General features: G+C 42.9%; 1 protein-coding gene across 2 annotated transcripts; it reads right to left on the reverse strand.

Annotated features, from left to right (window-relative positions):
- Positions 1–17061: 17061 nt before the first annotated feature.
- On the reverse strand, positions 17062–39539 carry IRX6 (iroquois homeobox 6). 2 transcript variants are annotated; one of them, XM_081923330.1, is made up of 7 exons: positions 39434–39539; positions 29291–29548; positions 27565–27680; positions 24423–24730; positions 22493–23119; positions 18692–18809; positions 17062–17795 (listed from the first exon to the last, which is right to left on the reverse strand). In XM_081923330.1, the coding sequence occupies exons 2-6, from the start codon at positions 29381–29383 to the stop codon at positions 18697–18699; spliced, it is 1257 nt and encodes a 418-aa protein (XP_081779456.1). In that variant the 5' UTR covers positions 29384–29548; positions 39434–39539; the 3' UTR covers positions 17062–17795; positions 18692–18696. The 2 variants fall into 2 exon arrangements, with proteins under 2 accessions (XP_081779456.1, XP_081779455.1); XM_081923329.1 differs by lacking the exon at positions 39434–39539 and adding an exon at positions 31368–31455.
- Positions 39540–72089: the final 32550 nt, after the last annotated feature.

The raw sequence follows: 72089 nt of genomic DNA on the forward strand, positions 1-72089 counted from the left end.
TCAGAGATCATCATTTCCATAAAAGAACAGTTTGTTTAAAACAGCACTGTATCTTTATGAATAAATTGGATTTCAATCCAAGCTCTGTCATCAACCTGCTGTGTTTTGACTGGCTTAGAAGGAAGATTACCATGTAGTACATCAAATCAGAGTTCATTGTTTCTGCACATGCCTTGGCTTGTTTGTTTTGTTTTGGATCTTTTTAGTAATAATAAAAAATCTGACCACACAGTGGACGAAATTCAGCTCTAAATTACACCAGGTGCGACCCAATTGATTTCAATTTCTTTATGGGTTTGTTTAAAAGCAATTGTTATTTTTCAACTTACAGCAATCAGAGATCCGCTTAGGATGTACAAGAGTTATTTGACTCAGAGAAGGCCCAGGAGACTGTGTACTAAGCTGATTTCCAAGCCCTGTAATTTTTTTTATATATGAATTTTTTTATCAAAGATTAATGGTCAATTATCTGGCCATCTGATTTTGTTTTGTGTGGACTCTATTTGCATAATGTCACAAACACTTAAAATGTGACTAGACTAGAAGTAATCTTTTTAAAATTGACTTGGGAACATCCTTGTAAGGCCTGATTAAAACTAAATACATCATCCTTGTAAACATGCATTCGTGCCAGGATGTCCAGAGGTTATTTTAATAGACTGTTGTTTGAACAAACCAACACTTGTAAATCCATTTTGCTGCCCTTCTTTTGAATGGATGGATCTCAGTCCATTTGCTGATGGCTGAAAAATAATGTCAAAATAATGACCACTGGTCAACATAGTTAAGTATTGGCAATCCTGACTGGCAGAGGCTTTCTCCGGGGTTTTAGACAAGGAACATTCCTAGCCCTACCTGGAGACACTGGGAATTGAACCTGGGGCCTTCTGCATGCAAACCAGATGCTCTACCACAGAGCCACATTCTCCCCCTACTTCTAAAGTGCTGGAAAGGTCCTATGTGTTGCGGCATGAGTCACTTGACATGATAATGAAATGGAGCTTTTATGTACAGTCTGAAAAACAGCAAATCAGTGCAAACAAAATGAGCCAATGGACATACTATAATGCAACTTTTTATGATTGGGCATGGTAGAGTGCACACTTTGTATGCAAAAAGTCCCAGGTTCAATCCCCAGGCAAGGCTAGGAAAGATCCCTGCCTGAAACTGCAGATACCCATTGCTAATCAGTTTAGACAGTCCTGAGCTATATGAACCAATAGAGTGATTTGGTATAAGGCGCTTCCTATGATAGGGTTGTCTAGTTTGTTGACCAGTTTCATTGAATGTCTCCCTTATGAGACAATGTCACTTTCTCAACACACACACACACACACACACACACCAGCCCGTGTTGGTCACCTTCTTACCTAAATTACAAGCCCAAATGCCACAACTTTTTCTTGTAGGGAAAGTCCTCTGCAGCCCATTTCTGTGTCCCTTTTCTCCAGCATGTCCAATTAAAGAATATCCTTTTTGACATATAGCAATTGGAACAGCATCCTGATTGTGGGTGTAACTATAGAGTTTGGCTGCCTATGTATTAACTCGTTCATAGCACAATAATGTAGTTTTTCTCAGTCTGGAATCATTCATGCTTGTCCTCAACATGCTGCTTTTGATCTAGATTGATTCTCGATCCTGAGTGTGGTTACTTCATACATGCTTGATAGCCCTCCCCTTGATTATCTTATCCACGCCTTCTCTTCCCTGAACCTTCCTTTACCATATTTAAGCAGGATCTGCTGGAGTGTTAATGCCGTGAGCCCCTCCACCCTATGTTCAGTTTGTATATATGGTGTGGGCAACAGTATGCTAGAAATATGGGAGGCCAATGTGTAGAGATTGGATCAACTGGAAAGCACACTGACTAGTGTTTTTTTGCCGCCTCCTCTCTCGCCCCACTTCCCCTCCCTCCCTCTTTCCAAGCCCTAATTATTTACTTTAACAGGCACATGCAGCCGAAAATCCCCACCCTCGCATATCTGAAAGCTAGCAGATCCCTCATCCCCAAAGTCCCCAGCTAACACTCCAGCAGTAGGCAAAATAAATTGGCCAAGAACCCAGGTAGGAAGGCAAGAAAAGAATTCCTAGAAGAAAAAGCAGGTGGGAGAAATCAATGGAAAGAAACCTTAAAACAGTTGTGGCTTTATTTTATTTTATTTTATTGGTTATTAAAAAAACAAAAGCAAAGGAGATGAGCCTGCTTCCCTTCCACAGGGATGTCCTTACAGTTTTCTGTTGGCTTTTATTATTATTATTATTATTATTTTCTTTCTCACTCAGTAGTTTTGGTACTGCATATTGTCTTGTACGATGTATCCCTCCTCCCTTTCCCAGACAAGTACCAGGGAAAGGCATCCTTGGAGAAAACACACATGCAATAGAGTAGATACACTGGTATCTGATGTTAAAAACAAAATGAATAGAGTATAAACAGTGATGAAAACTGCAAGGAAATAGTAAAGTTGTATCAGGATCCTATAATAAACATGAATGGATTGGGATAGGGTTGCACTGTTGGTATTATTTTAAAATGTATTTTAAATGTCAATAAGCTTTCATTATAAAATATCACCAGGGTTATACAGTCTTTAAAATGCACTACTGCAATAAAAACATCAAGCACATCATTAAGAGCTGGTTGGCAAACAATCTCAGGTTTGAAAGTCATGTCTGAATGACCCAGTTATATTTTTTATTAAAAAAAACTTATAAAAAATGAGCAGGGATGGCTCATGCCAAACTTGTATTGGGAAGGAGTTCCATATATCAGGGCTTGCCATTCTTAAGGCTCACCCCCTGGTAAAGGCCAGTCAAACCTCAGAGGCACCTGAGGCCCTCAAAAGTGCTGCATCAGAGGTCCACAGTGACCAAGGCTTTTCTGACCTCTAAGGATGTATTAGTTTAATGTTCCCAGCTGGCCTTTTGACAAACTCTTCCATACTCGTGTCTTGTCCATGTTCCAAGTGAAGAGATAAGAAATTGCTTAATAAAACTGTACCTAGACTGCACTACTTCAGAGAGCATGTGGGGTTGTTTCAATTCAAAATATGAAGTATGGGCCTCACTTCTGAAAGCAATTGAATATTCCAAACCAAAGAGTTCCATCATAGCCTTCTTCTTACCAGCATCCTAATTTTTTTTTCTTTGTGGGGAGGCAGTTTTTGGGTGGTTGTTACACACATGCAGCCACCTGCAGCCTAGAGTAGTACACACTTGGAAGAGTTTAACCACATGATCTGCTGCTTGTCTATGGACAAAAACACTGAGAGCCATTTTTGGAGACACAGCACCAAATAGGGGAAACAGGAAGTGCAATTGACTTAAGCTGGGGAACAGGAAACTCAAATCAATTGCACATCCAATTTTCTACCTCAAATCAACTGCACAAGAACTGCAGTTGCTTTCCGTTTCATGTTCCCTTACGCTTCTCCATTACTTTCAAAGAAAAATATTCTCATCTACTTCCAAAGAGTAGTGTGCAAACTGACAGTGGCATAGCGTGGGGGGTGCAGGGGGGCCGGCTGCACCAGGCGCAACATCTGCGGGGGGGGGGTGCGCTCGCACTCACAGTGCTATAATCAGTGCTAAAATCCACGGGTTAGGGGGCACAAATTACTTGCCTTGCCCCGGGTGCTGACAACCCACGCTACGCCACTGCAAACTGATGCTCCCCATAGAAAATCTGAAAATCCCTCTCTGGAGATAATGCATACATGCAGGAAGTAGGAAACACAAAATAATGGTGCTTCACCTGTTCCCCCCACTAATCATTATGGTTGAAATGACTCTTACACAATAAGTATGGGGAGAGAGGTTTGTGGCACCTCTGTGACCCAGCACACACTATTCGCACTAATTTTTACATATAATATAATGAATAATAAATATAATGACTGGCCTCAGGCAGCTGCTTAGAAGATTGAAGATATTTAAACACAACACAGCAATTATCTGTTGGTACATCAGCAAAGACCTAACGCCTAATGCATCCTCAAGCTCTCCTGTTTGACTTGTAGGTGTCCAACATTACTGGTGTATCTGATTCTTTTATCAAATTCTACCTATTAGCATTCATTATCCTTTTAGCCAAGGTTCTTTAAAGGGTATATAGAGGGAGAGATTACATTATCCCTGTAATTGAAAGGAAATGAGGAAAATCTCTCTCATTTCCTGTTTAGATACTTGCCGCCTAATTGCCCTGAATGAGGCAAGGTTTTTTTTATGTAAGAGTTCAGACAAAAGGTTCATGTAGCAGGTTAAGTTCCAATAGATGTGGATGCTCAAGGAATTCTGATGGGCTCCCTGGGTAAAGGGGAAGTCTCAGAAAGACAGGGTATGGTGCTGATCCTGGAATGTATCAAATGCAAAATGAAACTGGATTTCTGTCTCTGCTGATGAGGTATGCCTCTGCCCAGGAACCTTGGTTAGGCTGCTTAAGGCCCAGGACTTTTACACTGGATTTTGGATCTCCTGGCCCTCTATTCTTTTAAAAAACTTTAATTTTCTATACTAAAAGGTAAAGGTAAAGGACCCCTGACAGTTAAGTCCAGTCACGAACGACTCTGGGGTGGTGGCGCTCATCTCGCTTTACCGGCCGAGGGAGCCGGTGTTTATCTGCAGTCTGGGTCATGTGGCCAGCATGACTTTTGGTGTTCTGTTGCTTCTGGTGCAACAGAACACCAAAACCAGAGCAGCGCACGGAAACACTGTTTACCTTCCCGCCGGAAGCTTTCTGGTGTGCTTTCAAAATGCTAGGTTGGCAGGAGCAGAGACCGAGCAAAAGGGTTGCAAAGCAAGCTGCAGAGTACAATGCCAGTGAGACCCTCACCAAGGTAATTTACTCAAAGATGTAAATTTGCATGCATCTCTCTCTATCTATCTCTCTGCTCTGAGTGCTGTTCTTCCTTCTAGAAGCTAGTGAAAAGCTGAACATCACCACATCACAGTTAAGAAAGTCAAGGTGACAGCTTGCAGGAAAGCAGAAGAGTGCAAGGATGTTTCCTGTTCATCACAAAAATCCAGCTTTTGAGATTCGGGCTAAAAAAAGAAGAAGAAGTGATCCTTCTTAATAGATTGGTGGGAGAGCGGGGGTAGGGAGGGAAATCCAGATTAAACAAATCATTCAATTTTCCCAGGATGTTATCCACCTTGTTCAGGCTTGCAGTTTGTTTTTAGATAAATCAGGTAAAAACAATCTTAGAAAGAGCCCACGAGCAGATGCTGGAGTCCTGAAATGACACCTGGGATCAGGGTTAACAGACCTTGGTTGTTGGCCTCTGGGCCAAAAGACAGGTTGGCAGCAAGGATGAATCTATGCTGGAAGAGTATTTCAGAGCATGAACCCATCAACACTAAATGCCCAACCTCTAGTTGAATCTAGCCTGGTTTCTGAATCATGGAGGATAATGAACAGGGAGACTTCAGGTGCTCTTAGAGATCAAGCTGGGATATAGGGCTCAGGTAGTCTTTAAGGTTTCTTGGACCCAAGATATTCATGGGTTTGTATATTAATACAAGAACCTCATATTAATATTCAAATAATTTAGACCAGCAGTTCTCAACCTGTGGGTCCCCAGATGTTGTTGGACTACAACTCCCATCATCCCTGAGCTCTGGCCTTGCTAGCAATGGGGGATGGGAGTTGCAGTTCAACAACATCTGGGGAGCAGCAAGTTGAGAAAGGCTAATTTAGACTGTGTTTGCAGAGTGTTGTGATTTCTCTTTTGGAATGTTACATCTGTCTTCACCCTTAGAATGTCTGTCTCCACTCCATGTACATTTGAGTTCCTTGGGATCTTGGAAGCAGAGTGTCTACTTCAAAGACCAAAACTGTAGGCTTGCACTCCTGCACCTACTTTAAAAAAATAATAATTGAAAAGACAAAATAAGCAATGGTTCGTTTTCTTTTCCCCCAGTATGACATTGGAAATGTAAGTCAAGAAAGCCACTCACACCTCACTGCTCCTCATCAGCTGTGGCTGTGGAACTCCTCCAGTATCATCCCACAGGCCGCCTGGGTCACTAGAAGGGCATTGGAACTCTTGGAGGGGGTGAGTGAAGGAATCATCTAGTCTCCAGTGTACAAAGCCAGCTTTTCATGGATAGCTTGAGTGCCAGGGGCTCTGCTGGATGTTCCAATTAATTTCAACAAAAAATCATTAGCAGCTTTCATTATATGAAGAGAGGGTGGCATCAGCTGTCCCAGAAATACCAAGAGAGACTAGACATGATCCCATACAATGCAGTGCACACATTCCTTCCCTTCACTCTCTTTGACCGGGTGTAATCAACTGTGCAGATGGACTATACTAATCCGCATTGAACTCCATTAGCATTTCAACTTTGTGTTTGCGTGTGTGTATGTTTAAAAAACCTTCTTCCTAACCCAGTTGGCATCCATCGAGAGTTCCCAGTTCCGCCGATCTCATGAGATACAAAAAGAGAGGGGGGGAGCAACAGGTGGAAATAATCTGGGGGGAAATGTATGTATGTTTGCTAATTGGAGAACAATGGGAATTGACAATCCAGAACCTTGTACATTTCTATCTAATCTGGGAGCTCTTTTTCCTCCCCTCCCCTCTTAAAAGCAAGAAGCATTGCATCCGGAGCCCTTGACATCTGGGAAGATAAGATACCCTTGCTGCATGAGAACCCTTGACAAGCAATATGGTCACATCTCAAAGAGGCCAGGAAATTGCTGTCATTGGTTTTGCCTCAATCATTTGGTGAGAAATCTCTAGCCTTTGTTCTCTCAAAACCAGTAACTGCCATCACTTTTAGACGAGACTACACCAGTGCTCTTTTTCCAGGGCTGCCCTTGATAGCTCTTTGGAAATATGTGCAAAACACTGTGAACAACCTGATGGAGTAGGTTCAGCCTTCCCCAACCTGATGTCTCTCAGTTGTTATGGACTACAGTTGTCATCAGGCCCAGCCAGCACAGTTAGTGGCCAGGGATTATGAGAGTTGGAGTCCAACACTATGCATTGGGCCCCAATATGGTGCAAGCTGGAGTCTTTCACTGGGAGCACATTACTCCAAAAAAAACCCCCTCTATTGCTGCTAGGTTCATTTCAAGGAGCTGGTGCTGAACTACATAAAAAACCATAAAATCACAAGAGCTATCTCTACCTCTCTGTCCTAACTGGCTTCTGAGATTAACTGGAAATAGACTAGTATGCCAACTTTGATGAGAAGGACACAGAGAGAGGCACACTCAGTTACTATCCCTTAAATTAATAATTTTCTTTCCCTGGAGGCCAAAGACTGAGTCTATGTATCTTCCAGAAGAGAGAGAGAGAGAGAGAGAGAGAGAGAGAGAGAGAGAGAGAGAGAGAGAGAGAGAGAGACAGAGAGAGACAGAGAGAGACTGAAACTGGCTTTTGGTGACAAAATATAAAGCAATACGCTGCAATCATTAACATATTGTTACTATTGTTTGATTGCTTGTTGCATTTACCGGTATATCTTTCCTCTAAGGAACTCAAGCTGACATACATGGTGCTCCTCCAGTATAAGAGACTTGTCTATCCCCCTGCCTTTTCCTCCTTCCTCCAAATGGAATTCCCTCCAAAGAAGGGGACAGTAATTTTGTTTTCTGGGCTACTTTGCCTTTGGTGTGTTATGGTAATCAGGCATGAATTTTCCCTTCTAATAATTGTTTATTATTTATTATTATATTATATAATAAATAATAATATATTATATGGAAATAGTACTTCTTTTTGATGGCTTTAAAAGAGGATTGGAAGATACAGATTCAGTGGCTGGTAGCTACTAAAGATACAGATTCAGGTCTCTGAATACATGTCGCTGGGAATCACAAGTTAGGAGAGTGCTCTTGGGCTTGTGTCCTGCTTCTGAGCTTCCCATTGGCATCTGTTTGGAGACTGTGAAAACAGGATGCTGGACTAAATTGGTAAACTTGCCATACATCAGGAAAATTCATGACATGCCCAGGTCTTTGGGTGTAAAAATGGCATCAGGGGGGAATTTTGCCCAATTGGGAAACCCAGATGTATGGGGAAAGCAGGGGAATCAGCTCCAAAAGCTTAAAATCACAATGGGGGGTGTTCCCCAAAAAGCTCAACACTTTTGGTGGGTTTCTTTCAAAAAGCTCCCTGATTCAATGTTACCTTTCAAAAAGTCACCTCAGTTGAAGATTCAGTAATGCACAGATGCATTTAATTTTAATTGATACATCAGTTGATGGGTTAAGGGACAAGTGATTTGTCAACTAACATCTACTCAAAAGTAAGCCTCATTGCATTTGGTGGTGCTCACTCCCATGGTTATAGGGATAGGACTGCAGCTTAAGCAGTCACATTTATTGGGCCAGATTCTCCACCTCAAACTCAGCCGTCTTGGCCAATGGTCAGGGATGGTGGGAATTGTAGTTCAGCAACTTGACTGGAGCACATGTTTCCCATTCCTTCCTTAAAAGAAGGATGTGGCAGGATCACTCCCTATAACTTTCTTTTGTTCTGGAAAAAACACCTCTTCTAAACCATTGTTTTTAGAGTAAACAAGTCCAGGGGGGGGGCATATGCTTCTACAACGCTCTGTCTTTTATATATCTATAGCCAAGATCTTCTGACAAATTTTAATCATTGTACTTAATGAATGTGTGGAGAGTGTCTTTCCTTTGGAAAAGACCAATCTGGCTGAACCCATTAGTTTATTTTGATTATTAAATCTGAAGACCTCCCCTTGCTACACGCCTAGTCCTTTTCATATTAGTTCCGCATCAGTCTGATTTTTAATCAAAACAGTATTCAGAATATGATTCCGAAAGATTATATTTTGAGAGATTTGCGATACATATCTTGCTGGTATGACAGATTGCAGGGAGGTCTGAGATAGCTGGATAATCTGCAGCAAGGCTCGCTTGACCTTTAATAAAAGGAGAATTGAAAGGAGTGGGGTGGGTGGGGGAATAAATACAAATCTTAAAAGACTCCTGATAGGTCACCTTAATTCAGTTCCTGGCGCTTAAAACCACACCGGCTGCATTCTTAAGGGTGTCTTGCAATCAGCGTTTTCTGATTTAATCTTCCTAATGTAAATTGGTAGGGCTGGAATTGTACCAAGCAGTAGCAGCAATTTGGAAAGGTTGATCAAAACAAAACTTTTAAGACTGCATGGCATGCCACAAAAGCTGAGGGGAGCCAAGAGGTGGGAGATGATAGGCCTGAGGACCAAATGTGGCCGTCCAAGCCTCTCCATCTGGCCTGGGAAGTCCCCTTAGACTACACCCCGTTCATACATCCTCCTCCTAGACCAGTGATAGCCCTCCAGCCATTTTGGAACTACAATTCCCATCATCCCTGACCACTGGTCCTGTTAGCTAGGGATGATGGGAGTTGTAGTCCAAAAACAGCTGGAGGGCCAAGTTTGGCCATCACTGTCCTAGATCATGCCCTTCACTGGCAACTACAATTACAAACCCTTTGAAAGAGGGGTACCTTGTTTCTACCTCTGTCATTAGTCACTAAAGACAAAGTCAGGCTTCAGCAACTTGGTGCCCTCTACACATTTTGTACTACAATTCTAATCAGCCCCAGCCAGTACTGGACAGCTGAAAGAGATGAGCAAGAGCCAAAAACCAAGCATCAGGAGCTGAACAAGAGAATCTGAACCGAGGAACATAGCAGAAACAGGAAGACCTTATTGCTTAGGCCAAATCCCAGACCAAACAGGGAGACCTTCAAAGCCCTTCCTGTCCAGGAGAGCCCAGTGGCCAACCTGGGTCCAGAACCAGAGAGGACTTGATTGTTCTGTAAGATAATAAAACTTAATCTCTATTGTCTCACCACCCAGATGGTGGTGGTTGCCACCCATTGGGACCAGTTGGGTGATGGGTGGTATGGCCAATGGTAAGTAGAGCCAAAATCAACGAAAAGCAGAGCTTACCAAGTTCAGCGTCTTTCTTTCTCCCTCCTCTAATGCCAACACAAGACTAAAGAGGAGGAAGCTGACAGTCCAGTGCTACCTTCTGGCCTAGATTTAAGTAAGAAGGCGGGCAGGTGGTGGCTGACGGAGGGCAGATTGAGGCTGTTAGGGCAGTGCACCATTCATCCAAATGCACCAACCTCCATTGCACCCAGAACAAATGCACACACAGCTAAGATTTTTTAGTTCCAGCTTTGACAGTTCATGACAATGCATAATATTTACATTAAGCAGGTGTGTGCGTGTGTGTGCGTGTATGTACATACATGTTTGTGACATTATTACAGAATGAAGAAAGATTCAGTTGGTCTGGAACAACAATTCAGATTAGGATCTTCTAAACCATTCCATTGGACTGCAGTTGACCTCTGCTGCTCTTGTGATAATTAGTTAGATGTGGTTTGGTTTTCAAATTTGAATTTATGATCATTTATGTTGATATATTGTAATTACATCAAATTACACACACACACACACACACACACTCCACTTATTTAAAAATAAGGAAGTAAGTCAGTTCCATTTGCAACACCACAAAATGTGTCTAGACTGAATCCTTGGATTAACTTCAGCTGTTGCACTTTTTTGCACATGGGGAAAATGGCTAGTATTGTTCGTGTCCACCATTCTTTGTTAAGGGTCCTTCTTCCTTTTGCTTCTTCATAGTGTAATATAGTGATGAGTAAAATGTACTTTGGGATAATATTTTGCTTGGAAATACCAATTTTGAGGGGACTGTCCCACTCAGTGCTATTAATCCTACTTTTACATAAGTACTCAGAAATCTTGGGCACCACCAATTTTGGGGTACCCACTATTTGTTTTTCTCCAGCTGCTTTGTGGACCATATATTGTCTTTCTTTAACTTAGTGAGTTATTCCAGTCAGTCATGGATCACATACTGGTTGGGATGACATCATAACACTATCTAGCCATTCACAACAAGCTATCTGCTGACATTTCTATGGGCAAATGAAGCCTACCAGAGTGTGGACAATGTTTCTCCTACCAAACATGGGGTGATCTTAGCCTATCAGTGATTATTCCAACAGTGCAGTCATAAGACACAAGTCTCACAGGGTTCAATAGAACTGACTTCTAGGTAAATTTGTATAGTATTGCAGGGTCAGAGCCAACTATTTATCCCATTGTCATGACCTGCCCCATCCCCCAAACTAAAAGTAAATGAGCCTCTTGATTCTGAAAGGTTTGGGGCAAAACCTTTTCCCAGTACTAATTCTGAGCATAGTAGTACCTGCAAGAGGGTTTTGTTTTTTTAAAAAAGGAGCAGACCTGCAAACTGGATGCATGAGCAATTCAAATCAAAACCATGCAGAATAGAAGCAGGATACAGATAGGTAGCCGTGTTGGTCTGCCATAGTCAAAACAAAAAAAATTCCTTCCAGTAGCACCTTAAAGACCAACTAAGTCAGTTCTTGGTATAAGCTCATACCAAGAACTGACTTAGTTGGTCTTTAAGGTGCTACTGGAAGGAATTTTTTTTGTTTTGACTAGAAGCAGGATGTTCTTCAACACAGGCACTGCCTTAGCTAGACAGGATAAACATGTTTGCAATGCCAGTGCTCTCAGCACTTTGAGGAACTTGTTATCTACCACCAAAAATGCCCAGATATAAGTTGTACTCTTTAAAACATCTGGGCAAGAATGGACAAGAACTATTTTAATGAATGCATTGATCAAGTCAACACTATACAAAGTAGCCTGGTTGGGGGGGTGGAATTCAGACAACCCCAAGGCATTGAGAAAACACATGAGAGAATTGTGGGGTCATGCAGCTGAGCCCCATTTCTGCTTCAGCCTCTCACATACCATCAAATGTTCTTTAAATATGTATGCATGATTTGAATCTTTCTAGAGAATAATTGCTTTGAATTTATGTTTGTTTTGTCCTACAAAACTAAATCCTTGGATTGTGCAGTTGTGGTTCTACAGAGCGAGCCATGACAAAAAGCTACCTCCTTCACCAAACTATCTCTTCCTGCATTCATCAGTCCAAAGTTACTTTAGTACCTCTTGACCTGCTTTGGTGGCTATGTTTTCCTTTTTTTTAATTTCCCATTGAAAGATCCCAGCCAATCAGGGATCACGTACACTGAAATAACGATCTTAGCCTGGTGGATACCACTGGTCTTGGTCCTGAGAGACCTACATCTACCAGCAGTGGCTTCCAGCTACTCGCTAAATGATTTGTAGGAACCGAAAGAGCAGCTCGATTGAACACAGGGATGTACCTGGAGTCTCTTCTGGAAAGGGAAGGGGAGGAGAAACCAAGAAAGCTGCCTTGCAAAAGCCCCTGAATGGGCCTAATACTCTTTATTACAAGCACTAATCCTTCAAATCCGACTTGAAATAATGTTTATCTTTTCACAGCTTAATTTCTTTGCCTCTAAGCTGCAGGTCACCCCGCCAGCTTGTGCTGCTTCTTCCTTGATCTCTTGGGCTTACCCAAGAAGGATGCAAGAAAAGGACAGGATAACAGACAGGAAGATATCATATATATATGACCAAAGATTGAGCTAGATTTATATTAGGGAATGTGCATCATGCACATCAAATGTGCACATATGGCACACATAACCAAATGGTCTCTTGTAGCAGCCCTCAATCATCCAAAAGGTATTCACAAGAACAGTCACTCTTATAAACTCTTACATTTTGCTCTTGGGAAGAAGTGATTCACACATGCCTGCATTTGTTCCACTCAATGAGTTCTTGCAGGACCAGTGAGCTGCCTCCGTTAAAGAGGGTCATGCTTGAGGTGATGCCGGATGCTGTGAATGCTCTGTCAGTGGTGGTTAATGATCTGTGATGACTGTTTTCACTCATGCAAGCCAATGCTTGCACCTACCATGGGCTAAGCCACATCTTCCTTTTTCAGTCCTGAGCCATTTTAGCATGTCACCAGATAGCAGAGAGGGAATAAATGAGTCAGGTCTCCTGGGGCAGCAAGTTCCACAGCAAAGGCCCTGTCCTTGAACCTAATCCGCCACACCCTAGATGGTGGAGGGATGTATGCAAGATCACATGGTCAGAGGCAACCCTTTCACCTGACTTCACAGGGCAAACCTGTGGATTCATCTTGTTCACAAGGAGCCACAAAATGCTGAGTAATACATTGATGAAAAATTAAGTTCTCTACATACCAAGTCACATACAGGCATTCACAGACTCTGCGCTAGTCCTTCCCCTTTGCTAACTACATGCATGCCAGCAACATCTTCCCAGAAACATAAAAGACACTTCAACCAACATGGGGCTTCCTCCAAGAGGGTAGCAACACTAGCCAACTAAGGTTCCTGTCCCTGTGGAGGGAAGTCTATCTACACTCCAGTGACTACAGTCTGAGCCATTCATGCACCAGCTGGTACATGTTGCCAGCACACATAGCATTGTTGAGGGTGGAGGACTAGCCTATGCATTCCCACCAGCTCCTACATGCATTTGGTACCCACAGGTACTGAATGCTTGAATATGGCTCAAGTGTTAACTAGTTCCAAAGGATAACTGGATGACCATTATGAATTGAGTTTTTGCCAACTGGAGGAGGTAAAATAAGTCTATACTCTTTTTTAACTTATTGAATTGTTTGCATATGAAAGTTTTGCCAAAGTAGGAACCACAAAGAAAAGGATCAAGAGTGGTTAGGTTGATGAACAGCAATTCTATTGCAGTCTTTTAAATTTGGCTTTCCAGTGTGACCCCCCACAATTTCCCCCAGAATGTCTTTATCACAAGAGGCAAAGCCCAGTGTGACTCATGGGCAACAACCCTGCAAATCAACCAGTGTGCCTGAAATTTAGAGACCTTTCACTGAAATCTGTGGGTCTTCCTTCAAGTGTAATGGGTTTATGATTCCAGGGCAAATCCCTTTCAATCCTAGGATAGGTTCACTCAGGCATGTTCCTCACAATCACTGCAGAATCAGCAGAGAGTTTGCCTAGCAGAATGACTTTCTTATAATCTTAGCATCACTCCATATCACCCCAAACTACGTGTTTTTCAGTGGAGGTTGTTCACTCATTCAGCTACTAGTCACGAGTACTGTATTATTTTCCATATCAGAGAAGATATGGTTGCTGGATATCATGATTGGGCCATTGTTGTGATCATGACTTGCTTACAGGCTTCCCATAGGCATCTGGTTGCTCACTATGAGAGGAGAATGATGGACAAGATAGGCCTTTGGTCTGGTCCAACAAGGCTCTTCTAATTTTCTTAATTCAAGTTTGGATAACATACACCGTATTGCCTCCCAAACCTCACACCTCCCTTCACCCCTAAGTTACTGCCCCTTTTTTGCCTCAAATCCATGAATCAATCTTGACTCAATATCCTGGATTGATTGCACTGATTTATGAAAGCAGAATCCATTGGGCTTTATTGATCACAAATGACTTAATGTAAAATGTTGACCCTGTTGAACTTGGGGGAAAGCTGGTATTGGGTTGATCTACAGATGACCTCCTAATTAGCACAGTGATTAAATTATGGGCATGGCTTCTAGTGACTGGGGGATGGGTGTGTGGATGGAACAAAGCCACATTCTTCCCTTGGCCTCTGTGTGGGTTATTAGTCTGTCGAGAAAGTGTTTTGTGACACTTTTAATTAAAACTGAAGAATGCAGAAGGGTTTGCTCCTTTCTGTCTCATCCTTGTCCAGTGCAGTGTTGCTCTTTTCACTGAATTAGGGATGATGACCCACTAACAATGGCCTACTTTGCCCGCTCCAGAACATGGTTATTCTCTCCCGGAAGGAAGTGACATGGTCTCTTTCAACAAGCCAGACACATATTCAAAGAGTGGGATCTCCTGTGTCCAGACCCAAGTACAGACTGTAGGACCAACCAGCTGTCCAAGGTCCTGAAATCCAGTGTCAGACCAGGTTTCTTGTCCTACTCTGTGACCTATGCACATTATGAACTCTTAGTCTGTTGTCCCTATAATTCTAAAGGACAGGAAAGAAGAAAGGACCTCATAGTGCAGTGACAGAGCACATGCTTTCCATGCAGTGTAGTGCAGTATAGCAGTTGAATTCTAAACATTATACAGTGTTAGACAAGCACCATGGATACCCTGTTTCAAATCTCCCTTAAACTCACTGGTTGAAATTGGGCAAGTCACTCTCTCAGCTTGACCTGGTTCACAAGGTTTTTGAGAGGATAACATGCAGATGGAAGAAGTATATATGCAGAGGATGGGAGAAAAATGTAACAAAATAAACAAATCTCCAGCAACTACAATCATTTCCAGTGTCAATAATGGGAGAGACCAAAGTCGGCATTACCAGATCAGATGGAGAGTCACTCTTTTCCCTACATGAGTTGAATCCTGACAAGATGGAGGAACTGTTGTCAGGAGGTTCTAATGTCTGGGAATTTAATAATTGGCCTGTTCTATATGGGGTCACACTCAAATGGTTTCAGTGGTTAGGACTGCCTTTTACCAGCTCTGATTGGTTGTCAGCTATAGCCACTTCCATATATATCGTCTAGCTACAGTTCTACATGCTCTGGTAACCTTGTGTCTAGGTTACTGTAACGCACTGTATGTGGGGTTACCCTTTGAGACAGTTTGGAAACTTCAGCTATTGCAAACTGTAGATACTAGGGTGCTATCCTGTGCAGGATCATGTCACACCTATTTTATGTGGTCTGCATTAGCCCCCAAGTTTGTTAGTGAAGAGAAACATTACTGGGCCAAAACTAAGGTATTCATCTTGACATACATAACCCTTAACATCCTGGGACTCCAGGAGCTGCTGGGTCCCTTATACCAGGCAGCCAGGACCTTGAGGTTCTTACAATCATACCACTTATCCCCCTTAGAGCTCAAGGAGTATATGGTGCCCCCTCTCCTCCTATTATCCTCACAACAATCCAGCCCAAGACTGGCCCAAGGTCACCTAGTAAGCTTCATGACTGAATTAGGATTTCAACCCTTGTCTCCCAGCTCTTGTTCCAACAGTCTATTTGACACACGGCAGTGGCTTATGTCCCATGGGCAGGGATTGTTTGCTGTATGGCAACATGAAACAGAGCCTTTTCTAGTGGCAGCCAGGCCACAGAACTGCCCACTCTGCAACCCCAGAGTCGTCCGCAACTGGACTTAACGGTCAGGGGTCCCCTTTACCTTTACCTAGAGGTGAACTTAGCTATTGCAGCAGTGGGCTTCTGGTGCCAAGTAAGAGCACACTTCTTCGTCCAGGCTTTTGGTGTTGCTGATTAGACTCTCCAAGATTTCAGAAATTGGGGTGTATTATGCAGGCTGTTGTATTTCTACCCTGTTTTCAATTGCTGATACATTATTATCATCACTGGTTTATCAGTCATTTTCTAAACCTCTGCCTCAAAGTAATTTGCATACAAAATAATTAAAAGCAGTTAAAAACACAAAAACAACTAATACATTTAAAAGAAGACCAAAACCCTAACAAGCGGGCCCTTGTGGTAAACACCAATTTATCCATCTGGGAAAGCATATGGATACAAAAATGTCTTCAATTGTTTCCAGAAAGTGCAAATAGTGGATCCCTATTGTATCTCAATAGGAATGCTCTTCCACAGAACAGGGGCAGCCACACTAAAAACTGTAATCTGAGTTCCTGCCAAGCAGGTTTCTGAGGCCTTTGGAACTTGCAGGAGAAGAATACTATACATACTATATATACTATTGCATGTATAAAAGATGTATAAAAGATAAGGCAGTCTCTCAAGTAACATGCTCCTGAGCTATATAGGGATTTTTATGTTAGTACCAACACCAGCAGCAGATTGGTAACTGGTACAAATTTTGCTAGTTGGCTGCTTTATTTTGGTGGTAGTTTGCTGCCACAAACAACCTAGCTGCCACGTTCTGCACCAGAATTGATAGTTTATATTTTTATCTGCATTTTATTGATCTGTTTGCAAATTGCCCTGGGGTTTATTTGGATGAAGGGTGGTTGCGAAGTGCAATAAATAAATAGATGAGAAATAAATAAAGTGCATGACAGCTTGGTATTGCTCTCTCTCACACACGCACGCACACGGCCTTTTCAAGGTCACACTTCTGTTTTGACAACATTCATTTGTTTGGTTTTTAATTAGAGACTTTAAAAAATACTTTCCCGTGATATCTTTGTACAAGGACAGAAAATAACAGACTTGCATTTTGCACTACCAAAGAATCCCCTTCAGAGTACAAGACAACATGGCTGACAAATACCTCTTATTTAAAAAATAAAAAAGACAAAGGGGTTTTAAAAAGTGTCATTTTTGTTTGTTTTTGAAAGGATGGAGGAAGAAAGAAGAACCCCCATATCCCACATAGATTTTTGAGGAACAGAGGAAGATTGAACGATCTCTCAGCAACCATGTTGACAGCTTGCCTCTCACAGAAGACAATGTAGGTCTATTACAGAAGCCAAAGCCTCCCCAAAAATCAGGATGCATTTTTTGAAACTTTTTTTGAAACTTACTAGACATTACTAGTCCAATTATATATCTGGTGGCAAAATTCAGTGTGTGGGATGTGTTCCTATAATGTAGCACAGCCAAGACCCTACAGCTGCTTTCCTGGTTGGACTTCCTCTGGTGTCCCTTGAAAGTTGTGCATATATAATATCATCTCTTCTCTTCCATTACCATGAGAAGCTGTAGCTGCAGTTCATGCTTTGGAGGGTGTGGAGAGAAAGAGAGAGGGAGAAGAAACACACATACATACACACAGAGAGAAAGAGAGAAAGGGAATTTGCATTGGGAATGACGGGTGTTCCTTCTGAAAGCCTGCAAGTTCCAAATCTTCTTGAGATGTTTCACCAGCATGCTGGATTTCATCAGCCTGAGAAAGAGAAAAGAGATCAGCCCATCACCTGGCATTGAGTGAAAAATATTCTTCATATTAATTAGATTTCTGAACTACCCACGGCAGGTTACACCAACATAAAAGTACAAAATTGGAATCAGATAATAGAGTTTTCTATCCAAGGAATAGGTGGATAGATAGATTAGATAGATAGATATAGATAGATAGATAGATAGAGATAGATAGATAGATAGATAGATAGATAGATAGATAGATAGATAGAGATAGATAGATGATAGATAGATAGAGATAGATAGATAGATAGATAGATAGATAGATAGATAGATGATAGATAGATAGATGATAGATAGATAGATATAGATAGATAGATGATAGATAGATAGATAGATTAGATAGATATAGATAGATAGATAGATGATAGATAGATAGATAGATAGATAGATGATAGAAGATAGATAGATAGATAGATAGATAGATAGATAGATAGATAGATGATAGATAGATAGATAGATAGATAGATAGATAGATAGATAGATAGATGATATAGATGATAGATAGATGATCGAGTATATCTTTGACCTGAAGTACTAGGCAGTTTCCTATATGCCTAACAGACTAGCTGCCACTCTTCTGAGTCCATTTGGGTTTTTTATTTTTAGGGAAGACCCCAGGTTCAACGCCCAGCATCTCCTTGTAGGGCTGAGAGAGAGACCCCTGTCTGAAACCCTTGAGAGCTGCAATCAGTCAGTGTAGACAATACTGAGCTTAGTTTAAGTGGTCTGGCTTAGTTTAAGGCAACTTTCTATGTCTCAATGAATTACAAATAAGGTACCTTTGGGGAAGGTGGAAATCCTAAACTGAGGCATTTCTCAGCAATCACAGCTTACAGTATAAACTCTTCCGGCACTCACCTTTCTCACCTCTTCAGCACTGGCCTGAAAGCTGTTCTCAGTTTGTCTTTATGCTGACTGAGACAGACTTCGCTTAGGTCTAGGGAACCTTGAGTGCCTCTCATGTTTCTCCCAAACCCTGTTTTAACAAAAGAAAATGTTTGTTTGGGGTGTTGTTGTTTTTTAAAAAACCACCATACTTGATCAGAGTCAGTGGACAACTTTCCCCACTCTCTCCAACATTCCCAGATTTTGACTGCAAATGACTCCATAATCAATATGCTGGATCCAAATGGTCTAGTGGAGGCATTACTGCAAAAAACAGGAGCCTGGAATTTTTGGACTTCCATCATCTCTCACCATTTGCCACGCTGGCTGAGGCAAATGGGAGTTTGAGTCCAACAATATTTAGAGGGCAATTGGTACTCCATCCCTGTGCTAATGGACCACATGCTGCTTCAGTTGGTTCTCCCAACCCTCCAGAGCAATTATATTCTTGGTGGGCATGGGGAACTGCAGTGAAGCTGGTGAAAACTGCCACCTCTGCCCCACCATCACTTTTCTTAAGCAGGTGTCAGAACTCCAGCACTGAGATATTTGAATGCAACTTAGCCATTTTTCCCCTTGTCAGACCTTTGTTTCAGAACCTGTGGCATTCCAAATGTTTTGGGACTCCAACCCACATCAGTCCAAGCCACATGAAGGGTTATAATCCAGCAACATATGGAGGACCACAAGCTCCCCATCCCTGCCTTATTTCTTTCCATCCCCAAAATTAAACTCCCGTTGTATTGCAAAAGAGAAACAAACTGAAATAAAGATTCATGTGAGCCCATTCACAGAGGCTGCCCTCTGTGCCTCTAAATGAGTCCCTGTTCTGGCCTGATTTTCTTCTCATTGGCCTCCATGTCAGGTGTGTGTGGCAGATTGGGGATGATACTGTATGAGATTGTATCATCCCAGCTCTGTCAACCGAGAGATGGAGCCATCAGAGATAATCAGATGATATTATCAGAGCTGCAGTGGCAGAAGAAATGGTAAATTCACTTTCACGTGGAAGATAGAGCAAAATTGTCTTCTGCTGCTCCAGAAGGTAGGACCCAAAACAATGGATTTAAATTACAGGAAAGGAGATTCTACCTAAACCGTAGGAAGAACTTTCTGACGGTAAGAGCTGATCTACGGTGGAACAGATTACCACAGATGGTAGTGGACTCTCTGTAAAAATACAGGGTGGGTGGCCATCTCTCAGGGATTCTTTACTTGTGATACCTGCATTGCACAGGGTTTGGCTATATGGCCCTTGTAGGTCCCTTCCAATACTGCAATTCTGTAATTTGATATAACAATGACACGTCTCTCCAATATTTGCCAGTATTTCCAGCCATAACTTGGTCCATCATCTAATACCGTAAAATGTCTCTGTAACAATTCAAGGAACACTGCAAGGAAAAAAACAACCCATTCCTTGTATGTCATTTCCATGCGTGCAGTTCAAGATTTAAGGAAACTCTCTAAGTTTCAGCATAACACTGTCCTTATAGGAATGTCCATGCTACGAATTTCAGAAGGGGAAAGGGATAATCACTACAGTAATGAACAAGTGCTAAGTGCCAACTGAAATAATGCAAAAAGTGAGGCAGGAGTGTCTATGATCACCTATTTGGGGAAACCTGAAGTTTTTCAAAAATACAAAAAAAAAACATTTTTAAAGGTTTTTTTTTTAAAAAAAAATAGACAAAAGCTCCATAATATAGCCTTACAAAGACTGAACATGATTCATACCTACAGAATGTAGAGCTTCAGTTGGAAAAGAAAACAAATTGCAGAAGAAAAGGTTCTTGCTTCAGCCCCTTTACAACTTATGGTATCTAGAGGAAGGGATGGCCGGCAGGAAACCTGAACAGAAGCTCTCCTGGTAAGAGCTCAGGATGCATTGCAAGATTTTATTGTAGGTTCTGTTTGCTTATTTATAAGTGTGTTCCTGAAGCTTGCTTTGCTTTGCTAACACCTCTCATTTGTCTGTCAGAAGTATTCATTTGCACAGAGTGAGGGCTGTAGCTCAGTGGTAGAGCAACCAGAAGGTCCCAGGTTCAATCCTTGACATTTCCAAGCAGGGCTGGGAGAGACCCTGGTCTGAAACCCTGGAAAACTGCATCTAGTCAGTGTAGACAATAGTGAGCTATTCAAAGTGTTGGTGCTAACCCTCAGAGCCCTAAATGGCCTTGGCCCAGTATACCTGAAGCAGCATCTCCACCTCCATTGTTCTGCCCAGATACTGAGGTCCTCCTCTGAGGGTCTTCTGGCAGCTCCCTCACTATGAGAAGCAAAGTTACAGGGAACCAGAAGGCCCTGCTTGTCAGTGGCACCCTTCCTGTGGAATGCTCTCCCTTCAGATGTCAATGAGATAAAGAAGGACACAATTTTTAGAAGACATCTGAAGGCAGCCCTGTATTGGTAGGATTTTAATGTTTGATGTTTTATTATGTTTTTATATATGCTGTAAACTGCTCAGAGTGGCTGGGGAAACCCAGCCAGATGGGTGGAGTATTATTATTATTATTATTATTATTATTATTATTATTATTATTATGCTGCATTCCTGCATGCGCTTATGATGGTGAAGGTCTCCATGAAGTCAAATGGTGCACTTCAGCAACACCACAGCAATACATAGCACAGAAGAAACACACAACAACCTCTAAAAAAATATTAAAAGGAAGGACAGTTTTCTGACAGCTTATTTTGACCCTAGGTGGCACTTAATTCAACCTGAGATCCTCACGTTCTAGTTTCAGAAGTTGACTCAGAAATAAGTTCCAGTGTGTTCAGTAAGCCATACTCCCAGGGAAGCAAACATAGGGTGGGAGTGAGGGGTGGGGAGTAACTTTCAAAATGTGGTTGCATTAATGTATCTTTAGTCTTTAGGGCACAAGCAGCCAATGTTTTGCCCTCCGTATGTTGTTGGACTACAGCTCCCATCTTCAGGGACCACTGGACACATTGGCTGGGGCTGATAGATATTGGAATTCATCTGAAGGGTTGAGCCTTGGTTACCACACAACAGTGGGTGGCACAATGGGTCCAGCTATTAACCAGAAAGTTAGTGGTTCAAGGCCACCCTGGGACAGCTGTGGGCAAAGGGTTGGACTAGATGACCCTCAGGGTTCCTTCCAACTCTACAATTCTATTATGATTTATTGAAGGCACTAATCAAATGCTGAACCTTGCTGTGCTAACTTTAACCAGCAAGACATACAAAGAATCCTTCAGGTTTAAAGGCTTATGTTGAAGATTCCAGATTGAAATTTCTACCTCCCCCCCCCCTACAAAAAATCATTTCAGATCAAATCTGAATCTTTTCAAGGAAAGGGGCTATTTTCCCCTGTACCTGTAGGTTGGATCACCAGTGAGGACATGGATCTGAGCATGTACAGATGTCCATTTTCACCATTCAATCAAAACCTAACTATATGATACTTAGCAGCTTCACCATATTGTTCTCTTGCTGGACATACATTTGATTTTTGCCACTAACGTATTTTAAAATAAGTGGTGAACTTATTGCACATTGACTTTTCCTTGTCATGTTGTGACACTCTACTACACTCTACTACATGGAAAGATCATTACTTCCCAGAAGTTCTTTGAGAAACCGATGGATTCATCCAGTAACTACATGAAAAATGGCTGTGCATTATGTGGTCCTGGACCTAGAAAACCGTGGCAGAGCTTTTCACACCACATAAACTTCCGTTCACTAAAATCAAGCAGTGCTTCTGGATATGGAAAGAAAGGGGGGAATCTCAAGAAGCTGGCTACCTTCAGTTCCTGCTGAATACTGACAGGTCTCTCCCAGCATGGGATAGGAAGCATAGTTTAAAGAGATGGACTGCAGGTTGAAGGTCGAATTCTTAAAGATCTTGGTCGGTTGAGCCAGCTCCTCCAAGGCCTTGTCATGAATAGACTGTGTTCTCACAAGGCTGCCCACGGGCCTCTCCTCACCGCATTGTCCCACAGCCCCAGGGGGCCTTCCCCTTAGCACCAAACAGTCAGGGCTCTCTGTCCTTTGAGCAGGATGGCTCATGGGTCCCACAATCACATTGGCCCCCGCTGTGTGAGCTAAAGACCAGATCCTGGGCTTCTCAGAGGCTTCGTAGGGTTGGCCATGATTTCCAAGGCCACCCACTAAGGTGGCTCCTCCCTTGTGGCCAAGGAAGTCCCCCGTAAGTGCCGAGTCAGCTTTGGCACAGGGGAAGGCCTGAAAGTGGCTGGGCAGGCTAAGGTTGCAGTTGTTTTTTTCTGTCTCGGCCAAGGTGCTGCCCACACCAGGGACTTCTTGGTGTGGATGCTTCGGCTCAGCCTCCAGCTTGATTTCAGCCTCCTCCTCGTCCAAGTCCTCCAGATCGCTCAACTGCAATTCCTTTTCTTCTTTGCATCTTTTGGGATCTGTATTTTGGAACGAAAAGCAGGGGCAGAAAGGATATGTGTAAACAACAACAACAACCCACAAGAAGGCTGAGTAACTGGAAAGCCAGGCCACACACTAGCCTCAATGAGGTAGTCACCTCAGGTGGCCGGCTGGGGACAACTGGTAGGGGTGGTGGATCCGGGATCCCAAGGAGAAGACCACTTATTGCCTCTTGAGTTTTTCACTCCTGGCTGCCACTTGAGAAGAATGGGGCCACCACTAGCACTGCCTTCTCCACTCTGGCCTTTTTTCTCCACCACCAGCTTCAGCATGCCAGGGCTGTTCTATGCCACCTCCAATCACCTCAGGTGGAAAAGGAGGAGGAGGCACTAGCGGTGGGGGAAGGGAAGAGGAGAAGTGGCAGGGGGGCACAATTGACTAGTTTTGCCTCAAGTGGCAAAATGTATTGGGCCCGGCCAGCCCTGAACTACCATGCCAAAACACAAGGAGATCAGAACTTTGCACTTCTCATTTACAGACATTGATAGTTTAGTACTTTCACATTCAGACAACCTCTAGCTAAATACCAAGGACAAGAAGCAAATAAGGCATTCCCTTCATATCCGATATTGAATTAGACATTAGACAAAATTCTCTCTCTCTCTCTCTCTCTCTCTCTCTCTCTGTATGTGTATGTGTGTGTGTGCATGTGTGTGTATTTAGTCACACTACATATAATCAAATTTATGGCACTTCGTGCTACAGAGATGTGGTGTTGGCCATTTACCTTAGATAGCTTTTAAGATGGTTTATGAAAAATAATAATACACTTCTACCAACGGCCATTCATCATGATGGCTGGTTTCTGTATTCAAAGCAGAGACAGTACACCACTGAGCACAGGTGGGGCGCTGTGGGCTTACTGGAGGCATCTGGTAGACCACTTGATAGACATTTGGTGTGATCCAGCAGGGCATCAAAAACTGAACATAAGAGGAGCCTTGAGAGATCAGATCAAAGATCTACAGTATCTCAGAGTTGGAGAATATCTGTGTCCCTCAAAATGTTGCTGGACTACAACTCCCATCAGTCTTGATCCTGCCATCTGGGGTTGATGGATTCTGCAGTCCAGCAACATCTGGAGGCCCAAAGGTTCTCCACCCCGGTCTATCAAGACCAGCCCCCTGCACTCCACAGTGGTCAACCAGATGGCTCCAGGAAATACAATATAATAATTACTTTATTTTATGTTTTCTTCCAAAGAATCCATTATATCTTCACAACCACTCTGTAAAGTAGATTAGATCAAGAGGCATCCAGCAAGTCCATTTCCAAGCCTACCTTTGCTTTCATTTTCACTGCCACAGTCTTCACCATTCCTTCTCCCATCCTCTCGCCTCTCTTCTCCTGCTTTGTTTTTTGGAGACCAGGTCATCTTATTCTCTTTCTTGAGCCTTCTCCGAGCATTGGCAAACCAGGTGGAGACCTGAGTGAGTGTCATCTTGGTGATGATGGCCAGCATGATCTTCTCTCCTTTGGTAGGGTAGGGGTTTTTCCGGTGCTCATACAGCCACGTCTTCAAAGTGCTAGTGGTCTCTCGGGTGGCATTCTTGCGTCTGGCTGAGCTGCTAAAATCCACTGTTCCATATCTGGGAGAGAGATAAAGATGCTGAACATGGTTTTCTGAGCCAGTATGGAGGTGCATATGCTACTTTTCAGGCAGAATGGAACCACAAATTGCAACAGCGTCAAAATGAACACAACTTCTGTGTAACTGGGAAATAATTTCCATATCTATAGAGGCATTGGCCAATGAGAAGATAACTACAGCCCATTCATAGGCTTAATAACATAAGACACACCTGCTGGATGAGACTAGTGGCCCATCTAGTCCAGCATCCTGTTCTCACAATGCCAACCAGATTCCTACTGGATACCCACAAACAAGACCCGAGCACAAGAGCATCTTCCCCCCTGCAGTTTCCAGCAACTAACAGCTTAATGTCTCCAGTTGTGGAGGTCATTTGTTGGTGATTCTAGGCAAATTTACTCACAAGTTTGATCCACTGAATACAATGGAGCTTACTCCCCAATAAGAGTGTTTAGATAGAATTCTATACACCCTTACAGGGAAGCATGTTCTACTAAACTCAATAGGACTTCTGAGCATGCCTGCAAAGGATTGCATTTCTACACCTTTTGCTATCATCAGGTCTAAAAGATGGCAAGAATGAGAAATGTTACTCAAATATATTTTAATTGAATATTCTAGTCATTTGCATCTTGCAGGTGGTGAGTACTTTCTTCTATTTACGTATTTAAAAAAGAAAAGTACAGGATAGTGTGAGATAGAAACTACTTCCTCTTCAGAGCCCTATTGGCAATGCCATCTTATGCACATTTAAAGGTAAAAGGACCCCTGGCCATTAGGTCCAGTCGTGGCTGACTCTGGGGTTGCAGCGCTCATCTCGCTTTATTGGCCGAGGGAGCCGGCGTACAGCTTCCAGGTCATTCTGGTGAACCAGAGCAGCTCATGAAAACACCATTTACCTTCCTGCTGGAGTGGTACCTATTTACTCAGAGGTAAATCACTCTAAGTTCAATGGGGCTTACTCTCTTGTAAATGAATATAGGACTTCAACCTAACAACACTCTCACACATCACCCAAAAGCTATATAACAAACAGAAAAGCAGCAGGCCATACTTTTCCTCATTGTGGCTTCTCAGTGCTGTGGGAAGTTTAAGACAGAAGAGGTCTACCAGCAGAAAGTAGGGAAATTGTGGGGAATTGTGCATCCCCCATATGTTGTTGGACTCCAGCTCCCATCATTAAAAGACAACTCAAGGCGGCCCCATTTAGGGTAGTTTTTAATGTTTGATGCTGTATTGTTTTTAATATTCAGTTGGAAGCTGCCCAGAGTGGCTGGGGAAACCCAACCAGATGAGCAGGGTATAAATAATATATTTATTATCATCATCATCATCCCTAATCACTGGCCACACTGGCTGATGGAAGTTGGGATCCAACAACATCTGGAGGATTGCAGAATCCTCATCTGGGTTGCAGTTTTATAAAATTATGCATGACATGGAGAAAGTGGGTAGAGAAAAGTTTTCCTCCCTGTCTCATAACACTAGAACAATGCTGGAAGATTCATCACAGATAAAAATAATTACTTCACATAGTGAATAAATTCTTCACATAGCACCTAGTTAAACTATGGAATCGCCCCAGGAGGCAGTGATGGGCACCAACTTGGATGGCTATGAAAGAGGATTTTTGATGGCTATGAAAGATGAATTTATGGAGGATACCAATGGCTACAAGCCAGAATGGCTGTGTTTTGCCTCCACAGTCAGAGGCAGTAATGCATCTGAATACCCACTGCTGGAAACCACAGGAGTGAGAGTGGTCTCCTGCTCAGGTCCTGCTTGACTGTTTCCCACAGGCATCTGGTTGGCCACTGTGAGAACAGGATGCCATTGGCCTGAACCAAATAAAAAGATTTAGGCAAACCCCAATGCTATATTGCTTAATAATTATAATAGTGATTATTATGAAAAAATACAGGTCTTGGTGCTGGCCTGCCCTCTTTTGCATGTATATATTGCTAGGCCAGATGAAAGGTTGTACTGACAGCAGAGTAACTAGCTTACAAAGGTCAGTGACAAAAGAAGGACAAGCTTTGCATGGAGACAGTCCCAGATTAGTCTCAGCCATCCTCAAGAAGGGCTTCTATCTCCTGGAGAGCTGTTGCCTTTCACTCTAGACAGGCCACATTCACACGTACATTTAAAGTATTAAGATCCCACTTTGAAAAGTCATGGCTTCCCCCAAAGAATTCTGGGAACTGTAGCTGCTGAAGGTTGTTAGGAGGAGACGTCTATTCCCCTCACAGAGCTATGATTCCCAGAGTTTCTCCCTCAGTTGATTTGCTCTAGTTTTTATTGTTTTATACTGTATGTTAATGTTAGCCTATTATTTTATTGCTGTGGGAGCCCCTCACAAAAGTTCTGTTAAGGGACAGCTATATAAATGCAAACAGTAAATGACTATCCATAGGATCACCACCCTCTGCAATGTATGCAGAAGGCCCCAGAGTCAACACTGGCCGTGTGAGAAGGTTCCTTGTTTGAAATCCTGGAGAGCTGCTATGTGTCATTGTGAGGAACGCTGAGCTAGATGGGCCAATGGATCCCACTCAGTATCAGGTACAGAGGAGTCGCTTGAAAGGCCTTGGAAGGGGCTCCTTTGCCCTTTGCAAAGCACGCCTAGCATTCCAGGCGCCACTGCAAAAGCAAACCTTCGAATGGAGTCGTGCTATTCCTGATGGCTGCTCCCCAGATCGCCCGGGATTAACACACAGAGAGACGAGTCAATTGGTAGGGCGGGGGAGGGAGAATGTCGGAGGCTGCTGTAGCTCCCAACAGTCGCGGGCAGATCTAAAGAGCTCCCGCTCGGCTGATCAAAGCGCTTGTTACCTGTCGTATTGGTACTGCCCAAAGGAATGCTCGTAGGTGTAGTAGGCGGCGGCCGTGGGCTGTGCAATCCCCGCGTGCAAAGCGGAGGAGCCGTCCTTGATGTCGTACTGGGAGTTCTAGAAAACGCATTAAAAGTGTTTTAAGGCTGAGTACGAAGGGAGATCCCGCATGTTTTTTCCTTCCTTTCCAGTCCACCCTACTCCGGGCCGAGATGCCCCGACTAACCAATAGCAATGACTGTGTGAAATCGGACCCGCTACTCTGGATTCCTTAATCCGGATTAAGTACCTTTTGGACTAATGAGAGCGTTTAGGCTGTTCAGGCTTTCATGGGAGTAAGCCCCAGCTGAGTATAGGACTATTTGGGGACGATTCCCGAAGTTGCTATTTCTTCCCCTTTGCGTTGAGGCCAGGGTTGACTATACACATACACAATTCCCATGTTGGGTTTTCACCTCCATGGTGCGATCCTGAAACTGCAGTCCTAAAACACATTTACTGAGCAGCAATTGCCGTTGAACAAATGGGACCTGTTTTCAAATAAACAGGGAGCTGCATTGTTAAAATCCTACCAACTTTAACGCAGAGCTGTCCCACCTTGCTGCTTTTTAACTAAAAAATCCCTAAATTTTGTTTCGCTTGGAAGTCAAGGATGGGTGGATCGGCTAGAAAAGGGGGATAGATTTTTTTTAATGAACTTATCATAAATATTAAGTTTCTGAAGCATGCTAGTTTTAGAAAACGACCTTCGGGTGTAATTATAATGACATTTGCCAATGTGTACGCTCCATTGGACTCACAAGGAATTACTTCGGAGATGACAATAGAATTGTCTCCCTCTTTTTTAGTCTCCCTCTTTTTGGTCTCCTCTCCGGATCAGTGTAATAACTGCAAGCCACCTCGGGGCAGAGACCCTTTTGTGTATTATGAAGGAGGTACAGGGATGGAGCTCTTTATTTTTACATTATCTTGACATCGTTTTGGGAGCAACGAATTACAATTAAGAAACAAGACAAAACAATAGGTCCCGGCCTTCAATGAGTCGCAAATCATCGGTGGAAAGTGGAGGAGAGGTTTCTGCTTCGAGTATAAGAATTGCTCTTGTGGAATTTGGGGACCCGAATCTGTGCACAACCGCAAGTCCTCCTTTCCACGCCGCTTTGGTTTTGTGCAGATCCCAGTTAAATTCCCCGCGCGCTCTTCCAGGTGAGTGTGGACAGGGACCGCTGTCCCGCGGCTCAAGTCTATGCATGTTTGCTCAGAATAAAATTATGCATATCCCCGAACCCTGCTGAAAGGATCCCCAACCTATGACCCAGTTGTGTTCAGTGGGGCGGGCCTACTCCTACCTTGGAGTGCCTAAGGTTTCTCAATACCCAACAGGTCTACACGGACCTCCCCAAATCCAAATATGTCTACTCGGAAGTAAGTAGCACGGATCTTAGTGGGGCTTTATAATTTCCTAGTAAGAATTGTACGCTAGGAAAGAGACTCAGAAGGGAACCAAACATCAAGAAACAGCGCAGGATTTTACTTCCGAGTAAACATCATCGCCTTGTAATGTAATCATCGCATTCTGATTCCCCTCCGCCCAGCTGCAAAATTGCTAATACGATTAGGTGCATTACCAGGTCAACAGGGACTAGCGCCCCCTTTTCCTCTTAGTAACCAAATTGTAGCGCGAAAGTCATAGGGGAGCGGAAGGCCTGTGCCTTCGCTTCACTCACCAGCGTGGTGTACAGTGTGGACGGATCCGCTCCGTACGGGAGGTAATTGGCGTAACTTTGGCCGGCCGCAGCTGCGTAGGGCGAGCCGTACATCCCCAGCGCCGCATTGAGGTCCGTCCTGGAGCCGGCCAACAGCCTGTTCTCGTAAGAGGGGCAGCAGAGGGTGGCCGTTTGGGAAGAAGATCCCGAGGACACATCGGAGACGGATCGGGTCCCTGAGTCACAGCAAGCGGTACTAGAGGTGGCTGAGACGAAAAACTGGAGTTCAGAGAGAAAGGGAAAGAGAGAGAAATAATTAGAAAAACGCAAGAAAGAAAGTCGAGAAACAATTTCATGTTAATTGCAAAGCACATTTGGAGCGGGTGGGTGCTGGGGGAGAAACCCTTGTTAGCCCTGAAGAAACGGACGGTGCTTCCTTCCGAGTAGGATCCAGCCGGTCAATGGGGCTGTGGAGATCCAGGGGTCCGGAGGAGGCTCTCCAAAGCGGGACGCCAGAAGCACAGAGTCTGCTAAACCAACCCCAAATTTACAGCAAAGGAAGCCCCTAAAGCGAATGTAATGTTTTGCTTAGAATTCCTGTTCCGAGTGGCTTGGAAATCTTAATGGAAAGGGAGAGAGAGGGAAGGTACCATCGTGGCAAGCCGGATGAGACTCTTAAAAGATACCACCTTCCCTTAAATTATATGGGGGGGATGCAGGTAGCGGGGAGGGGAGGCTGGGCAGGTGTAACACTATGGGAGGCTTCCAGCTTCATCCTCAGAGGCACGAAGTCGGCGGGGATGAGGCACCTGGGACCGAAGTCAGGCAGGAAGGCTTGGAAAGCAAGGGGAAGCAGAAAGGTTGCTCCCATGAGAGAGCAGCGGATACCAGTCAATTAAAAGACCGATTTTTTCTCTCTTTAAAGTATATATAAGATAAGCCTGGGAGATACACCCCTATCTGAAAGCCTGGAGAACGGCTGCCAGTCAGTGTAGACAATACTGAACTGGATGGACAGATGGTCTGACTCGCTGTAAGGTAGGTTCCTGAATTCTAGATCAAGTCATAGTATACTTTTGCAATTTGCATTACACCGTATGACACAATAGAGTAAATGACACTGAATTAATTGGCTGCATGCGCTGTTATTCTTTCTTTCACATACACACCTCGCCCTCCCAGGTCTCTACCCCCGCCTACCCCTCAGGTAAAAAGAAAACAAATAATTGGGGGGGGGGGCTGACTCTTGTGGATTACACCGGAATAAGCAGAATCCGAAATCCAAATCTAAATTGGACTAGAAAGCGTGTGGGCTCAGTAGCGATCGCCCCCTTCCAAAACGGGACTGACTTCTCAACCAGGTATGTGTAGGAATGCCTCTTCGCGTGAGAAAACTGCGACGAGTCCATAAGTTCCATTGGAATCGATTGGACTTTCCTTCCAAGTCAGTATCTTCCAAGTCAGTATCTTAGAACAGCTTTGGTTGCCTTGGCAAAACTTTATTTCCAAGTTATTTTCTCACTCAAAGAACCGTATGTCAATATTTATTGGATCTGAGAGGAGGGGGAGCACACCCAAACTGTGCCAGTCCTATAAATACCTGTACCCAAACAACACATACACGGATCGCCTTCAGTGGAAAATCAATAAGAGATTTGCAGATCAAATGAACTTCAGGAACACCCCCCCCCCTTCCGCCTAAACTTGCCACCACTTAAAACTGAACAGGTAGTCATGAGGAAACAAATTCTTGCTGCGATCCTCTGCATCTTTCTTTGGGATTGAGTCCCATTGCAAACAACCTGTCTTACTCCTGAGTAAACTTGGGTACGAGGAGTATGCCGGTTCACCATATTTCCCATTCATTCAAACACGCGCACGCAGACAGCCATCACACAGATCAAAGGAAGGTGGGAGGGGGCGACGCAGCATCTCCTCCAGATATTCATTTGAAACAAACAAACAAAAATGATTAAAACTAGATAAATGCAAAGGAGGCTTTGAAAAGATACCTGACATTGCACGCCACGCCACAGACCCGGTTCTCCCCCCACAGTAAAAATAATAATAAAAAGTGGTGGTGGGTGTTTGGACTTACCTGAGAAGACGTGTTGTAAGGATATCCAAGCTGTGAAAAAGACATCGTTGCTTTCCAGTTTTGTTTGGGGTGGGTTTTCTTTTTTTGAACGGAGGTTTGGGTGACCCCCCCTTTCTCCCCCCTCCCCAAATCCTTCGCCACTGAGTCCTCCCCCTCCTTCCCTCCCGACCCACCTTTTCACACCCCCATCCCCACGCTGCCTCTTGATGACGATCAATTACGAGCAGGATTGCGATGGATTATTTTTTATTTCTTCTCTTCGCAACACTCCCCCCCCCCTCGCGCCCCGCCCGCCCTCTCTACACACGTGAATTATAAATGATTGCAAGCGGGCATCTGCGGAAAAGAGGCTCGCAGCCTCCGCCGGAGCTCCCCGCCCGCCCCCTCCTCATCCTGATGCTTCTTGGAAAGAGAGGGGCTATAAATATAGATATGGATCATTTATAGATGCATAGATAGATAGATAGAATCTATGGAGGGGGAGAACAGCTCAACAGAGGACGAGTTTCGCTGGAGAGGCGGGGGGGGGAGCGGAGAGGAGGATGTTGGAAAGAAATTGGTGATGATGGTGGTGGTGGAGGGGTGCCCGGAGTGGGTGGGTGGGTGGGAAGGAAACGTCAAAGCTGGCAAGCCGTGGAAGAGTTCGCTTGTGCATTGTTTTTCTGTTCCCGTTCGAGTCCTTTCGCGCGCCGCTCCCCAGCCAGCGGAGCCGAGTGACGTCATAAGTAATCCCGAGTTCTTCGTGCCAATCCTGAGCCTCGCGCTGAGCATCTTAAAAGGCGCCCTTGCTTGTATCTGGCATTATTGTTGTTATTGTTGTTGTTATTATTTATTCCGTGAACGGGGCCTCTGTGCACGTCAAATTTAAAGGCAGAGCCCTAACCTTGCCTCTTTTTGCTTTTCTTTTTTTGCAGAGGGTAATGACAAGCAGTGGTGTGGTCAATTCGAAAGTGCAGGCGCCCTTCAGGCCCGCCCCAACCACGCCCCTTTCTGCCTATACAACAAAAGTGCATTGTTGTCGACCAAGGCAGAAGCGATGACTTCCATGACAAACCAGCTTCCCCGCGGTTTCCTTTACTCCCAGCTCCCGCTTGCGCCACCCAGCCCGAGGAAGAGTTCTGGTGCACTCTGAAGCTTACTCGCTCTTTTGCTACCCGTTTGTGTTGGAAACGGATTCATGGGTTCCCCCCGCAAAAAACAAAAACAAAACAACAACAATATTAGACATGCATGCTCACACAACCTTTCCCTCCCTCAGCTTAGTTTATTTGCTTGGTTTCTATTGGAATATATTATTATTATTATTATTATTATTATTATTATTATTAACTATTACTACTATTACAATTGCTATATATCACCGCAGGAAAGGACTTCATCATCCCTCTGCTGTGAAACAAACGGGCAGCTTCATTCTTGTCCGTCCCTGCTGGGAGAGGGTTAAATATCTCCCTCTATAAATCGCTAGTTCCTGTTGTTGCTTTTCGTTTGTTTGCTTTCCCATACCTCCCCCCTCCCCCCTCTCTTTTCACACAACCCAAACCCAGATTTGAGAACACAAAAGGACAGAATCCACCTTTACGTTCCTCCACTGCAGCGTCATCGCCACCAGCGGGAAGAAACACCACGTTTCCTTCACCACCACCTAGAGAAACACACTTGCTTCCCCTAGGGGCTCCCCCACTCACCCCACAGGAACAAATGAAATCCCGGGAGCTGCTGTTTACCACTCTATACCCGTACTATGAGGTCCAATCCTAATCTCAGTCCTCGGCGTGTTCAACTCAGTTGAGTTAAATGGGCTTTAGCGCCAGCTAAAATGCCTGCAGGATCGCGACCTGATTTTCTTTCCTCCTTTCCACTCCGCAAACCAGCATGGGATGCGCTCATTGGTCCAATGGCAGATCAGGAAGACCATTTCCCCAGTCAGTATAACTCCATAAATCCCTTACCTGTCCCCAACCCCATGGCCACCTCATATGCACCCAGATTCCTTAGTAACTTCGTCGCCAGCCGTTGCCACCCTGTAGGCCCTACAGTGGGGGCGTAGGAATCCCCTTTGCACAAGCACTCCTTTCTCTGCTGGACGCACAGCTAAATAAAGGAGAAGGGCTCAGACTGTAATAATAGAGGATCACGGTGAAACTATCTTTGTTCATGGTCATCCCTCGCCTACCCGTTTCCTTCTCCTCTTCCGGTCGAAATATGATTGCTAAACCGCGAGAGGGAGAAGCCCCTTTTTTTTGCGCGGGTTGCTCTTTATAAAGACCTGTATATTGATGGCGCAAGAATTACGATCCCATCTCCTTTTTGAACCTCCACTCTTAAGGTTTTCTCCTCCTACCTCCTTAACACGCCCCTCCCCATCTAAACACACACAATAACAAAAAAAGTCTTAAAACATACGCAAACTTGCCTGGTACTCATTGTACTTAATGGGGCTTACCTCTGAACAGATATGCACAGGAATTGCTCTATCCTAAAGTTAATGGAGGGCTTCAGTAGTCCCTCCAGACAGAAACTTTGTATTGCTGCAGCCTTTCCAAACGAGGCTGTGTTCTCTCTCCTCCACCCTCAGGCAACCCACACGCACTTTATGATCTTCTGGATCAATCCTTCGACCACCTGGAAGATGCGTATTTAACCTGGCTGTAAAAAGACGCAACTTTTATTGGCGTGTCATGATTATATTACTATAAAAGAAATTATTTTCCCCCGTTGTCGGCGGTCAGTGCACAAATGATTTCAACTTATTTCTCTCCCCCTCTCTCATCACTGACTCGTCTTCCCTAACCAAGGGACCCAGGTTTTATGAGCTAGGTTTCCAAACAGGGAAATGGCGCAGCAGGTGATTCTAGAGTAGCACCAGACTTCTTGGATCCGGAGCATCCGCGGGGTGCGAGGCATGGTCAGCGAAGTTCCACTCAATGGATCTTTCTCCTGGATGGACATGCATTCTACGGGGTTGAGCTGTAGGACGTCATGGAACCTTATGCACGCTTACTTGGGAGTAAGTGCAACTGAATTCAATGGGAGGGGCCGGAGGGCACTTACTCCCAAGTAAGCATGCATTGGATCAGCGTGTTTGAGAGGGGATGGGAACTGGGAGAATAATTGATTGACTCAGTTCACCAATGCCCACTTTGGAATACGAATAAAACAATAGTTGGGGCTTTGGCGTGTGTGTTTCAGGTATGGCTCACCTGTGGCCCTCCATACACTGTTGGACCCCCAGCCAGCGTGGTCAGTGACCACAGGCGATGGGAGCTGAAGTTCGAGACTGGTTTTAGTTGCTAGCTGCCTGCCTATACCCAGACAGAGTTTTAGAAGGGACCTCTCAGTTTCACCCTGGCACCTTTCGCCTTCTAACATGGGGACTCACCATGGGTGGCGCCAGAGGGGGGAAGGGGGCAAGCCCCCCTCCTCAGTGTATGGACTCTGTCACTAACATATACTGCCTCCCATATCTTAACATGTGGGACACTTCTCGCTCACCTCGAAATATACTTTGCCCTTTCTGGGTCAGATTATGCGCCTTCAAAATACTTATATTCTCCTGTCAGGTTAAAAAAGGACGCCAAAGCCCCAACAATGTTTCCAATAGACACAAACACACACGGGGTTTTAAGAACTTTCAATGAAGTTATCTGCCTTTTGCTAGTCCCCAAGAAATCCCAAAATTCAAAATAGGGCAGAAAAGAAACCCTTATCTGTACGGGTCTGTGACCGTATGATAAATGATTAGTTGAAACCCTTCTGTAAACAGCTCGTCCCCCCCCCACTTAATTTTTTTTCCTCCCCCGGGGGTGGGGGCAGACAGAAACAGAAAAGTAGGACCTAGCTGGGGCGTTGAGGGAAGAGACGAGACTTCCTCCTCTATTCTGCTCTCGCCCTCCCTCCTAGATCCCACCGGACCAGCCCTCCTTTCCCCGAGCATCCCGTCCAGTGTAAATCCGGGGCTCCTAAGGGACCCTCCCCACCAGAATCTGGAAACGGCCTCGCATAAGCAGGAGCCCGGCGAAGCACCAGGGGAGGCGGCGGAGAGCCGCAGAGAGGAGGCACTGACAGATCAAGGAGAGAATGATTGATGGCTGCCCAGAGACCAGGCTGCCCATTGCCACTGGGGTGTAATTGCCTCAATTAACAAATGGGAAGGCCCTCGTTGAACCATTCAACTTGATACGACGCTGCCCGTTGGCCACCGATGTGAGATCTTGGCACCGAAGGGGACATTCCTCGTCCCCGCCTTCTCTCTCTGGCGTACCTGTGTTTGTGTAGGGGTGCGCGCATTTAATACTCACACGCGCACGTATCTGAACATGTGTGTTTTTATTTACATTTAAGAAAATCCTTATTAGAGTTTCCTTCGCTCTAAGTTTATGTAAAAGAAAATCACGGAGTGATCCCGGAGTCTTCTCTTCTTATATACCTTAAGCTAATTGGAGGCTAATTTGTTTTATGCCTCTATGTGAAGGTATAAAACAAAACAAAAATCCAAAAATCCAGGCGTTCTTTAGGAGCCTTTTAAATGTATGCGTATCAAAGAAAAACACAAGTTATTTCGGAGTAAGCTTCGTAATCAGGAGTGATTCTGAAGTTTTCACTCTTCACGTGTACCCATAACCAGAGCGAACCAGGAGTTATTCTGGAGTGTGTGTTATCAAGGGTCGCGGGAGGCGGTGGTTAGGGGCAGGGATTTTGTCTGTTATCTTTTTCTAGCCTCTCCGTTGTAAAACGAGCAACGCCACGGATATTCCCTTGTTTTGCAACCACACCCGGTTCTGGTTGCACACCCCTTTGTGACTCGCTGCAGCGGATCTCGTCTGCCTGTTCACAGTTCCTCCGATTCTTCGGGTGTGACCAAACCCACCCCGACAGGGAGAGAGAGTCGCTTGCAACAGGTTTTGAACGGCAGAGGAGGAAAAGAAGTCAGCTTTTTCTCCCTCTTTGGATTCTCCCTGCTACGCCTTGCTGTTCCTTTGGATCAGCTAATAAGGCACAAAGCCTCCCCCTCTGAAGTGGTTGATGTGCGAAAGCAAATATAATAACTTAAAAGTCAAGTGTGCGCGTGTGTGTGGAGGGACACAGGAAACCAAACAGAAAAGCAATGGAAGTTGCGCGCATTCTCTAAGGGTGGCGCTAGAGAGCCGCGAGTGAATCCGGAAATCTGATCAAACAGCTTTTAGATCTAGATTAGAGCAGCAGCGGGAGAGGACTCTCTCCTCCCTCCCGCTTCTCCCACAAGCCAAAGAAGGGGAATAAACAGAGTCAACCTGTTTCTGCAGGGGATGGAATACGCTCAGTCAGGTAGAAATCTCTGCTAATGCATCTCTCACTCAGTTGCAAACTTTGCAAACTGGGGACTGTGAGCCTGCTAGATCTCTTCCCCACTGTGCTGAGGGCCTTTGGAGTCCCTTCCACTTTCTGGTTTTTTATAACCTCCCCACCCCCACCACACAAAAAGCAGGCTCTTCTGCAGCCAGTGGTTATTAAGTTCTAAATCAACCATTGCATTTCAAATGCCCTTGCAAAGCTATTCTAAACAACAAACTTCCCTTGTAGCCAGCAACTGGTTTTTCAGAGCCCCCCCCCCACCTGGGGGCAGCAGGGGGGACCTACCCCCCTGTAGGTCCCCCCCTGCTACCCTCCAGGTATCTGCTTGGTCACATGATAATAGGATAATAGGATGAAGGGCTAGATGGGCCATTGGGCTGATCCAACAGGCTCCTCTTATCTTACTGTTTTTCCAGTAAAACTCATTCTGGTGGGAAGGCCTTATGGTGATGACTTCCAATCTCTCAGCTACCATCAACTGTAGGAGCTGAGGCAAAGTTACCAGCATTTATAATTTAAAGCCCCACCTTTTCTACAAGGAGCACACGGTGGTGTACATGGTTCTCTGACCTCCCCCATTTATCCTGATGACAACCCTGCGAGGTAGACAAGGCCAAGAGAGGGTCACCGGCCCAAGATCCCCTGCTGAGCTTCATGACTTTGATGAGCCTAGGCCTTCCCAACCCTAGTCCCCCTCCCCCTTTTTACCCACACAACAGCCCTGTGAGGTAGGTTAGGCTGAGAGGCCGTGACTGGTCCAAGGTGCCCCAGTGAGCTTCACAGCAAAATGGTTTATAAAAAAAGGTGTTGAACCATCATATTTGTATCCCATCATTCTTCCACATGAAACATAGAACAGACCTAACAAAAAGCTAAACTTTTCTGTAATTTGGAAAGTGAAAATGAACTGCTCCTGTCCTGCATTCGGAGAGTGAAGGAGGTGTTTGATTCATGATGAGCAAACTGGGGTGTGGATGTGATGAAGGTCACATGACATTTGCGAAAAGAAAGAAAAGAAAAGAGATGGAGGGTTAACTATGTATAAACCTTGCTCTTCTCCCAAGGAGCTCATGTACATGACTTTCTCCATCTTCATGACAAAGTAAACATAAAAATCCTGTCTCTTTTTTAAAAGAAGGCTTCTGAAACTGGGTGGACTAAGAAATAGTGACTGATCCATAGTCACTCAGTGAACGTCATGGCAGAGTGGAGATTTGAACTCATGTTTCCCTATTCCTAGTCCAAAACTATGCCACATTAGGGTCCACAACTGAAAGCTTTGGAATTTCCTCTCCCCTTGGGTCATTAAAAAGAAAAAGAATCTGATTTTTAGTCTGAAAACTAATATAATGAATTGTAGACATTACTCAGCCTTCATAAAGGTGATATTTCTTCTCTCTCTCTCTCTCTCTCTCTCTCTCTGAATTAATCTTAGCAACATTTCTATCAATGTGATTTAGGGTCTTTTCAAGTGTTTCATTTTAAAACTTTGTTGTTGTTGTTGCTCTACACCAAAATGCAGCAATGTGTGAACGCAGCTAATAAGCATTTGAAGATGCACACATTGTATGGGTAAGCACCAGAGAAAATAGGGGTTAGGTCCATTTTTTTATTGTGAGTAGATGCACAGTACATTTGTTGTGTTGTGTTATGTGTGAAACAGCCCAGAGCACAGCAATTTTGAAGCCTGTGAATTGGAATGAAGCCATCAGGAGAGTTACAGTAGTTGATTTTCTAATAATAATAAAATGCTCATGTGACAATGTCTTCATTGCTTTTTCTGTCCGTGTCAGGATATTAAAACACTGACAACTCTACAATTCTATGAGTCTATGACATAAGAGCAGTTCTGATTACACTTAAACAGCAGCTGAAACTTCGTTTTGATTCCATGGATACTTCCTTTAAAAATAATAATCATTTTCCCCTTTTTGCAGAAGTTGGTCTATAATGTTGTATAGCTACTAACGTACTTTAATAATAGAAATAGAAAGCCTCAACTAGATCCCCCGAAGGTCTATCTGCACTCTTTGAAAAGAGTGGGAATAAGCTTCAAATCAAACTTAAAAGTAGAAAAATGACTAATCTTTTTTTTTCTTTAAAAAAAATGAGACAAAGAAAATAAATGTTTCCCCTGGAAAAAATCAGCTTGATAAGGCTGAGTTATTGTTAACAGAGACAAATGTATACGAAAAGTCATTAAGAACACCCTTGGGTGACATTATGGCTAATTATTTAATTGCATAAATCCCTAGTGGGAAGAGTACATTAATTATAGTGAAATAAAATGACTTGTTCTAAATCATTTGGCTCAGCAATTTTTATGTATGCTTTTATATGTCAGACCATTTAAAAATGTACATCAACTGTATCTGTGTATATATATCTAGATATATCATATATAATAAAATATATAATATATAAGCCCTTGACACACTTCCTGAATGCTCCGAGCACAGCTGAAATGAGAAGGTTGTTCAAACCTCAAGAATATGTCTGTGTTAATGGCTCTCTACCTTGAATCATTGGCAAGTCTCTGTCCACCTCCCTGCTTTTAATACAGTACATTAATTTATTTCTCTTGCTCTGGTCTTTACAAACAAATGAGAATCCTGACACCCAAGACATCATTCCACGGACGAGAAAATGAAAAATCAATTTTGCGGTTTAGATAATGCAAATCAGTACATTCCTTAATTAAAAAGTATAGGGGTGAAAAAAGGATTAATTACCTGGATGGTGTCCGGCAGCCGTGGGTTGCTTTATAAGATGGCCTTTTGCAATTAAGCACTCTCTTTTACTGCCCTTTAGCGATTCCCCCCACCACGCCATAATCTATGTGTATACATTGGCGCAAGTACCGCAGTGTCAGTTCCAGAGAGGCAGCTGTGTTACTCTGTTGCAGCAAGAAACAAGAGTCTTACTGCATCATAAAAGACTAAATATGTGTATAAGCTTTTGTTGACTAGAGCCTGCTTCATCAGTTGCAGTATGGTAACCATTTTAAATAACCCATTGGCACCTGGTGTTTTAAACTATGTTTCTATACAAAACCTGCACAACTTTGTAGAATACTACTCAACTTCTTCCTGTTTTAACTAAAACAACACCCACCCTACCCCTCCCTTTTGATTGTGTGTGTGTGTGTGTGTAGAGGATCAGAAATTATGTCTTCTTTTCTTGCTTTGCAATTCCACAACTGCTTATGCTGAATCCCTTTCGTCTCACATAGCAGGCTGGAGGGGATGGAAATTGCCTGTCAAAAAATCCTTGCAAGCTCTTTCTTGGTGAGTTGTAAACATTGGCATAAACCTTGCATTAATGGCTTCTTGGGTTCTGCTCTCCATTTCATGGGGAAATAGTTTTGATTTTCTAGATGCCTTCAAAACATGTTGTGGACTATTTTCAGGAAAGACATCAAAAACAAACAAACAAACAAACAGGTTTTAGAGGTCACAGAAACCCCATTTTCCCCAAACTACTTATACGTTGGTTGAAACAATTCCTGTTTAAATAGATGCTTAGGCACAAATTACTCCCACAAACTTCAAATTTGTATTTCATTGCAACAGTTTTGCTGGGGGCAGGGGAGAGAAATCCCTGCTATTAGAAATGAATGTTCCTTTTCTTTTTAAATGATGGCTTAGATTCTACATGCAATCTTTAATTTTGTTTGCAGCATCGACAAGAATTAGTTTGGGCAATGAGTTTTAATTTGAAAGGCAATTTACTGAGTGTGTTGTCAGACAGGCTTTTTAAACGGCACCTTTCCAAAATGGAGGGGGAAATAAAACAATGGTTGAATTCAAACTGAGCATTTAAAGTGTCATTCTGTGGGCTTTTATTTTTTTGTTAAGGGAGGGGCAGGAGGGGCAATTATGAAGCAAGAGATGGAAGAGAAGATTCAAAGGATCTGAAATTTAAGAATATAATCTTGGAGTGAAAATTCCTGCAGAGAACAAAGTAAATTTTTGATCCAGAGAATGGGCTTTTTTTGCATTCAGGTTTAGAGTATTTTTGTTTGTTTCTGTGTGTATTTTTGCATGGAGAAGGTGGAAATTCTTCAGGTCTATGCATGAATAAACAAGTATATGTGGACGACCTTAATACATAATTTATAGTGATCAGTCACTGCAGATCTAACTGAATAAACCCACAACGAACACTAATTGTTTTGACAAACAGGAGTATAAGATGGCTTATTTGTGGAACCTGTCTGATTATTTTGCCTTCTCTCAAGAGCTATTGCCAGCTGATGAGATCTATGCTAGAAAAGGCACTGTGCGGGTGGGGAAGACCTCACCAAGAATATATGGGATGTCAACAAGGCACATGTGATTATGGTGATAAAGTGTTTTAATTGTGGAGAAGGAGAACTAAGAAGGCCAAATCTCTGAGACAAGGTAACTCACTGAAGTAGTATATGACACCAAACTCGATTTAATAGGAGAAATAATCTGTATTCAGTCAAGGAGAAATCCAGGGCACAGTTTTGGAGGAGGTGATGTTCTGAGATCAAATTGGAATTATGAATCTGAAGATATTTGAAAAGACAATATTTCTTTGTCTTTTTAATGCAAGGGCAGAAGACCTGCTGCAGATGTCACTGGACTCCAACTCTCTTCATTTCTGGCCAGCTTGGCAATGGTCAAGGCTTTATGGGAGTTGCAGTCCATCAGTGTCTGAGCAATGTTAGCAACCTGTGATCTGTGAGTGCCATGCCACAAAGCCACCCCCTGTGAAAGGTAAGAGGGATTAGGAGATATTTTAGGACCAGTCCAAACAATAAAGTTTTCCACGGATTGACATTTGTTCCAATTCAGCAGAGGGTTGTGCCCTCTGTCAGGGAATTTCTCTACTTCTGATCATTTTACTAGTACTTTTCTGCACCTTATCCAATGCCCACTGTGAGCACCTGGAGTCTATGTGCATCAGCAGAAGTTGAGCTTAACTACGAATCTCTGACTGGAGCATGCTTTTACCCTGAAAGCAATCACACTGAGACTTTGGGTGTGAACATAAGGAAGCTAAGATTATTATAGGAAAGACATGCTTGATAGAAAGAACTAGGACCTTTTCTAACCACATTGGCGCCATGCTTTCTTTTTCATCTCTGCAGGCAAGACGAAGGAAAGACATCTCCTCTCCCAAGGTGGGATCAAGAAGAAGCAGCAAGAGGCAATAAGGTCCGCAACCCTGAAAGCATCAGAAGGAGGGTCAGTACAGGTTAAGTTGGAAAGACACACACTCTCTCTCTCTCTCCCCAGGCAAAACCCATCAGCCTTAATACAAGCTCAGTTGCATCCCAACACAGTGGCAGACCTTGGTGTCTCACATTTCAGTGGCACCCTGTGTGACACCAACATCCAGCACACCCCAAGCCTTCCATTAGATGTCAAAGTTGTGGTCTTGCTACAGCACCCCAGAAGCTCCATGCCCGGTGTGACCAAACTGTCTGCATTCCCCTCAATCCACCTTTGTCCTGACACTTCCAACACCCACAGCATGTTGGGGCAGCCAGAGTGGCACACCACCGTCAAAATGTCAACACTTTATCAGGTAGCCACTATGATGGCCTGCACCTCAAGTCCCATCAGTCCCAGCCCATATGGTCAGTGCTAAAAGATATTGGGAGTTGTAGACCAATAACATCAGGAAAGTGCTTTGTAAAATGGTATGGTTTTATTTCACTTACAAAGAAGGAGATACATGGTAGTGGCGTTCCTCTGGTCTGGATCCTGTAAATGCAATGAGAATAAAGGCTGAATTTAGATGGGAACTCAATAAGATTGCACAAACCTTTTAGGATGAGCACAGGCTGTGACAGTGGTAATTTATTAGTTCATTTGCCACACCTGTAATGATAGACAAACACATAACTTTCTGTAAGCATGGTAAATTATTTGCTATGCAAGACTAATTCATGATGCTTTCTCTGGCTGTAAAGGACTTGGGTACCTTTTTGTGACCACGGTCCCCCCCCCATCCTCCTATATGTTATTCAAAACACAATAAATACAATTAAAAAAAGAGAAAAGAATGTTCTACATTGGCTAACCCTTCTATAGATTAAAATAATGGTCTCATGAGCCTTGCTGTTTCTAATAATTCTTCTCATCAGATTTTGCCGTTTCTCTGCCACAGCACCTAGAATGGTAGCTGTTAATGAACTTTCTGCTGAAAACTCAACATCCCATTTCTGGATAGCTAAAGTCAGTTGAGGGCCAGGCAAGAAGTGGCAATGAATACATTGGGTTGTATTCAGGGCTTTTTCCCCAGTCAGAAATCACCGGAACTCAGTTCCATCACCTCTCAGGTAGGTGCTATTGCCATTATAAGAGAAAAAGGGAGGCATTCAGGGTGAGTTCCAGCACCTCTTTTTCTAAAAAATAACAATAGCATGGGTACTGGTTGTATCCAACAAAGTCATCACACCTGTGGGACGACTTCCACTTGTGCAATGGAAATTCCCATTTCTCTCCACCCCCTGTGCATCCCCACAGCCTCTCGAATCTTCTCTGTGTGATTCCTCAATACTCTGGAACAGATTTGGGTGGATGTTACATGGGAAGGGAGGGAAAGTTCTGTTGTGCAAGCAAGCAGAAGTCATTCTGTGAATGTAGGGACATCACTAGATATATCCCAACAACTGTGTGCCTTTGTTCCCGCAACACATCTGCTGCCATTGCACATCAGATGCAACACCAGCTTACATGAAGCTCCCAGAATTGGGGATAAGTTTTGTTGAGAATTTTGGAAACATCCCCAAAGAAATCAGATTTTCTTTTAGCCAAGGGTTATCCTTTACTGCTCTTATGTTGTTTTTCCAACACATGTGTTACACTGAAGGTGGGACCTTTCTGGATATATAGAGCATCTCCCACAGGCCCCTACTCTTGGGAAGCTGGGACCACTTGGGTTTCCACACCCTAGGCACACTAATCTACAGTAAATCTTGCCAAATCAATAGGGTAGTGGTGGGAAATATCTTGGAAGTATATCATTTTTAAAGAAGCAGGAAACCCTCACAAGAGGCACGGCCATTAAAAGCAGAACCTCTTTTATACCTGTGACTCGTTGCAACTGCAATTAAAAACATTCCAATAATAAATCAGGGCCATATCGCCTTTAAGGCTTTTAACTTTTCATCCAAGTTCAAACTGGCTTCCCCCAAAAAATGTGCCAAGACTTTCACAATGTGTTTTTATGGACTCATAAATAAATATGACAATTCGTCTGAGCTGTATTTCCTTCATATTTGATGACAATGTATTATGACATTCACTCATTTGGTGTGCAAAAAAAACCTCTAATGCACTTAAAATCAGATTTCAAACTAAATGTTTTATGGGGAAATATTCTATTGATCATCCATTTAAAGATAGTGGGAGGGTGATTCATAACCAGCTGTTTGATATGAGAGAGAGAGAGAGAGAGAGAGAGAGAGAGAGAGAGAGAGAGATTGTGAGGGCATTCAGACCATGATTCTTAGAATGGTGCTTGTCAGAAAATCCTAAGTGGAAAATCAACCAATTATTGCTGCTTTTATATTTTTGCATTCACCATTTAGAATTTATTTCTCCAATCCTTCTCGATTCTCTGGTTTTTAAAATGCAGGTTAGATAGGTGGGAAATAAAAGATACATTTCTTCTCCCAGATGAATCTGGAATATAATGCATTAGTTGCTTATTTATGGAAACATATCCATCATAATTGTGGGACGCGGGTGGCGCTGTGGGTAAAACCTCAGTGCCTAGGACTTGCCGATCGTATGGTCGGCGGTTCAAATCCTGTCTTTGAGCTCCTGTCTTTCGGTCCCAGCTCCTGCCCACCTAGCAGTTCAAAAGCACCCCTAAGTGCAAGTAGGTAAATAGGTACTGCTTTATAGCGGGAAGGTAAACGGCGTTTCCGTGTGCTGCGCTGGTGCTGGCTCGCCAGAGCAGCTTCGTCACGCTGGCCATGTGACCCGGAAGTGTCTCCGGACAGCGCTGGCCCCCGGCCTCTTAAGTGATATGGGCACACAACCCTAGAGTCGGACACGACTGGCCCGTACGGGCAGGGGTACCTTTACCTTTACTATCCATCATAATCAATTTTATAATTAACATAAACTAGCAATGTGCATGGCTGGGATCAATCTGAGAATGCATGTCGAATAATTCACTTGAGAACATGAGAATATGAGAAGAGCCCTGCTGGATCAGAGCTACATCTCACTCTGAACCCTATTCCCCTCAATGTCTAACCAGATGCCTACAGGAAGCCACAAGCAGGATCTGAAGGTTATAGCTGTCTCCCACTGTGCCTGTACATTGTTGTAGGAGTGGGTGGTTGGCATGGATGATGCCTGTGGGTCTCAGTGCTGACATCCAGTGAAAGGTGGGCTTTGTTCAATGTAGGAGACTTTAAGCCCATTCAAGCAGGATCTGAGCCAGTCACTTTTGTATGGTGGATTTTTGAAGATTATTTATTTTTTGCAGGCATCTTAGGAGGTCCTAGGAGGAACACCAGCACCCAAAGGCACCACATTGGCAATCCCTGACATAATGTAATATTAGGAATTGCTTTGGAGGGAAAGCACTGAAGACAGTACACAAACATAGTCCATCTTTGGGAGGAAAAATACCAAGGCGTGTGTGATTTGTTTAGAAAATCACTGAGACCTCCTTCAGGCATTTCCATGCAATCTCTATCATTTCATATATGAACAAATATAAGGATTACTGCTCAAAACTTAATTTCACAGACTCATTATGGAATGTGAGACATGAGAATGAAGTGTGTCACCAATCATCCAGGGAATCCTGGTCACAGTCTACCCTAATGCCTCTTGAATTAAGGAGAAGGTTACACCACATTTGCCAATGAAAAACAAAAGTACGAATCAAGCTAAACTGCACTTAACTTCTTCACAGTCTAATAATATCTATCCAGGAACCACCATTTTGGGGGAAACAACAGAAGTTAGGCTATCCCTGTCCAGATAGGGGTGCAACTGAGCCACAGCTGAAGCTGATGAAAGGCACTCTGCACCATTGAGGCCACCTGAGCCCCAAGTGACAGCAAAGGATCCAGGAGTACCCCAATTTACATATCCATTCCTTCAGAGGGAGTGTAACCCCATCAACAGCCATCTCACCCATCTAGTACTATTTTAAGAGTGATCATTCATGTTGTGCTTGTGGTCATAGGTTGGTCCCTAGATTGATCCAGCAGGGCTCCTCTTACATTCTCACTCCCCTTCCTCCTCTAGCTTGCTTTTGAAGAATCCACCATGCTCTTTGCAGTACAATTTGGCAATAATTATTTCCTTCCTTGAGCCAAATATAAAAAGCTCCCACTTTCCTCAAGCCCGTCACTTTATGGCACACGCCCCAAATAGAAGAGACACTAACAGGGCTATTGTCAGCTCCTGTTATCAGTGGGATAGTACATTAAATTCTGTTTTATTTATGGGAATGCTGTGTGTAATAACTTATTCCCAAACACTGCATGACAAAAGAACCTCTCTAAGTGTGTGCAGCTCTCTTTCTTTCTTTCTTTCTTTGCTAGCATGTCATAAATGACGCTGCAACTACACAGAAATTTACAAAAGGAGGGTGGTAGTTCAGTGGTAGAGTCCTATCCCCAAATATGCAGCTAGAACTGGAAAGAACTGGGGAGAGGAAACTGCTTTATTTCAAGTCAGGCCATTGGTCATTGCTGCAGATCTCCAGCATATTTCTCTGGAGATGTCAGGTATTGAACCTGGAATGTATCTGCATGCAAAGGACATGCTCTACTCCTGGATTACTGCTCTTCCACCTGAGCTTGATGGACAGTACAGTGGTAGCTCGGGTTACAGAGGCTTCAGGTTACATATGCTTCAGATTACAGACTCCAGAAATAGTGCTTCAGGATAAGAACTTTGCTTCAGGATGAGAACAGAAATTGTGCTCTGGCAGTGCGGCAGCAGCTTGAGGCCCCATTAGCTAAAGTAGTGCTTCAGGTTAAGAACAGTTTTAGGTTAAGAACGGACCTCCGGAACGAATTAAGTACTTAACCCGAGGTACCACTGTTTTACTATTATTTACCTGTCCTTCACCCTAAGGTCCCAGGGTGGGTCACAACAATTAAAACACAATGTTAAAGACAGTTTAAAACAACTTAAAGGTAAAGGTACCCCTGCCCGTACGGGCCAGTCTTGACAGACTCTGGGGTTGTGCGCCCATCTCACTTAAGAGGCCAGGGGCCAGCGCTGTCTGGAGACACTTCCGGGTCACGTGGCCAGCGTGACAAAGCTGCATCTGGCGAGCCAGAGCCGCACACGGAAACGCCGTTTACCTTCCCGCTGGTAAACGGTCCCTATTTATCTACTTGCACCCGGAGGTGCTTTCGAACTGCTAGGTTGGCAGGCGCTGGGACCGAGCAGCGGGAGCGCACCCCACCGCAGGGATTCGAACCGCCGACCTTTCGATCGGCAAGTCCTAGGCGCTGAGGCTTTAACCCACAGCGCCACCTGCGTCCCCTTAAAACAACTTACAATAACATAAATAAGGTAGGTAGTTTTAAGTGGTGCTTTCATGCTATTGAAAGTGTTCTATTGAACACATGTACCCTGCCATGGGATCTTGTGGTTGTGGGATGTAATCCACTGGGAGCAGTCAAGTACAACATACCTTGTTTTGCTAGAGTGGACATGCAAGGGAATATTTAGTCCAGCCAGTCAAAACTTCCTGTTCCTCCTGGCCTGGAGCATCCTTCCTTGCGTGTGACTAAAAGGTGGGCGTGACCTTACCTGACCTAACAAAAGGTCCAATCACGTAGCTACCTTTCTCTTTTTGACCTTCCTGTTTGTCCTGCCTGCTTCCTGCATCACCTGGACTGGACTACTGGCTGCCAAAGCAGTTCCCCAGGTCATCTCTCATATGGGGTAAACCTGTTTGTACATGTTTGCAACTTTAAACCCAAAGCCTGCCTTCAAGGATCACACTGTGCTCTGCCTGATCATCAGTAAAACTACTTTTTGTTACTTATGAATAAGACTGTGGTGTCTTTATTCTTTTAGGAGGGATTCAAAGGGGTCTTAACAGGAATATCAAAGCATATCTCAATCTGGACAAGTCAGACTGAATTGCTTGTTGTTTTAAGAAACTCACATGAGTTTGCAACCAGCTTTCTGCTGTATAATACACTCTGCTAAGTGAAGAAACTTGCTAGTGCATGTTAGGAAGGATATTAATAAACAATATATCCTCTCCTGCCACCCTCAACATTCCCACAGTGGTGAAGTGTGAGTAGCAAATTAGACGGGAAAATGTGTTTATCTTTTCCCTTCTAATATTTCATAAAGCATAGCTTGAAAAGTACAAGCAGGGCTGGACTGAGAGTGGAAGTATAGAAGGGGCAGTGACTTGAAGAAATCACAGCTTTCCTTTCTGAATCCAACCGTGTGTGTGTGTGTGTGTGTGTGTGTGTGAGAGAGAGAGAGAGAGAGAGAGAGAGAGAGAGAGAGAGAGAGAGAGAGAGAGAGACTGACTTCCAACTGCTGGTGAGATACACATTTTCCTGGAGTCAGGAAGACAGAAAGAAGCTTTGCAATGCTTCAATTTACCAGTGTACACATTTACATGTAAATAAGTGGAGCCTTTGCTCTACAATTCAGCAAACCTTATAATTATGATCTTATTATGATATTTTCACAGCACCAGCAACAACATCTGGCGCATCAAGAAGCAAACAAGGAGAGAAATGAAATGAAGGAATTGTGTGCTTTAAATAGCTCATTCCTTAATTGGCCCGTTGGGATAATTGGAATGTATTTGTGTGGCCAAGAACTTTATACCCACTGGCAATATTTTTGTGTTTATGTTAACTCTATGCAAGAGTTCGCTTTAATTTTGTGTGGTATTTTTCTTTTCTTGTAGTGTGTGGTGTACAGAAGAAGAAGAAATAGAATGAAACCAAGGCAAAACTCCCACTGAGGTCTCCGAGGGTCATCTATTGAGAAAGTCCATTTTAGCTTCCCACATTTACCAGTTATGTGGAATAAGATGGTCATGAGGTTTTCTAAAACCATACAATATGATCTTACTAGTTGGTGACATCTTTTAAAAAAACACCATGACTTTGAAGTGTTTGATTTAATTCATCAGGCAGTTGTAGTTTGGTACCTGACAATGGATTACTCTGTTGGTCTGAAGCTAATGTCTTCTTTTTACATCTAAATACATATGCTGTAGTTGTCCTTATCTTCCACGAATTGTCCCAATTTTCTGGTGCCGATCCCTGTTAAAATCTTTACTATCGTTCTTTCTAATTGCAAACTCAGCTGGTCAGTGCCGACAGAAATGAAGCCATAAAGAAGCCACTGAGAAATAAGAGGGCGATGCTAGTACAGTGGTACCCCAGGTTACATACGCTTCAGGTTACAGACTCCACTAACCCAGAAATAGTACCTCGGATTTAGAACTTTGCTTCAAGATGAGAATAGAAATTGTGCTGCAGCAGCGTGGCGGCAGCGGAAGGCCCCATTAGCTAAAGTGGTGCTTCAGGTTAAGAACACTTTCAGGTTAAGAACGGACCTCTGGAACGAATTAAGTACATAACTAGAGGTACCACTGTATGCTCGTGGGAACGCTGAGATTCTGTTGACAAGGAGACAAGGATTCCACAGGGCATTCCTATATGTCTCTGTGGAGAGATGTACTGCACATCCCAGGGATCCATACCCATGTGTGTTCCCCCTCACCTTCCCAGCTTCCTATGAAGGATAGCTGGTAAAGTTGTACCATTGCAGTGATGCCTTTGGTTGCAACAGCTTCCTTCACGGTAGCTGCACTTCACATAAAGGCATCTGTTGGATGCGGTGATACAGAGGATACATAACTCCACCTCTCTCTCCTGAAGATGTTGATCACATGTATAAAATTTTAACATCTCCACCCCGTCCCCCAACTCCTGGCAAAGCACAATACAGACTAATTCAGGCTGCAATGCTATGCACCTTATTTTGGGGTACAAGTCTCATTGAACTCCGTGACCCTCACTTCCATCTGTATAAAGCCTGTGTTGAAGATTGCGCTGCTAGTTCTTCCCAAGTGGAGTTGAACTAAATGCAACCATGTTTGGGAGGGGAAGGGGAATGAGATAGTGAAAGAATGTGCGTTGGCACGTCATATACTTTGCAGCTGCTTTGGATTTCGCGTTGACGAGAGATCAGATCAGTATGGTTTGTGGGATGAGCTGGTTTGTGAGAGAATGGGATGGCCCTGATGTGTGGAGCTAGCAGGAGAAACCTTACCCACAGTTTTGCATTCTTAGTGTGTTTTACAGCGATCCACATCTCTTTCATTTTTGCAGTCGGCTGATGTTACCCTAATTGGAAACTTGCATCTCAAATGGCACAGACCACATCCTGAGCTCATATAAACAGGAGCAAGTCATTCACCAGTGGCTCATCTTGCCAATAATTGTGGTCAGTCTATTTGCTCCTGAAGGAAGCTGTGGGCTCCACATCACACAAAAGCAGTACAGTGGTACCTCGGGTTAAGTACTTAATTCGTTCCGGAGGTCTGTTCTTAACCTGAAACTGTTCTTAACCTGAAGCACCACTTTAGCTAATGGGGCCTCCTGCTACTGCCGTGCCACCAGAGCACGATTTCTGTTCTCATCCTGAACCAAAGTTCTTAACCTGGAGCACTATTTCTAGGTTAGCAGAGTCTGTAACCTGAAGCATATGTAACCTGAAGCGTATGTAACCTGAGGTACCACTGTAGCCTATAGCAGCCAGTATTGCGGGACAGAAATGCAGAGTCTATCGCCTGATACTAGCATTGATTACCTTGACAGTATTATTATTATTATTATTATTATTATTATTATTATTATTATTATTATTTATCCTGCCCTTCATGCTAATGTTGTGAGGTGGGTTGCTACAATTTAAACAAGATGTTAAAAAAGTTTCAGGCCACGCCCGCCCCATACATTTAAAGCCTCATGATATCACTTGAAAGGGTCATGGTTTCCCACAAAGAATTCTGGGAGCTGTAGTTAAGGGTGCTGAATACAGTTTTTTGTTTTTGTTTTGAGACTAGCTATTTGTTTCTTAATTAGCACCTCCTGGATAATGTCCAGCAATGACTGTCACCCACCATTATTTTTAAATTTGTGAATCTGCGTCAGTGTAATTTCGCTTTTAATTTCTATCCTGCCTTTCTGCAGTACTATGGGCAAGGCAGTTTTCAAACCATATTAGGAACAACAAAATAGACAAGAAAGATCACATATGCTATAGCTGTCATAATTAAAATGATGACTATAAAAATATACAGCTTAAATCAATTAAAGTACTGTGGTAATATCCAACAATCCATTTGAAATACTACATGATCCGCCCCAGTTGAAAACCCACTTATTTTAGCACATCATCAGACATTAATGCTTTTCTGCGCTTTAGTATTGGTTATCACTGTGGCTTTAATATCTGCTTTTATTTCTTTCTGGACTTGGAACTGAGATTTTGTGCTTTTCATTTATTTCCTACCGCACCCTGGTATCGCTTTGCGATGAAGGGCGGGTTAAAAATGTTTCAAATAAATAAATAATCTCACCCCCTCGAGAGCCTTGCAGCACAATCCTATCATATTTACTCAGAAGCAAGTCCCAGTGTGCTCAGTGAGGCTCACGCCCTGGCAAGTGCATTTAAGCTTGCGGCATTAGGTACAGTATTGGGCGTTCTTACACATTTGATTCCTGTATATGCTTCCAGTGTATACTTAAGGCAAATTTACCATTGGATTGGAACCATCAATAAATCATAGCTGTATTTCTGTCTGTTAAATTAGTAATTGGTAGTGGTGGGAGGGAATGTAGAAAGGTTTTATATATATATATATATATATATAAACATGCACACACACACACACAAAGCCGCTTTTAAAATCTTGCCTTGGGTTAAAAGGTATTCTCCAAAGATGAACTGTATTTAAGCTCTCGGAGGAACCCCAGGGCCGTATCGCCAGGCTGGAGTGTCTAGGGAGACCTAAATCAAAATCTAATAATGGTTAAGATAAATGCCTTCGAGTACCATTTCAGGCTTGCTCAATCAGAGAGGCACTTCAACGGAGATATCTTTCAGAAATAAGCTACTTGGTGATATGCGTGGATGAAAGTCTTGTTAACTCACATGTTTGCTGGTTTGTTTTTTTTGAGAGAGCTCCTGAGTTTTCCAGGCCAATGGCCACATTCCTTTCTGGGTAACCTTCCGGGGGCTGCAGTGGTGGGTGTGGCCAGAGGCAAAAGTGGGTGGAGCAAGGCAATCAATTTTACTTTTACACAATAGGCTAGTTTCCATGCACATTCACCTCTCTGTCCTCCAACCAGGCAAGCAGGTAGCATCTTCATTGTTCATAGACATAGGCCAGCATAGGTTGACATAGGTTTGCCAAGCAGGCTTGGGGAGCGACACTGTCTGGGAAGAAGAGGAGGTGCAGCCAAGGTAGCATTCCAAGGGCCAGATCGAGAGTCCTAGTGGGCCACATTTGGCCTTCAGGCCTGAGGTTCCCCATCCCTGCTGTAACTGAAGCAAACTTGCCTTTTAGAATCATCCACTGGTTAAACAGAGCACAACATTATCAGGTCAGACCACAAGTCCATCAAGCCAAGCATATTCTAGATGGTCATCACTCTCCTATGTCTGAGACAGGGTTTTTTTTCCTGTAGCCTGATGGCTTTAGCCAGAGATGCTGGGAATTGATCCTGGGATGTTCTGCATGCTCTTAAAACCCTTCCCATACAGCTAAACCATATTATTATATTATTAATCTGAAAAAGTCTGCCTAACCACAAAGGTTTTTGCCACATGGCAAAAACACGGTACGGGATTGGTCCAACAGGGATTGGTTTCCTTCCCAACTTTCTTAAAGCCTCTCAAAAGTTCAGACCTCCAACTACTACAGGGTTTTGAATGGGCTACATTAGATAGCCGTTTTACTTTTTAAAGTTTTCTCTTACTGCAAATGAAGTGGCTACTCTGTTCCTCTGCACCAAGAGATTCTCTGCCTGCAGAAGTTTGGCTTGCCCTGGGCATCAGTTGGACACCTTTGCTGAACAGTTTAAAATGCCTGCTGAAATATCTGCCATTAATTGGTCCATTTTAATGTTGGATAACTTGTTTCATAATGACTGAACTTATTATTTGATTGTCGTGTTACGTTATGAAATGATTTAGCTGTTGACTAGTATTGCAACAATATATTGATCTGCATTTTTGTTGTTTGCTTGTGAGCAACTGTGAACATATTTATATGGAAAAGCTGACGGCACATTTAATAAATAAGAATAACAAAAAAAATGATAACAAAAAAATAAATTCCTTTCTTTCGGTAAGTATCTGCACATGCAATTTTGTTGCACAGACTTGTTTTTTAATCAATCAATCAATAAGCAAGCAAGCAAGCTGATTTTATTTATATTCTTGATGATTTTACTGATGTTTTCTGATAAATATTTCACACTGTCTTATGTAAACTAGCCACTATCAGTGGCTACTAACTTCACCTACACAGGTGGAGGCAGCAATGCTTCAGAATATCTGTTGCTGGAAACTGCAGGAGGGGAGAATTGCTGTTATGTTCAAGTCCTGCTTTCAGGCTCCCCACAGGCAAGCTTGCCCTCTTTATGTCTTTACCCTAACCCCTGACACCTGAAATGTGTGTTTTCAGAGTGCACTCTATTCTTGTGACTGTAATCTGTTTAAGTTGCTATTTTTGTTTTGAATTCTAAATCGTCATAACCCACTCTGGGACCACAAGGACAGATAATAAATTTAACCATCATCACCGGCCACTGTCAGAACAGGACGCAGGACTTGGTGGGCCACTCAGGGCCCTGATCCAGTAGAACACCTCTAATGTTAAACTGCACATAGAAATATATACATATACACAAAGTTATTTTTAAAAAGATTCCCATGTTTCTATGTGCAGGGCTGTGTGTGTGGTAGTGGTTTGAAGGTGCGTAAAATCACATGAACCTTGACCGGTGATCTGATGTGGCCCAGCCCTAACACAACTTGATCACCTCATCCACTGTTAGTAGGATGTAGACCTCATAAGAATGTTTGGGGCTCAGCTTCTGTTTATATTGGCCAATCTACCTCACCTGGGTTGGAGATAAAGGGATCAGAACTTAATTTTCATTCCTTGAATAAAGATATGTATTTATATATATATCTCCACATGGAAATAACAGAACATGAAAGGTTAAACCAATATGGAGTTTTACATTGCTGAAAGGGCATTTGCATCCCCAGCTGTCATGAATGCAATTCGCTTGTTTAATGAATTTTTTATGCTTATTTAATGAATTTCGCAAAGGTTTGCTGTGGTTTTCTTCTTCTTGTTCTTCTTCATAAAATGGATAAGGACTTTCCAGAGGTTTTTTTATATATATATGAAATAATAAAAGATGGAACCAAAGTTATGAAAGGAACAATCTCATTAGTTTGGTAGGATACAGCGATATGAAACCAGACCCATTCCTCAATTATTATGGGAGATCAGTTGCTCAAATTGTAACTTATTGTAATAGAATTGCAAATAATGCCTGTAGTTAAGATATCAGCAAAGACCTGATGGAAGGAAATTGCATTACAAAAAAAATCCCACACACCCTGCAGGTAGCAATATGATTAATATTTACCATACAAATGTGTGATTAAAGGTGCATTGTGTTTTTTTTAATGAAGTCAAGCAAATTGAGATATTTTCATAGGGGATGTTCCTCTGAACAAGGGTGTGTGTGGGTGTGTTCTCATCTCTTTTTCTCTAAACACTGAGATATTTTATGTCATTTTGGGGACAATTTGTTTGAAAGAATCTCAGTGGCGGCAGTGTGATAGAGAGCATTCCATACCATTATATATTGCTAGAAAAAGAGGTGCTGGAACTCACCATGAACACCTCCCTTGTTCTCTTATAATGGCAATGATGGCCACCTGAGAGGTGCTGGAACTGAGTTCTGGTGAGTGCCAGCTGGAAAAAAAGCCTTGGTCCTCCTGCAGCCTTATGGCCAGTTTTTTTTCCATTGAGCAAAGAATATCCACAATATTTGTGGGAAGGGAGGGGACTCCATGAAAAATGGTACTGAATAAAATCTCAGCACACTGACCCCGTTGTTTTACACTCTGTGTGTGCTGTGCCAAAGCAGTGGGCGATGCTATTTCAGCGCTGAAAGATAAAATGAGACCTTCAAAATTAATGATCTTGCCTCATTAAAGATCTACCGCACCAGACTCTTCTAACTAATCTTATTAAGTATACACATGAAAGACACAACAAGCCACACTGGACAGCGGGATAATGGTCCATTGTCAATGGTTATTAGTGGAAAAGGACAACCCCAAAGGCTTTTCCCTCCTCCCACCGAGGAAATGTCTCCCCCTCCCCAACTACTCAGCAGACAGCGAGGCTTCCTCTGCAATGATGTCATTGGCCAGATAATATGTGTTCCTCTGAAACAAGCAGACTTGCAAATGTATTTATTAGTATGTCCATTTCCACTCTCAGTGCCTTAGCTGAGACTAATTTTTTGGCAATATTTTCCCCCTTTAGGAAAAGGCAGACTGAGTGTGGAGGAAGAATTTGGTTCGGTTCACATTGTCTTGTGAAAGTCACATTAATTCACACTTCACCAAAGGTCACTCCTGGGGCGTTGTCAGTTTGAGCCCTCAAATTCTGATGAGGAGTGGGAGGCAGCTGAGGATGAGGGCTTGGAAAGGGAGGAAAGAGACTATGCAACAGACCCTTCTTGATGAAGATCCCCAGAGCCCCAAAACATGGTGGGAACCCCCAGACCTGACAGCCAGTAGAGGATAGGAGAGGTCTCTGGGGCACAGCCTGCTGTGATAGAGTTGATACGTTCTGAGGAAGAGGCATGTCCAATGATCTCACCAAGGGAGAGACAGCACATCAAGAGGAGACATACCTGTCAGGGTTCAGGGACTTGACTTCCTCCCCCGCACCCCCAGTTGTAGATAAGCAGGACAAAGAGAAAAGAGTCGCTTACCATTTAAACAGTCTTTAATGATCACTGCAAAAGAACAAAGCAGCCATTCTTGGAATGAAGGTGCTCCCAATTAAGGTTTCCACCCACTCTCCCCCATGTCACTTCCATGTCTTGCAACCTGATCTTGCAATCATTGTGCTCTTTGTGTAGCCGCCTTATCTGCTCTACATGACCTTGGACTGATAGGCTGGACACTTTCCAGTGAGAGAGAGTCTGTTAGCTCTCTCTCTTCCAGTTCTTCTTCACTTTGCTGTTCACCTCCCAGTTTGTCCCAACTTTTGTCTTCAGAACTATGCCCCTCTGCAAACCACTGTTCCAAATCTGTACTGCTGCACGGCTGGTGGGCAGTTTCAGGGTCCTGGTCGGGAGCAGGGGGATTGGGAGGCTCCTACCATTCCTCCTCGGAGCTGTACTCCTCATCCTGGTCTCTGACAATACCTCTCAGAGTCACAAAAGTAGCTGGGTCTTCTTTACCTCTGCTTGGCAGTGGGGAAGGGAAATCTGTTGGAACATCATCGTAGCTCCAATGCAGTCTTGGCTTCCTTGGTTGTATGCACACAGTAGTTGATTTCATTTCCTCCCAACCTTTCCCCATTAATTTCCATGTTATATTTGAATTTTCACATGATGTACAATAAACATCTGGAATTATGGTGGAATGTAGTGGAAGCTGAGTTCTCATTTCCATGTTGATTGTGTCTGGAAGGCAGGGAGAAAACTGTTTGCAACCCCATAAACATTGAAAATCATGGGAACAGAAGCACTCGGGTGAAGAAATGGGGCAGGGGGAGCACAGTTTGTTGCTGTGTCACACCACATTTCATTAGAAAATAAAACAGAAGTGCTAGCATTATAATCAGGAAAACTGACAGAACATTTCCCATGTCAGAATGCATGCTTATTGTTGCTTTTCCTCTGTCCTGTAAGACTACCTGCTCTTTCCTAGCTGCTGAATTTGCACCATTCAACTGCTATAATAAAAGGTGACTTCAATACTTACAAGTAAATGACTCTGTTGTGGACAGGTGTGAAGCGGAGCTATTCCTCTGCCAAATAAAATCTCACAAGGCTGTGATCCCACAGTGGGGTGGGCCAGTGGCAGATCTTGGCATCTCAAATTTCAGTGGACCATGTGTGATGCAAAAATCTGGTGCCTCTCACCTTCTGTTGGACTTCATAGTTGCAGAGCCTGCTGCTGCACCCCAGAAACTCTGCACCTGGTGCAACTGAACAGGTCACGTTAACCTAGATCTGCCTTTGGGCGAGGGAGAGAAATGTGATTTAGTTTACGTTTAAAGGCAGAGCTACCTGATTTGCACATTGGGAAACAAAATACAAAGCAAGACACACCCATTCCTCAAAATTCACGCTTCAGTCAATTTTGCAATGAATTTTCCCCAGCCAAGAAATGCATAACAAAATGCATATATGCACAAAAATGCATATATATTAGTGAAAATAGCATATACTATTGTATATACACACACATATATATGCGTCTGTGTGTGTGTGTGTGCTTTGCAAAAATGTATATATCACTGCCCACATAAACCAACAAATGTATGGAAAGAGAAGCTACCCAAATGACACTGACATAAAAACCTCACTATACCAAATTGGAAAAACAAAAAAAATAGTGTATAAGTTTATCACCCACCCTCTTCCACCCACCCTCTCCCCCGACCTCTGAATACCATATTGTCTTACACTGAACATAACCAAAAGCCTTTATAATCTGAGGAACCACAACAACAACAAATGATACCTTGCATGTTCTCCTGTAGTTCATGAAAATCTTTAATACAAATATTTTTCCCCAAAAGTATTTCAAAAATATACATCAGGCAAAATTGCATACAGATGTATGTGAGATTCTCACTAAACATGGAGGAAGAACTTACTGATGGTAAGAGCAGTTTGACAGTGGAATGGGCTAACTCAGAAGGTGGTGGAGTCTCCTTCATTAGAGGTTTTCAAACAGAGGTTGGATGGCCACCTGCATTTCATAGTGATTTCTGCATTGCAGGGGGTTGGACTAGGTGATTCTACAATGCAATAATTCTATTAGGAGAAATTTGGACTAAAACGCTGGTGATTTTTTTTTTAATACTACTAATAAAATCACAAGCTGATGTGGGAATCTGGGGAACTGAATTTAAGATTGGTAAAATGAGAAAGTGATATTATTGATAATCTGTTTCTCTGTCTGTTTACCTACACACACATTTTATTTTATTTTTTAAAATTTATTTTTATTAAAGATTTTCTTGGTTTTACAAAAGTACATGACCTGTCTCCTTTTTCAGGTTGTACAGTCTTTCTTACAGATCCATTACATTTGTTGTGAGACCTTGGTGTTGAGTACAGTGCAAGGTTGGGGAAGAAGAGGTGGGGAGAGGAGGAGTGGGGTGGTGAGGCTTACATACTTTTGTATAGTGTGTGCTACACACATATTTTAGACACCTTTCTTAGCATGTCCAAATTTCTCCCTGCTTGTGGGCAAACCAGGTAAGCAGGATCCTTTCTAGACACCCCCCCTCCCCAAGAAACTCAGTATGCTCCTGAACTGCTCCCAACAGTTTGGGTCATGATGATATCAGAGCTCTGACATCAGTTGGGCCATGATGTCAGAGGCTTCAGCCCTGCTCTGTGGTGGAAGAAGGATATGAGATTTCCAGGGCCCCTGGGTTGCCTTCCCAAGGAGCACAGGCTTGCAACTTAAGTCTGTATCATGGCTCTGTATTACAGCAGAAGACCTACTCTGTGACATACTCAGCCAAACAGTTAATCAAGCCTTGCGGATTCCTTGCAGTTTTTGTTCTGACCACCCTGGCCCTCTTGGCCTTTTTAATAGAGCTGTTAAATGTCAAAACAGGTTTGCCTAACATGCTGGTGTTTTAATTTGCAGCACGGAATAAGTACCTTTTTCAATCTAATGTAAACATTTATTGGATAGTATATTATTGGCGGTGGGGGTGAGGGGGTTAAAGCAGAGAGAGAAATATTTAGCCAGCCATTAATTTCTGGCCACAAAGGGAGCTTTTGAAGAGCTGGCGTTAATTTCTCCGAATCGAAATTGCACTTTTCAACACTGAGGCTACTGTGATTGCAAATAGCCTCTCCTCTTCCCAGGTGACTGCACTTGACAGCACTGAGCCTTCCCAGGTGAGCTCTGGGGGAAACGGGGCGGAGTTGTTTTTTTGTTTGAAAAAGCTAAGGACGTAAAATGTAAAGTAGTGGAAAGAAAAACACAGAGAGTAGGAAATTGGAACAGTTAACTTGTGAAGGTTAATGAGAGCATGGAAAGAAAATAGCACCTTGACTCGCTAAACTGGAGCATTACTGAAGGAAGCAACCCCTCCTCTTTTTTTCAAGGAAATAAGTAATAGCCTCACACATGGGAAGCTTTCAGTTTGCATTTTTGAATGCCTCTGGGGGGTACAGTATTTCTTGCTTCTTCTTTTTTAAAAAAACAAAAACAAAACAACCTTTCATGACCAATTTTATTTTGAAACTGTTAGAATGGCAATTAATCACTCTTGTACTGTTTCAGCATCCAGACTTTGGAACTCCCTGCCTATTGATATCAGCCCTGACTGTACTTTTTGGTGCCTGCTAAAAACGTATTTTAGGGACATGGGTGGCACTGTGGGTTAAACCACAGAGCCTAAGACTTGCCAATCAGAAGGTCGGCGGTTCGAATCCCCACGAAGGGTGAGCTCCCGTTGCTCGGTCCCCGCTCCTGCCAACCTAGCAGTTTGAAAGCACGTCAAAGTGCAAGTAGATAAATAGGTACCGCTCCGGCGGGAAGGTAAACGGCATTTCCGTGCATTGCTCTGGTTGGCCAGGAGCAGCTTAGTCATGCTGGCCACATGACCCGGAAGCTGTACGCCGGCTCCCTTGGCCAATAAAGCGAGATGAGCGCCGCAACCCCAGAGTCGGCCATGACTGGACCTAATGGTCAGGGGTCCCTTTACCATTACCTTAAAAACATATTTGCTTAGGCAAGCCTATCCAAATCAGCATGCATTTTTACCTGCTTTTTAAAGCTTATTGTTGATTCTATTTATTTTTTTAAACTGTTTTAAATACAGGCTCATTTTTTTAAAAAAAGTTTCATTGTTTTATTCTTCCTCTGTACCCCTTTGAGGCTTTTAAAAATGAAAATAATAATCAAGTGGTACATAATTTTTGCAAAATAAATAAATAAACATTATTATTATTATTATTATTTGATTTTAAAAAAATCAAGGAAGCAATGTAGCTCAGTGGCAGATCATCTGCCTTGCATGCAAAAGGTCCCACCTTCCATTCCTGGTGTCTCTAGTAAAGTTGAGAGGATCTCTTGCCTGAAACACTGGAGAGCCACTGCCACTTAGTTTTATATATATATATATAGTTTTATATATATATATATATATATATATATATATATATATATATATATATATATATGTAGGTTTTCCACAGTTATAACAAATATCACATAACAAAACAACAAACAAAAACAAAGACAAAAAGATACAGCAAAGAAAAAAATATGAAAACCATCCTACCCACCACCATAACGAATAAACAATAAAAACAAGTTTAATTCTTTAAAGATCCAACCTTATGTTCATATTAATTGACTTCCTCTAGTCCCTCCCTTCTGAGTTTCCTTGTATATGAATGTAACAGCTTTCCAATATCGTTATTAAACAAACAAAAAAAAATCCATTTATAATCTAACTTATTCACTTTTCTTACTGTTCTAAATCCCATTTATTTAATTAAATCCTAATTTAATCCTAGGCCTATTTGGTACTTTCGAGTGATTTCTAATTTTTTATATTACAACGTTTATTCAAATAGTCCTTAAATTTCTTCCAATCTTCTTGATATTCCTCTTCTTTCTGGTCGTGGATTCTTCCAGTCACGTCAGCTAGCTCCAAACAGTCCATCATCTTCATCTGCCAATCTTCCACTGTTGGTACTTCTTGTGTTTTCCAATTCTTAGTAGTAAGATGTGAGCCGCCGTAGTGGCATACAAAAATAATTTAACATCTTTCTTGGGCAATTCCAGACCTGTTATTCCAAGAAGAAAGGCCTCTGGTTTCTTAATAAATGTATATCTCAACATTTTTTTTCAATTCATTATAAATCTCCTCCCAGAAGTCTTTCACCTTGGGGCAAGTCCACCACATATGAAAAAAGTACCGTATTTTTTGCACCATAACACTCACTTTTTTCCTCCTAGAAAGTAAGGGGAAATGTCCATGCGTGTTATGGAGGGTATGCCTACGGGTGGCATGCCTATGGATTTTCCTCCTCTAAAAATTACGTGCGTGTTATGGTCGGGTGCGTGTTATAGAGTGAAAAATACGGTACCTTCTTTTTCTTTACATTTCCAGCAGAGATTATCACTATTATGGTAAATCTTTGCTAAAATTAGTTTAGACAATACTGAGATAGGTGGACCAGTCATTTGAGCTTCCTAGGTTCCTAATGATGTTTGCTCTGATTCAGCTTTAAAGCAGTGTTTCCCAACCTTGGGGCTCCAGCTGTTTTCGGACTACAACTCCCATAATCCCTAGCTAGCAGGACCAGTGGTCAGGGATGATGGGAAGTGTGGTCCGAAAACAGCTGGAGTCTCAAGGTTGGGAAACACTGTTCTAAAGAATGGGTTTCATGTGAAAAGCTTGAGGCAATGAAACAAAACCCAAAACCACATACTTAGATATGGAGTTACAGATAGGTAGCCGTGTTGGTCTACCATAGTCAAAACAAAAAAATTCCTTCCAGTATGTGCATGGTATCTGAAGAAGTGTGCATGCACACGAAAGCTCATACCAAGAACTAACTTAGTTGGTCTTTAAGGTGCTACTGGAAGGAATTTTTTTGTTTAGATATGGAGTGTTAAAGTGCAGACCTCTGCCTGGAAAGAGCAGGGCAAAAGGTAGGTGTGGATAAGCCCAGAGTCAAGGCACATGGTCCTTCTAGCTCAGTATTGTTTACACTGACTGGCAGCAGCTTTCCAGGGGTTGAGATAGGGTACCTGGAGATGCTGAGGACTGAACCTGGGACTGAATCACACAGCTCCATTCCTGAGCCATGTGCTTCTGAGCAGGGATTAGGGATGTTGAGAAAGCACTTTGACTCTAATTTTGTCCGATCCATTGTACAACATCTGTGTGTTTGGTTTTTCCTGCCTGTCTGTTTCCTGGCCACTTTTCCAAAAAAAACCCAAAAAACACACATCACGGATTAGGAGATGCATGAAACAGTGCTTCTGTAAAGCATACTGAGTTGGAGGATGTTAACTTCTAGTGAATTTGTTCCACGAGACAGGAAAAGTAAAGATCTGTGTTAATGTAAAATAAAAGCTTTAATCAAAGGGAGAAACAAGAGTGATGCTGTAACCTTTGCAAAACTGGGTAGGTGGGTGGAGGGTGGGACCCTTCTGATGGGCTCGTGCCTAGTGTTTTCTTTGTAGCTGGTTCCAGAGCCTAGACCATCTGTTCCTTGTTGTAGGTTGTTAAGTTGAATGCACTGCCAATACAAATAGCCATGCTCAATGTTTGTTTGCATAAATTGTTTTGAAAGCTTCGCAACGAATTTTGAGGATTATGTGAAGGGAGAGAGAGCGGTGTGGAGGATGGAAGGGAATATAAATGCGGGGATGCGCACTGCAAGTCCTACATTTGCTATAGGAAGTGTAATAAACAAATCAAACCAGCCACAATTGTATGGTTCTGAAGTTAATAATAATAATAATAATAATAATAATAATAAATTATAATTATAATTATACATACATACAGACATCCCCCACCCATCTGACTGGGCTTCTCCAGCCACTCTGGGTGGCTTCCAACAAAATATTAAAAACACAATAAAACACCAGACATTAAAAACTTCCCTAAACAGGGCTGCCTTCAGATGTCTTCTAAAATTCAGATAGTTGTTTATTTCCTTGACATCTGATGGGAGGGCATTCCACAGGGCGGGCGCCACAACCGAGAAGCCCCTCTGCTTGGTTCCTTGTAGCTTTACTTTTCATAGTGAGGGAACCGCCAAAAGACCCTCGGCGCTGGACCTCAGCATCCGGGCAGAACGATGGGGGTGGAGACGCTCCTTCAGGTATACTGGGCCAAGGCCGTTTAGGGTGTTAAAGGTCAGCACCGATGCTTTGAATTGTGCTCAGAAACATAAGGTGAGCCTGCTAAATCAGATCATCTAACCCAGCATCCTGTTCTCACAATGACCAACCAGACGCCCCAGTGGGAAGCCAGCAAACTGGACATAAGGGCAACCAACTTTCCCTGCTTACAATTCCTCGCAACTAGTTTTCAAGGTGCAATGCCTCAGATCCTGGAGGTAATTTGCTCTCACACAACTACTATCTATTAATAGCTTTATCCTCCACGAATCTGTCAAATACCTGTCATCATCATATCTTTTGGTAGTGGATTTCATAGTTTAACTATGCAGTATATTGTGTGTGTGTGTGTGTGTGTGCGGGGGGGGGGGGTTACATCTTCTTGTTTCTCCTCCATTTATCTTTGTTGGATCCTAGGTTGGCTGGCAATGGTGTTCCTTGGCTGAGGAATGTTCTCCCTAGTGAGATTCACCTGTCTCCCTCATTATTAACTTTCAGGAGTAATGTGAAAATGTTCCTTTTCTCCCAGGCATTTGGTGGCTGAAGGGTACTTACTGTTCCTGGTAACCCCATGGTCATTGGATGGAATGTTGTTGTTGTTGTTGTTGTTTTACTCGCAACTGCTTTTAGATGTTTTAAAATCATAATTGATTTCTCAAAGCGTTTTAACTGTTTTAGAAGTTTTGCTTTGTTTTTATTTTTAAACTGTGAATGTTTGCTACCCTGGGCTCCTTGGGGGAAGAAGGGCAGGGTAGGGTATAAATTCAATAAATCAATAAATAATGGCGAAAAGTTTTTCCCTATCCACTTTCTGCACACCAAGCATCAGTTTATACTTCTATGTCATATCCCACCTTTTACTTGCTTCCCCAACTTAAAACAGTAAAACAACAACCCCTAAACTGGGAGTGCCTCCAGACTGTTACTCTTTCACAGGAGGGATTGAAGCCCATGCCATATATTTAGGTTTGTGCAATTAAACGGAATCTAAACATTCTGTCGTGCTAGTGCAACAAATCCACTTTTTAAACGAAATCGACTGTTTGCAGGTAGGAAAGTGACAGGGAAGTGCATTGAACAGTGTGGATGAGTGAAGACACAGCGCAAGCAGATCAGGATGAATGCACTTTGTTGTATAATTGCCCCAGAAACAAATCAAAATGATTGCTGAATAAAGGCCACATTGAGGCCTCATCTACACTATACATTTAAAACACTCTCACACCACTTTGAACAGTTGTGGCTTCTCCCAAAGAATTCTGGGAAGTGGCGTTTGCTAAGGAAGCTGAGAGTTGTTACAGACCTGCAATTCCCAGAATATCCTAAGATGCGGGATTGTGTATTAAACCACTGCAACTCCAATAATGCCTGGAACATTGGCCATGCTTACTGGGAGCGGAGGAGAGCTGTATCTCTGCGGCATCTGTTGCACCAAAATACCTTGTTTAATCCCCTTTTAAGCAATTTAAGAAATCAGCCATCAGAACATCTAGTGGCAGGGAGCCAGTACAGATTCTTACATAACTCCTTTGGCGGGGGGGACATGTGTCTCATTTAACCAGTGTCAAGTGAGCTCCTCCAAAACCCTTCATACTCTTTTCAAAAGGAGGCTTTTCTGGATTGCAAGTGCCACACCCTCTTCTCTTCTAGAGCATGCAAAGATACCCTGTCCTAAGGGTTAGAGGGAAAGCTCCATACAATTGCTACTCATCATTGCTTAGCAGTGGTAATTCTCTGGTTTTAAGTGAATTGACCTTACCGCTTTCATCTTCAGGTAATATGGCCTCGCTTATAATTCAGACCAGGAGCTTATGGAGATTTCCAAAGGGGCCCTGAGCTTTGCTTTTACAATGCCAGTTAAAGCATTCGTGCTGATGACAGTTAAATTGTCGAGGGCTCTGTTCTTCATTTACATCACAGACATCGAGGTCCTCCGACGACCTCCCCCAAATGGAAGCCAGATGTCATCCCCGCGTATCGATGGTCCGCTTTGCTTCGTTCCAAACACTTCTCTTGACTCTCAACTCAAACCTTCTGTCTCCCTTGTCACGCTCTGGTGTTTAATGATGTTTTATTGCATTAGTTCACAAAACCCTTGAGTTTTCCAGTTGTCCTAAGGTAATGGACTGGATCTGTACCCATTTGCTAATACAAGGTCTTTTTTAGTAGGTAGCAGATCTATTAAACATAAATCAAAGTTTCCGATAAAATATGAGATTTCCACTGAGCCCCACAAAAGGGGGGGGCGGAGGTAGGCTTGTTGAAAAAATATATATACTGGTTATTGTATCTTGAATAAGCTAGACTTTAAAGCCTACCTTGGGATTTACAGCATCCCTTGCCTAGACATTACATACAAATCCACCATGATGATTTGGCATCATGTTCTTTTTCCTTTCGCTCATAAAACCAGAGTGAACTTGCATTAGGCAGTGGAGCTGCTCATTTCGTTGGATGGTAGAGTATTTTTAAACCCCTACAAGGGGAACACTTAAAAACAAAACAGAAAACCGAATAACCTAAGGTCATGGTGAATAAAAAAAACCATAACATTTTCAAATGATTTATTAATTAAAATCTTCTAAGCTCACCTTGCTATCAAAGTACAGTTTCAAGGTGGCTAATGATACCATTGATCATAAGCAGAGAAACAAATTAAATATTATAATAGTAATAGAGCCAGGGTGGTGTTGAAGTCAGAGTGCTGAACCTAGGGGACCATGGTTCAAGTCCTAGTCAGTCATGACCAACAAGCCTGCCTCCCCCTATTCAAGATGAGCCTCTTATTTCCATCACAGAAACAGTCCTGTTAAACAACAATAATAGATGTCATCCTACGCATAGCATTAAGGTCCAAACACTTCCAAACAAGGCAGTGAATATATGCTGTACTAGTGGGGTCAGATTTTTCTTTTCTTTAATAGAACATAAGCATTTTCTCGCAATGTGGTCTGTGTTTTGTTTTCGCAGATGCTTGTAGATTATCACAGAGGAAGTTAATGTGCACTTCGGAATGGTCTGTGGAGCCATAATACTGTGATATCGGTTTCCCTTGCGCTCTGCGATGACAAAACAGAGCCACAGAAAACAGGATTTTTCCAAGAAAAACAATGTTAATTGTCAAGTGTCTCAGTTTACTGCAGATTATCATGTGAAATCCAATGCTATCCAAACACGTGGGACATGTCATCCTGGATCGCTGAAGAAAGAGAAACCAAAGAGGGTATATTTGTTAATCAGTGGTTGCAAGCGGTATGTGTTTCAACATGTCCTAGACTATAAAGAAAAACACATCTAGGCTTAACTAGGAAACCACTCGATGTAACATCGCTGGAAATGTGATTGCTGGACAGACAAAATAAGTCACAGCCCCACAGTTCCATTAACCCCGAGTCGATTTCTCATATTGTGCTTGGCAATTGTTTGCATGGCCAAACAGACCACAAAAGTTTGTAATAATGAGAAGTGTGCATGTTTTTAAAGTAACAACTGCCACCCTTATTCAAGAACGTACAAATTAAGGCTTGGTGTTGCCAAAGCTTTAACATGCACTTTCAGCAGTAAAGCTGAACATACAGCCACACATTTGTGGGGCTACTTTAAAATACAGTGGTACCTCGGGTTAAGTACTTAATTCATTCTGGAGGTCCGTTCTTAACCTGAAACTGTTCTTAAGCTGAAGCACCACTTTAGCTAATGGGGCCTCCTGCTGCTGCCACACCGCTGGAGCATGATTTCCGTTCTCATCCTGAAGCAAAGTTCTTAACCTGAAGCACTATTTCTGGGTTAGCAGAGTCTGTAACCTGAAGCATATGTAACCTGAAGTGTATGTAACCTGAGGTAGCACTGCACTGGGTTTTTAAAATTACTACTACTGTACTACTGCTACTACTACTACTACTGTTACTGTTACTAATATTGTTATTATCACAGTTTCAATCTGCTTGGGAACTAGCAAACCACCTACATGTGTTAGAACTGCATAGATAGATTGTATACAGAACTGAAGCTTTTAGAAACTAGTGCAGCAGCAGCAAATCAGTTTGCCAGCGTGGTATAGTGGTTATTATGAGTGTCAGTCTAGGACCTGGGTGACCAGAGTTCAAATCCCCACTTGGCCATGAAGCTCACCAGGAGACCTTGGGCCAGCCACTCACTCTCAGCCACCTACCACACAAGGTTGTTGTTGTGATGATAAAATGGAGAGGAGAAAAAGTGTGTATGCCACCGTGAGCACCTTAGAGGAAAGATGAGATATAAATGGAATGAATGAATAAATGAATGAATGAAATTTGAAGCCCAGATTTGTGACGATCTTTAAGTGTTTCAGCTGTATTCTGCACAATTCATTAAGGATGTGTTAATCATCTTGGATTCTTACATGTGGACAGATTTGGTCAGTTGCTCTACAACTGACTTTGTAAAGCAACTTTTGAATCAAAGATGGCAGGAATTTTTGAGATGGACTGTAGTTTGGTGGTAGCACACCTGCTTCACGTGCAGAAGGTTCAAACCCCGGCATCTCCTGGTAGGACTGGGAATATCTCCTGCCTCTGAAACCCTGGAGAGCTGCTGCCAGTCAATGTAGACAATACTGGGTTAGATGGACCAATGATCTGATTCAATATAAGGAAACTTTCCTTGTTGCTATGGGCTGGAAGTTGGGACTGAAGAGCACTCAAGATCAGAGAACAAAACAGAAGGTGAGGCCAGAGAACAAGCCAGGACTCAGAACCAAAGTGCTAGATCAGGAACACACGACACGCTATAGCTCAGGTGAATCTTGTTGGTCAGGCCAAGCCCAAATGGAAAAGGAAGTCCTTTATGCACCTTCCTGCCCAGAGAGCAGAAATGGGCAGCCTTGGGTAGGGAAGCCAGGCCAGAACTAAACATTTCTTCCCAGAGGCTACAGTTTTGCAGCTCATCACATGGGACAGTGCTTAGTGGTGCCAGACAAGATCATGGAGATGGAAACGGAGAGAGGGACCCCTCACCTGTTACATGCAAATGAAGTGTGGCTCTTTCATGAAACAGGGCGTGGGAAAAAATGAAACTGAAATGCTCTGCATCTTCAGGACAAGTCAGAGTCTTCCTTTTGGAGGTGGAAGAACCTGGAGGGAGATGGAATGGAGTATCTTGGGGAAGGGCATGGGAGGCTGGAATCCTAGATAGGAGCAGACCTTATGGCAAAAAAATTTATGGCAAGTCCCACTCATTAGCAGATTTCAGCTAATGCATGGGGAAGAGGAGAAGTCTGTGGCCCCCTAACTGTTGTTTGAACTACAGCTCTCATAATCCCAGATCATTAGCCATGCTGGCTAGGACTGATGGGAGCTAGAATCCAAGTACATGTGGAGGACCAGAAGCTCCCCAAACCCATAGTTAACAAGATTGAGAGACGGAATGGAATATCTAAGGAAAGGGCAGGCTGTAACTCAGAGCAGGAACAACTTACACTATGCTCAGAGGCTATGTACCTCCAGATACCAGATGGTGGGCAACAACAGAACCTTAAAGCTTTGAGCTTCTGGGAGCATCTGACTGGTCACCCTTGGATACAGGATCCTGCACCACATTGGCCATTGGCTGATGAAGCAAGGCACCCCCACCCCCAATTTCCCTGATGAACATATTTGGGTAACTGGCCACTCAAACAACCCCAAATTTCCACTGGATGTCAGTGTTCCACAGAAATGCAGTCGGTGGAACATTTATATGGCAGTTAAAAATTGCTCCTCTTAAGTAAAGCTATTCAGAAGTGACAGTTCTCTCACTGTTCAAATCCACCTTAATTATAATGCAAACCCTGGCAGGAAGATTATGTTTACAGTGAAATACATCTAAAATGACTTCCATCCTGGCATGCCAAAGAGAGAGAGAGAGAAAGAGAGAAAAGAAAGTTGGGTTTAGTTTCAGAGAAAACAAATGAACATTTTTCACTCATCTCCCCACAGCCTTGCTATTTTGATATGCTGTTAAAAGGAAGAAAGTGGGGGCTAGTTTTTCCTATCTGACACTTTCCCTTCTTTTTTTTGTACAAGAGCCACACACAAATATTTTTTTTCCCCTTCAAGAACGGCAAAAGCATGAACATGTCACAAAATGATTGATTGCTTGGTGTGTTTCAGCCTTTGATAATTAAGCCGAACACAATGTCTCCTTTTCGCTGCTGAATGGGATTGTGCTGGATCCAAAAATTTCTCGTAGCCAAAAAAAAAGAAAAAAGGAAAAGAAAACGGAATATAAATAACCCTTTTAATAACCAAAAGGCACCCATCTGTTGCACAGCACCGAGTGTTGCATATAGATCCAAAAACCATAACATGGGTAATACAGGCAGCTTGTAACTGATGCTATGGAAGGTTACAGAGTGGTAACAGTACAAACTGATCCCAATCTAAAGGTACAGTATTTGTGGATTCAGATGTAGATGACAAAGGGCCACTTTAGGTGCTCCCAAAAGCATATGCTTCTCCTGTGGGACTTTAAAAAACTTCTCCCAATCCATGGGTCGCTGTGTCAGTAATTACCATTGTTGTAGAAGGGCCACATAATGTTTCTCCTTACTTGAATGAATCAGCCCCTTAGTGTGGCCGCCCCTTCTCTTTTGAACTCCCTGCCCATTAGTACTGGGGAGGTTCCTCTGCTGGATTGTTTTCAGCATCCACTAAAAACTTATTTCTACATGCCTGAAATAACACTTCTGAAAAGTACCAACAGTGGAAGATTGGCAGATGAAGATGATGGACTTTTCGGAGCTAGCCGACCTGACTGGAAGAGTCCGTGACCAGAAGGAGGAGGATTACCAGGAAGAATGGACAAAATTTAAAGACTATTTAGTTAAATATGTTAAGTTAAATTAATTGGAGAAGCTTGCAAATAACAGACAGGCTTAGGATTTAAATAGGTAACGTGATGAATTAATATGTTTAATACTGAACTGGAAAGGGGAAAAAGATGTTAACTAATTAAGTTAATTTTATAAGAATATTGGTTTTGGAAAACTGTTAAAATAATGAAATAATGAAATAACACTTCTGCATGTATTTCGGAATCCTCCCTTTTCCCCCAACCTTGGTGAGAAAATACAGGTACATGAATACTCCTCAAGCACTTTATCCATGTGATAAAACCAGAATAGAAACTATTGACTGGCTTTCCCCTTCCTTTTGGTTGAATTTATTTGACATGGTTTCCAAAAGTCACAGGCTTCCTGAGCTCCCTAAGGCTTTAATTTTAATACATGGTGTGAGATGCTCATTGTCGGTGTTACACATCAAACTGTCAGTCTTGAGGATGCCAGGACTTTTGCTTATTAAAACAGGCAGCATCCTTGCCCAAATCTCTTTTCCAACTTTGGGACTTTAAGAGTTATCCTGTATTGGAAATGACTGAAGGCGCGGTTGTCTCCTTTTGTAGATGTACCATTCTAAGTGCAGTCAATAAGTGAAGCTTAGAAAAATCAGGGGTGTATAGTCACATATGCACCTTAAATTAAAACAGTTATATCACTTTGACAGTCCTGGCTTCACCCAAGTAATCCTGGGGACTATAGTTTGTTTAGAGCGCTGAGAGTGGTTCAGGGAGTCTTATTCCCTGCACAGAGCTACAATTTCCCATAGTTTCCTGGAAAGGGGCATTGAGTGTTAAACCACACTGGAAATTGAAGTCTGTGAGGGGAATAGGGGATATCCTAACAACTCTCAGCATCCTTAACAAACTACAGTCTTCAGGAGTCTTGGGGGAAGTCATGGCTGTTAAAGTGGTAGAATAGTGCTTGAAATGTACTGTAAGGTGCAGAGGTGGATAATGCATAAACATAAATGCAGCTATCATTTGAAATTTGTCCTTCTCTGAATTTTGCAATGTGGTTCTACATCCCAAACACACAAAAGAATGTATGTTGATGACAATAACATAGAAAAAAAACCCATAATCTATTAGGGAACATTGCTTGAGAATGCATATTCTATATATTTTATTTATGAAAGATTAAAAATAGCACATTAAAATGTACAGATTAGGAACAACGTGGATGCAAATGCATATTATTTTTTGTGCACTCTTTATAAATCAAAAACAAATAAAATGCATAAATGGTACAAACTGCACTGAAGACTAGAGAAGTGGGAAACTGAAACTGACAGATTTTGAGAACTCATGATGAGTTCCGGCACCTATTTTTCTAGAAAAATAGCACTGAGTTTTCCTGGTTTTAATGCTAGTGCTTCTGTCCCATTTTCTAACATTCCTTTCACACTGCAATACCTGTTGAATTATGGAATGGTGGCTTTCTGACCAATATGCTATTTTTCCCCCTAAAGTTTTGATAAATTTCATTCATACCAGTGGGCCTAGAATGTCATTGGACAAGAGTTGCTACTGTGCCACCCTTTCTGCACATGCATGCTTCTGTTCCCCCATGATTCCCCCCCCCACAAAAAACCAGGAAAAAAACTGTATATGGAACCCAATTTCATCACTTTATTCCTGTGATTTTCCATGTTAATGTGCCTGCAAAACATACTTTTTTCTAGAATCAAATTGCACAGAAAGAACCGCTAAACTTGTGTTCCATCAGTTTCCAGAAGTGGCTCAAATACAATGCTGAAATTAACAGTTGGGGAGACATCAGAAAACTGCCACATGAATGCAGAATGTTCTAAATTCAAAAATAAAAATAAAAAACTGAAAAAACTGAAGTGTACTACTGATTTTATACTCAGGAAAGGGGAGGGGGAAGCATTTGACTAATCTAGAAAAGGAAAATATTTTTCTTACATCATGTGTGCTGTGTGTGTGTGCTGTGCTGTGTGTGTGTGTGAAAACCTTTGTGTCGTTTGCTTCCCTCTGCTGACCCCAGGTTAAAGTTTTGCAAGATAGCCCTCGTCTGCTCTCTGTCAACGTTTCCTTTCTACAGGAACTCCTGGAGATGGCTTGGTGGGAATCCAGTGATAAAAAAGTGGCCCTTGTTTCTCACTCACTGAAAGGAAAAGAAAACCAAAGGAAAGAGTGTTTCCTGCAAGTCTTCGGTCAGTCGATAAGCTTAATTGGCTGGGTCTGTCTCCTGTTCATTGATTGCACCTCTTAATAAAAGAGCTATTGATTGGCATGCTGGAGAACAGTAGCTTGTATGGGCTACAGTTCCTCCTAATGTTATTACTACATCAACCTTTTTCCTGTTTCTGGCTCTTCG

The sequence above is a fragment of the Podarcis melisellensis genome, assembly GCF_964234715.1.
Source record: "Podarcis melisellensis genome assembly, chromosome: 8".
In the NCBI taxonomy this organism is placed as follows: domain Eukaryota; kingdom Metazoa; phylum Chordata; class Lepidosauria; order Squamata; family Lacertidae; genus Podarcis; species Podarcis melisellensis.

Coding starts and splice junctions, on each gene's coding strand:
- IRX6 (XM_081923329.1), bottom strand. CDS start 31,412: ATGTCTTTTTCACAGCTTGGATATCCTTACAACACGTCTTCTCAG. Junction 29,549..31,367: donor CTTACAACACGTCTTCTCAG/GTAAGTCCAAAC, acceptor TCTGAACTCCAG/TTTTTCGTCTCAGCCACCTC. Junction 18,810..22,492: donor GTATTCAGCAGGAACTGAAG/GTAGCCAGCTTC, acceptor TTGTTAAAACAG/GGTTTGGGAGAAACATGAGA.